At 38.1% G+C, this 60,948-nt stretch overlaps 3 protein-coding genes and 1 long non-coding RNA gene across 6 annotated transcripts; 2 read left to right on the top strand and 2 right to left on the bottom strand.

Moving 5' to 3' along the window:
* Positions 1-680: 680 nt before the first annotated feature.
* On the bottom strand, positions 681-27,908 carry LOC6576445 (serine protease filzig). Its single transcript, XM_002002399.4, has 5 exons — positions 27,417-27,908; positions 3,126-6,041; positions 2,929-3,066; positions 1,682-1,889; positions 681-1,620 (listed from the first exon to the last, which is right to left on the bottom strand). Exons 1-5 carry the CDS (start codon positions 27,513-27,515, stop codon positions 1,310-1,312), a joined length of 3,672 nt encoding a protein of 1,223 aa, XP_002002435.1. The 5' UTR covers positions 27,516-27,908; the 3' UTR covers positions 681-1,309.
* LOC26528566 lies at positions 7,015-33,409 on the top strand. Of its 2 annotated transcripts, XR_004363962.2 has the most exons (5): positions 7,015-7,531; positions 9,607-9,641; positions 31,937-32,219; positions 32,290-32,342; positions 32,415-33,409. It is a non-coding gene; the product is annotated as an uncharacterized LOC26528566 (long non-coding RNA). The 2 variants fall into 2 exon arrangements; XR_001449393.3 differs by having other exon boundaries at positions 32,290-33,409.
* Positions 20,734-22,205, top strand: LOC116803935. 2 transcript variants are annotated; one of them, XM_032729168.2, is made up of 2 exons: positions 20,734-21,463; positions 21,524-22,205. In XM_032729168.2, the coding sequence occupies exons 1-2, from the start codon at positions 20,960-20,962 to the stop codon at positions 21,845-21,847; spliced, it is 828 nt and encodes a 275-aa protein (XP_032585059.1). In that variant the 5' UTR covers positions 20,734-20,959; the 3' UTR covers positions 21,848-22,205. The 2 variants fall into 2 exon arrangements, with proteins under 2 accessions (XP_032585059.1, XP_032585060.1); XM_032729169.2 differs by having other exon boundaries at positions 21,534-22,191.
* Positions 33,410-33,833: 424 nt separating the features above from the next.
* On the bottom strand, positions 33,834-55,835 carry LOC6576443 (dual specificity tyrosine-phosphorylation-regulated kinase 2). Its single transcript, XM_002002397.4, has 7 exons — positions 55,563-55,835; positions 54,146-54,530; positions 53,171-53,340; positions 52,813-53,090; positions 42,098-42,236; positions 41,849-42,020; positions 33,834-36,354 (listed from the first exon to the last, which is right to left on the bottom strand). The coding sequence occupies exons 1-7, from the start codon at positions 55,584-55,586 to the stop codon at positions 35,255-35,257; spliced, it is 2,268 nt and encodes a 755-aa protein (XP_002002433.3). The 5' UTR covers positions 55,587-55,835; the 3' UTR covers positions 33,834-35,254.
* Between the last annotated feature and the right edge of the window lie 5,113 nt (positions 55,836-60,948).

The following is a 60,948-nucleotide window of genomic DNA, read 5'->3' as shown; positions in this document are numbered from 1 at the left end:
TGAAAGAATAACGAAAATTTATTAATTATAATAATTATAATAATAATGGATTGGTATTTGCATAGTCAAGTAAACTAAACTAATTAAAAAAAGTCCGAAAGAAAAACAAAAACCAAACCATTTTAAAAGTCGACTTAATAAAGAATTTATGAGAATTATATGTATATTAAAAAAAACAAAAAACACTTGTTGATATTTATTTAATATTTCTGTAGACAGTTTCAGTAACCATCAAACTGTGCAACTTAGCAGTGACGCTTACCTTTAGTACAATTTTCCTCAAACTATTTGTAGCTACACTTTGCGCAGTGGCTCTCAAACTGTGTTTTTAGCTTACTTCAGTTGCTCGACATGTGTTCTACTTTGCTTACCTTTCAACAGTCGCTCTCTAACTACGCTGAACATGTTTCAGTTGCTCTTAAACTTTACCAGACATTAGTTGTAGCTAAACTTTAAGCAGTCGCTCTATAACTGCATTTAGCATGTTACAATTGCTCTCAACCAACGAGAAACCCCTTCAGTAGCTCTTTGACTGTAACTTTGTTCAGTTAGAACAAAACTGTATAAATGCGTCTGACCCAAACCTACTCAATATGTATTTCGTATGCACATACTCAGCATGCAGTGACACCACAACTGCATAATTGCTTTCATTGCAATCATTCAAACATCTATATATATATATATATATATATATATTTTATATTTATTTTTATTTATTATCATTTAAAACATATAACGCTTTGCATCGTCTTAATTAGATTTCTTAATTGTAAATAATTTTAGCTTGGATTTCACGACCAAACAATAAATTAGATATGTATATAAAAACTGCCTTAAATTTAACCCATTTGCTGTCCTTTTTTTTTTTTCTTGTCGCATTTTCTAACAAAACAATATCTTTTGTACACTCATCTTTCGAAAATCTGTTCGGGTTTTCTCTTTCACTTAGATTAAACTATTTCTATTTTTAATGACTGTTTACGAAAGCGAAAGAAAAAACATTACAGAAAATACATTAATGGAAGCACCGAAACTTTTTGTTCTCTGCTTAATATTTCGTTGTTTTTGTTGTTGTTGTTGTTGCACCAATTCTGTAGAAGAACGCGATATTTGTGGCAAGATTTCACTAACAATTTGCTGCTGATACGTATTTCAACTATAAAGAAATTTACCCCCCGAAAAGTTTGGTCGACGCAACCAAAGAAGCAAAAAAATACGCCAAATAAAACTTAATCGACTAAGAGCTGCAACAGTTTAACCAATGCCCGCTGTCAAAGCGCGGCCGTAGTCGCAGGTCCGGGCTGCTCTACGCCAGCACACCGTCCAGTGCGTGAATGACACCGTTTGTGGCGGGAATGTTGGAGGTGACCATCTGGGCATCGTTCACCTTGATCTTGCCAGCCGAGGTCTTCTGCAGCACGACCGTCTTGCCCGTGTACAGCGAGTCCTTCACCTGATAGAACCGCATGCCGGCCGAGTACAGTGCCCCGGGCACAATGTGCTTCATGGCGAACTGTTCGGCTGCCTCCTTGTCGGTGAAGAGCTTCTCCAGCGTATCCGAGTCCAGATCGTTAAAGCTCTTGTCCACCGGTGCGAAGACTGTGTACGTCTTGACACCTGAAATGAAAGTTGGTTTAGTTTTCATTACGCTCAACATATCATCAACAACATTGCTTACCCTTGCCTTGCAACTTCTCGGACATGCCCGAGGTGTACAGTATCTTTAGGAAGTTGGAGAAGCGACCCTCGCGATCTGATTGTAGGGTCTGCAGCAAATCGCCCACTGGCAGCGGGAACATAACACGATCCACCGCATGCGCCACGCCCTGCGGTATCTTAATGTCCTTCTTGTTCAGCACAACCATTGCTCCATTAATGGTGGTGAGCTGTAATTGCGTGTGGAGATGTATGTGAGTTCAGTTTGATTGAAGTAGATTGATAGTGAGTGAAAAATTCGTATTACATTGAAGTTTATGCTAGGTATAGCCATTTGGCTAAGGGAATTGTAAAGCGAAGTCGGTTGTCTTACTATAAACAATATCGACTGTCCCAGTAAAGCTCTCGGAGCTGCAGATATAACATCAATCAGACAACTAGGCAGTCAATCAATCATTCAGCTTTTATCGACAGCTAGCTGGGAGGCTGTCTCTTTACATATCGGTCAGTCAGTCAGTCAGACAGTTACTCAATCATTCAGTAGACAATTAGTCAAATTTCAATGTCTATTACTCTTCTAGTCCGCTTGTCTTGATATATGTCAATCAGTTAGCTAAGCTATCTGTACCTTTATATACTAGTCGTCAATCAGTTAGTCAATCACTCCGTAAGATTATCAATTAGCTTGTCTGACAGATTTACTATATGATTATATTGACTGACTGACATGGAAAGAGACGTCTGGCTGTCTCAATATGATCAATCAATCAGTCATATAGTAAGTCTGTTAGTCAAGTTGCCATTGTCTCTATTACTTTGCTAGTCTGCCTCTCCCTTTATACATCAGTCAGTCAGTCAGTCAGTGAATTATTTAGTTAGTCCATCAATCAGTTAGCACGTCTGCCTAGCTGCCCAGTCAGTCAATCATTTTGCACAGCTATTGTAATAGAATCGCCTAGCTCTTACAGCTTTATCTAGTAATTAACCATCAGTCAATCTGACCGTCAATCCTACAGTCAGTCAATAAGTTCGTCTGCTGCACTGACTGACTCTTGCAACTCTTTCTCTCCCACTGAGACGTGCTCTCAATCCCAGTGATGGCCGATTCAATCGACTCAATCAGACAAGCCCAACTGTGTGCTCTTCCCACTCAATGCCCCAGTCTGCCGTTCTCTCAATCCTTTAGTCCCAATGATTGTCTATTTTCGATGTTTGTCAGTTCCACTCGGTGCATTCATTCACAAATTCAGTATCCAAATTTGGGCTTACAGTGACATCGTTCCACTCCTGATCGTGCATGTTATACTGATTGACGCGCAGCTGTGTGCCCGCCAAGGACACGCCGGTCATCTCGTCCTGCAACGTGGCAATCTCAAAGGCGCCAGGAATGACATGATGCAACAGCAGCTGGAAAATAGAAATCCATGTGAGTACACAGAGAGTCAACACTATGAGGCGCCACTTACACCACTCAACAGTCGAGGATTCGATTGGAACTTCTCCTCGGCGCGCTCGGGTCCACCGAGCTGGACAAGCAGGTTCTTGAAGGCCTTGTCGGTGGGCACGAAGATCGTGTAGGGACCCGTTTCGTTGAGTATGCTGTCCAGGCCACTCTGACGCAGATACTTGGCCATGGCGAAGAGTCCATTGCTCTTGAGTATCTGAAGCAGATCCTCACTGGGATTCGAGAGCACCGATGCACCGCCCGTGGAGGCCGCCTTCTCTGTGTTCTCCGTCTCCTGCACCAGGGCATCGGCGTATTGTGCCGGCGTCTGTTGCTCCGGCGTCTGCGCGATGTCCGACAGACGCTCAGTTACCACTGGCAGATGAGTGGAGGCGCCGCCCGGGTAGGGCGACTGCGTGACAGGTGAAGAGTGATAAATGGGTCCGGGTGTGGTGCGGATCAAGCTGGCGGCGGCGGCAGCAGCGCTGGCTGTGCTGCTGCTCTCGTAGACGCCCGTGTAGCGGGGCGTATAGGGCGTGCTGGTGGTGCTAGTGGTGCTGATGGGCGGGCTGCTGGTGGTGGTGCTGGTGCTGGTGGTGGATGTGCGCGATGGGTGATACTGGCGGTGGTTGCTGGGCGCGTTCCTCGAGACGAACGGCGCTGGCGTAGTGGAGGTCGTCGTATATATTCTGGCAGTGGTTGTGGTCGGTGGTGGGCGAGTGGTTGTCGTGGTGGTCGTCTGTATTATCTTGCCGCTCTTGATCTCCACAACCTCATCGTTGGGCAGTGTCAAGCGATAGACGGACGGAGGCAGCTTGATCTCTCCGCTGCGGATGCGCTCCAGAATGCTCTCGACCTCGGCGCCCGTTTGCTTCGTCTCCTTCTCGCCGTTGGCCTTGACGCCCTGGATCTTGAAGCTGCCGTCGGCCTGCTCCTCCAGGTACACGTATGTCGCCTTCTTCTTGGGCGGTGCGGTGGGCGGTGCTGGCGTGGCCTTGGCGGAGTCCGAGCTCAAGCCCTCGATCTCGTAGCCATCGGGTATGAGACCACGCTTCGCCAGCTCCTCCAGGGTGGGCGGGCTGTCCGAGTCGGAGGTAATGACCGCCGAGCTGGCAATGCTGTTGGCGCCATTCGTCACGCCCTGGATATCGCCCGCTCCGCCGCCGTACAAGGCAGCCAGGCTGGACAGGTCGACGCCGCCGGGCAGTGCCTGGGCGGGCAGCGTGTCCGACTCCTGCGGATCGGGTGAGCGTAGTATTTGCACCTTGCCACCGCCGGGCAGCACCAGATCCTTGCTCTTGCTAGGCGCCACATCGCTCAGGCTGAGCTTCGCCTCCGAGCCGAGCGCCTGCTGGGCCAGCAGCGCCTGCAGCTGGTCCTGCGAATAGGCCTGTTGTCCCTGCACAAGATTCGGGTCTGTGGTGCGGATGACCTGCACACGCTGTCCATTGGGCAGCACCAGGTCCATCTCATCGTAGGTCTTGTTGCCGGTCAGCGGCTGCTGTGGCGCCTCCGACAAGGCAGCCTTCAGCTGCTTCAGCAGATCCTCCCGGGCAATCGTCTTCACGGGCTTCTTGCTGCCCAGCTTCGTGGTGCCGTATTTGCCCAGCTCCGCCTTCACCTGGGAGTAGATGTTCTTCTTGGGCGTGGTGCTAGCCTCTGTGGTGGTGGTGGTCGTCGTGGTTGTGGTGGTGGTCGTCGGATGCTCCTTGTAGTACTGCTGCAGAGCGCTGTTGAACTGGCTGTACTCCGTGGGATGGGCAACGGGTCGGCCACGCGGCGGCTGTACGTACTGCGGCTGCGGCGGATAGTTGTTGTGCTGGCTGATGATGGTGGGCAGCACATGCTGCTTGATGGCGTGCTGCTTCGCAAGGAACTCCTCGTGCTGCTGGCGCACCTTGTGCTGCGACTTCTCGTACTGCTTGGCCACGAATTGCTCGTGCTTCTGTATCAGCTTCTGCTTGTATTCCAGATCGGCGGGCTGGGCCTGCGGTCCGTTGCTGATGAACTGATGTTGTTGCGGGGGGAATAGCTGCTGCTGCTGCTGCTGTTGTTGTTGTTGTTGTTGTTGCAGATAAGTCTCTCGCGAGGGCTGAGCGGGAAAAGCTGTCGAAGGCAGATTGTTAAAGATTTGCGGCAGGGGTAATCCCAGCTGTGGTGTCAATGGATATTGCTGCTGCTGCTGCTGTTGCTGTGGTTGCTGCAGCAATTGCTGCTGTGGCTGTTGCTGTTGCTGATAGTTCAGTGGCGATTGCTGCAGTGTCTGGAAGGTGGGCACGGGCGCCTGACTGGGCAGCTTCTGTGTGGTCTGTTGGCCAAGTTGTTGGGGTTGCTGGTAAGCGAATTGCTGCTGTGCCAATGCCTGCTGCTGCTGCTGCTGCTGCTGCTGCTGCTGCTGATAAGCCTGCGCTGGAAACGCTGTCGATTGGAGTCGTGCATCGGGGAATTGCTTGTGGCGCTGGGGCTGCTGCTGCTGCTGTTGTTGCTGCTGCTGCTGCGAGCTAGCATAGTTGCGTAAATCCAAAAAGTTCTGATGGTGCAGGTCAAGATTGCTGGCAGTTGAGGGCAACTGTTGCTGCTGTGGTGCTTGTGGATATTGTGGGGCTGTTTGCAGTTGATTTTGTGTGGAGCGCTGGAACTGCTGATTAATGGGAGGACTTTGCTGCTGCTGCTGCTGCTGCTGCTGATGTTGGTGTGGCACTTGTTGCTGCGGCTGCTGCTGTTGCGGGTATTGCTGCGAGAAGCGATGCTGCTGTTGGTGGTGCTGCGGCTGCTGCTGGTGGTGATGATGGTGGTGCTGATGTTGCTGGCGGTGCTGATGCTGCGGCGGTATGGGCAGCTCCACGCCAGCTTGCAAAAAGTTCTGTTGATTAAATTGCGGCAGATTCAGCTGACGGCGATTGCCATTGTGAAAGGGATGCGGATGCAGATGTGGCGGCTACAAGAAAAGACAATGATTCCATTAGCCAAGTAATCAGAAATAGGAGCTTAACAATATAGAGAGCTTAACCATGTATGCGTCACATATTTTCCATAGGAGTAGCTGATGAAATTTAATTTACATCAAATGAACTGCAACAGCAGACATTGACAACTCTTCACATGACTTAATAGGGGAATGACCATATCTGCAGCAGCTGGATTATATTGTGGATCGTTACATAATTTGCTATTGACACTAATTCACAAAACAAAAACCAGATTTAATGCCAGCGAAATTGAAAACTGGTAGCAGAAAATTATTCATTAACTGATCAAAAGTGGGCTGGTTCCCCTTTTCGAACGGCCGCCACATCGCTCATATGAACCAGTTTTGTTGTTTGTTGGCCAATGCCTGCTCCATATTTGATAGCTACAACAACACTAGTGCGTCTACTGTGGGTCCTTACAAAAGTCGAGCAAAAGTGAGTGAAGAGAAAAAACTAGTCAAAGTCATGAACTTGCTCGCATTATGAATGTGATGTTAAACCGGATTACAGCAAAAGCGAAGCGAAAGTATGGCAGTGACGTCACAGCGAGCAAATTCATTGCTTTTACTCTTTCGCATTCCAATGTTAGCAGCAAGAGAGCAAGCGAAAGGCAGAACAAGTAAAGTGACGAATTTCGAAATCGAAATAGCAACAAGACACACTCAATTGAGCTTTTCTATGCGTATGCAGAACAATTAATGTTGTGAGCTACGAATTTCGAAATCGTAAGAAGAGCAACACAAGGAAGAGACGCGCTCAATTTGAGTTGTGCTCATTATTTGAGTTGCTCTACGCTCTTCGCTGCGCCTGCGTATGCAGAACATTCTTCATGTCTTCCTTTTTAACTACTTTTCTATGCATTGTGAGTGTCAACTATTTTCGAAATCGAATGCACATTTAGACTAACTCAATTTGGGTTGCGCTCATTAGTCGTTCGGTGGTTTTCGTTGCGGCTGCGTAGGCTGATCATATTTCTATTATGTGTTTCAATTAAATACTTTTGTATGTCTATTGAGCATGAAATAACTAAGCTTGTATTATTAAAACCTGCGTGATTGCCATTTTTATATAAATTGCATTGAATACAAATTGTCAACTATTGCAGAATCGAAAAGAATACTTCCTGTTTTTAAAAGCAAAACGTAAAAGACGTGATTTCGAAATAATTGTAATAGCATAAAAATATTATAATCAGCTGAAAGTGTATAATGTTACATGGCGTGTTGGAATGATGATTAGAGATAAATTCAAAAGAGATCTTGATGAAGCCATCAAATTGCGTCGCCGTTTACAAAGTGAGACATTTGATTGGCGCCATTTGCTTCCGCACAATTGATGAGCTGTTGCTGAAAAGAAAGAAGAAGAAAAACACTGTGCTGCAATAGCCAACAATTTCTTTTGTTTTCAATTGTTGCAATTGTACAGCCGCCGCCTGGGATCTTTCACAAAACTTACGCAGGTAAGGCTTAAAATGCTTGTCATACGCAACGCACACGCATTCCAGTCGGATTGGAATAAACTGGAATGATGCGACACAATGAGAGAGAGAGAGAGAGAGAGAGAGAGAGAGAGAGAAACGCAGCAAAAACACAACGCAGACAAACAGTTATTCAACGAGAGGAAGATGAGCGGCGTGTGCAGGTGTTTGTGTTTAGTTAACGGATAAAGAGTGGCTGGCACAAAGACTTATAAAATGCTTAGCAGCATGCATAATTTTTATCGCTCAGAGCCCATAAATCTTATGGCTTTTGCATTATCTTGCGACATTTGGGATGCGTCTGCAAGATTTTTAGTTTCATTTATGCCACACCAGCCGTTCCCCCCACCCTGCTGCTGTACCCCCAGTGGCTTTTTCTTTTTTCGCATAGTACTCGTAATTATGTTGTTGACGCTAATGATGCAGCTCATCATCGGCGCAGCCGTCGAAGCTGCCATTCGCGTTAGCTGATTATGCAACAGCCTCACACAAAGCAGCAACAACAACAGCAGCAACAGAAACAGCAGCAGCAGCTACTGCTGCAGCTTCTTCCACTTTTCCACTTTTCTTTTATATGGCTGCAAAGCCGAACAAAATTGTTGAGTGAGTCGGATTTCCAAAGGGCTTTACGGATTGGCGCTCTGTAATTTTTCTCCTGAACTGAGAACAGTCTTGAAAAGCGTATTGTTATTATTATGGGGGCCGTCCTAAGTATTTCGAGGAACTAAACTGCATTTTTTTAATTTTTACTATAAGTTAAAACTTCTGAAATATGAAATTATGAAGAATTTTATGCTTATATTTTCCTTAAAAATATGCAAGGAATTATAATTTCATAGGAATTTAAAATTATATTAAGGATTCTTAAAAATGAGATAGAGGACAGACAGTTAAAAAAAAAAAAAAAAAAAAAAAAAAAAATGACATTGAAATGAGTAACAATATATGTTCATCCCTAAATTCATTTAAAGTTGTTTACAAAATATTAATTTTATTATTCAACATTTGGTGTACAGTCGCAGATTTTTATGGGCAAAGCAGTATATTAAATCCGTAGCTGGATTTAGTTTTTCTCCTATTGTGGCGGGCAGCTCTTATTTAATATTGACGCAAGTCACATATACTACAATTACATTCCATATTATGGCATATTGCTAACCAGACAGCTAATACATTTATACAGGGTTCAGGACCTTGTGGCTTGGCGTTCAATGACTTGCGTAGCATCCGTTTCTGCTAAAGAGAAATATATACTTTTTTCACACAAACCATATCTTTTTGACGATTTTCTTTGGCTTTCGACATAAAAGTTTCCCTCACTTGTTTTTTGACAAATTGCGCAGCTGGTGAAAACATCAATCAATCAGTCATCAATCAAGTACCCATAAGCATTGGCACTGTAATCAGCCAGACAAACATCTCGGACTCTGCCTGAGCTCCCAGACTCAATGAGCTCTCTTAACCGCAAAGGGCTCCATAATAATTTGGCGTCATATTTCATGGGGCATGGGGCACGTTACAAACATGTTAATTTCACGGCTCACACATGCAAAGCGGCTTTCGTTTCTCCACTCCGACTGCCCCGCCCAGCCGAGTCTCATGAATGGGCGCTACGCATGCGCCTAGCACTTTATACCTGGGCCGAACAGGTGTAACCGTGCTGTCAGTTGCGGTGCTTGTCACATGCCAACACGAGACCCACATTAGCGCTGCAATGTGGTTTGTAGTGGTGCGGCTGTTGCTACTGGCCGAAGGTGTCAATTGTGCGACAATCGGAGAAGTGTTGGTGTCTCTTGAAATGAAGCGATTGATCGAAGCATCAATCAAGCCAGTGGCCATGTTCCAACAGCCATAAGACAATTAATCTTCATAATTTTTTTTTTTTTACTGTCTATTCGAGTGAAATTGGTTTTAATGATTGGCAGCTGGGATTTTCATGAGGTCGAATGATTTAGACATTTGCTTGGCTGCGTATAAAGGCTTTTTAATCTTAAGTATCTGCTTCTATATATTTTTTATTTAATTTCTAACTCGTATTATTTATTGTTCATTTGCAGTGTGCTGGAATGTTGATGGATCTTCGTGAGTAAAAGTAAGTTTTTGTTTACTTTTGATTACTTTTTAATTTCGTTTGTTAATATTTTCCAATTGTTAACAAAGCGCTTAATTAATGTATATAATGACCCCTGGAAGATAGCTAAATGCTGCGGGGTTATTAAGGGTATGTCAGGAGTGAATTAAATTATTTTATTGAATCAAATCTCTTTATTTTTGTTTTACGCCTTAATGGCTATACGATGGATAGGTTTGATTATATACTCTTACTCTATGTAGTTAGAAAGGCATCCAATATGTATCTAGTTTATTGTAAAATCTTTCAAAGTCTGTTCAATCGATTTCGATTTTCAAATCGTCACGAAGGTCAACAAATAAAGTTAGGTTAGGTCGCAAAGTGCCGCAATGAAAACACACAACTTTCCTAACCTCACTTTTCTTTTGCTAATGTGTGAAGACTGTGTGTGTGTGTGTGTGTGTGAGTCTATAACATTTACCTAATAACTAAAGTCGATAAATAACATAATATCTATTTGGACAACAAAGAAAGTAATGCCCAGCCCAAAGAGGTGTTTTTTTCTTTCTTTCTATTTCTTGTTTATTACGAAAGCGTTGCATATTAGAGCTGTCATATCAAATGAGCATTATGCTAATGAATGAAGATCGGCTATTTAGATTGGAACGTGCACATACATGTAGAAGAAACCGAGGCAGGAGAAGAAGTGAAAACGAGTTTGAGAGAAACAGTTTTTCTCAGCTCATATTTGGGGCGTGGAGGCATAATGTTATAACTGTCAGTTACACGACTCTTTAGCTTCGACTAATTTGTTAATAAGTCATAATTGATTTCACATCACACGTCGGCAATAAAAAACAATAAAACCAACAACAACAGCATCAAAATTATTTAGTTAGAGCCGAGCTAGATGAGCCTCGCAGTCTGAAATCTTAAGTCGGTCAAACGAAAGCGAAATCTCAAAATCGAAATTTCTTTTCGGATTCGGTTTTGGTTTCTGTTTCGCTTTTGTGGCTTTTGAGTGAAAGTGATTTGCGTACACTTGCTGAGCCATAAGACGCTCCATGTTCATGTCAGAATCGTAATGCGCTCCCAGAAATCTTTTAACTCTAAGATCTTTTAACTCTTGAAGCTCTCAGCTCTCAGCTGGAGTTGCAGAAGTCCAACACTGAGCGTTGTCTCATTTAATTAATTGCCTCGTGGCCATAAATTCTTCAAAGTAATCATTTAACGCTGCGCCGTTGCGCAATGGGCCATGAGTAGACGCTTTGGCTTCAAGCCACAAAAACTTCAGGTACGCCAATTTCAATTTCAATTTCAATTTCGGTTACAGGCCAAAGAGTCGTCAACTCCGTCCGTCGGCCAATGGCATCCAAAAACTGTGCGACTGGCCAAAGTTGGCCTCGTTAGTTGCTGTTGCGGCTGCCTTTCGTGTTTCCTGTACAGGCCCCGCTCCTAGCAATGCACTGCACTGTGCTGTATTTGATTTTTGTTTATTTCTTTGGCGCTTGACTCGTCTCAAGTGGTTTTTATATTTCTTCTCTTATTTTTCTTCTTTTTTCTGTATTTTTTGGGTCTCTTTTCTAGGACGCTTGCATTTTTGGTCACTCGTCGAGTTTTCAAGGTTCTTTCTGCTCAGTTAGCTGCGATGCTGCCTTCTAGACGTGTTTTGTGATCTGCAGATGCACACGTCAGTGCTAGAACAGATTTCTTATTTTGGTCATAATAAATGAGCTAGGCTAAGACCTTTTTCTTGTTTGTTTGTTTATTTGGCCTGCTAATTGGCTGCTCTGAATAAAGCTTGTTAACGGCGGGAATAAACGTCAGCGCAGATTAGAATCCGCTTCATAATAATAATTGAAGGTAACTGATTTATTGCTGCTGTCAATGGGGAACTGCTTAAACTCAATCACGTTTAGCAGCTGGAGCAATACATGAGGTAGTCCAGTTATGCTATGTATTTCCCTGGCTCATTCTCTTTGTATATACAACACATATAGCATATATAAAGCATTGTTCTTGTTTACATTTTATTCCCACGCATATTAATTATTAATTTTAGGGTTAATGTGATTCTGATTACATATTTCATACGCCTCTTCATTGCTTAGCATATTCGATTATGACATTCTTGTTGTGCTTCACTTGTGAATCTTTTCTTAATACATTATTCTCACGCTTGCACATTCTAGCAAAAGAGCTTCATTGGATTGATTTAAATACTGTCTTATACACCTTCTAAAAGCTAAAAGAGTATATTAGTTTTTTTAGCGTTCGTCTTGCTGCACATTTGTCTATCTATATGAACTTTACTTATTTCTAGAGACTTGGAGTATGAAATATATACTACCAAATGTTATATACTCTATATATTCTACTATAATATTTAATATACTATAATATTTCTATGCAGTTTAGCTTCATTCCTAATACATTCTATTGGCTGTGCCAATTTATTGAGTTTCCATTTCAAATGATTCCACTAAAGCTCTTCAGTCTCTGCAGTCATATTCGCATTCGCAGCTGTAATCTGTGCTGAAAAATCATTTTCTCAGTCCACTTCATGTTCGATAGATTGTGCAATAGCTCTAAATCTAAATTACAGTGACTCAACTGGTAAGTCGATGGCTTATCGCAGATCGTAAAGCGCAGACTTAACTGAGAGATCGTGCACACATCATTTTGATTGAATCTGCAATGAATATGCATTTAAATGGAGATCGACAAAGAACAACGACAGCAGACAGCCGACAGAAGACAGAAGACAGGCGACGGCAGACGGCAGTCGGCAGTCGGAGAGGAGATCTTTAGTCAATTGGCAAAGCGAACTGGTCGGACGCCTCTTTGGCCATTGCCACATGGCATCAAAAATGTGCATAATAAGCATTTGATGTTTGGTGTTGGCTGTTGACCAATCTTGAAGATTTGGCAATTGGCCTTTCACTTTTGTATCGACAAATGGCTGCAGTTAGCAAACCAAAGCAAAGCAAAGCAAACCCCAAACCCTGTGCGAAGCTAAAGGCATTTTAATTGCCTACAAAATGGTTTGCGCTCTACGCAAATAAGTAATTAATTCGTGGCCGAACAAAAAGAATGCACAATAACAGCAACAGTAACAACAACAACAACAACAACAATAGCGGCAGCAACTAAAAGAGAAATTTACATAAAATTGTGTAATTGACTGAAATATTTCTGGCTAAAAAAAAAAGAAGGTGGAAGAAGCAGCAGTTGCCTTTCAGCAACACCTACAATTGCGTCCAGTTAAGGCGAGAGGCGCAACGCCAGTCGGTCACATGAAAGCCACCCCAAAAACAACAGCAACAACAACAACAGCGATTTTAGCCGCTAGCCACAGAAACAATTGAAAGTACCACAATAACAATAACAATAACAACTACAGCTACAACAAAAGTTATTTAACCAAACGCTTTGAAAAAGAAACTTGGTCAAAAGTTGTGCTTGATATTATCATCCCGTTCATTCCATCCCAACCCGCCCCGTCTCTTCGCCGACTCCGTCCGGCAGTTCATCCGAGGCGATGCTAGAGTAGGAAAATGCTCGTAAAACTGTTTATAAATTAGCACAATTTGTCTTGTTCTTGCTTTTGTTGTTGTTGTTGTTGTTATTGCTGTGAATTGTGAATAGTAACAAGTGAAAAGTGAGGTAGCAGAAGCATTTTTTAGTTGGGTTTAGTTTTGAGCTATTCGCGTGGAATGAGCCTAAACAATGTCGTTAAGCAAATTGTGAATGAGTGTGAAAAACAAATATTTAACATTGTGAATGAAAAAAGTCAAAGTTGTCATAGAATGTGAATGAATTATGTAGTTAAAAACGGGAGAGATTTTTCGTTCATCTATGAAGGCTAATCAAAGGGCTTTTGTTTAGTTAGTTCAATTAGATAATTATTGTATTTATGGCGTTCTACATTATTGTTAATGTGAAAAAAGTGAATTTACCACCAAAAAGATGACAAAGCTGCTGAGCACTTGAAGACAATTTTGGAGCCCACTTACAAACACAAATGATATAAGTTGTAAATAGGGATCACTGCAGAGTAATGTAAATTAGGTGTGCTTATGTGTTTGAGTGTGCTCTGAGCATGAGACTTCTTTAAATATATATTAGACTTAAGAGAGCTTATTATAAGAGAGATTTTGAGCGGCTGAGCCGAACAAGAATGTAGTTAGTTTTTTTTATAAATTTTTGATAAGTGCCAAATGCAGTTCTTGGGCAATTCTTTAAGCGTATTAAGTGTCTGTGTTTCTACATGTATAATGTATTTATTTTTATTTTGTTTATATAACTTTTATAATTTATTATAATTTTTTATTTAATTTTTTATATAACTTTTAAAATTTACTATAATTTTATATTAAATTTTTTATATAACTTTTAAAATTTATTAGGAATTTCTGCTTTTAAGAATTAAAATAATATAGTATGAAAATTTATTTTTTTTAAATCTTATTTATAAAATAAACCACAAAATAGTAGACAAATTTATATATATTTTTAGTTGTTTTTTTATATCTAATAATTAATTTTGAATGCTTTTCTTAATGTCATCAATAAGAATATGACCTTAAAAATTTATTTTTAATAAATATATCAAAGTAAAGTCTTTAAATGGCAGTGCTCAGCTAGAGCACATAGAAGTTTTCCACTTTCAAGATTAATGCAAGATAACTCCTGCTTCCAAGGTGTAATTCTGGTCGTATAGCATTTTCAGCTGCTTTATCCATAGAAAAGTCTTTGAATGCTTTAAGTTGTTATTTGCTCAAAATATGCTCCTTTTTTTTCAAAAATTCTTTAAATATTTTAGTACTTTTCTCTTATAAAAATGAAAAATAAATCTTGGGTTCTCTCGTTGTAACACTCACATTTAAAAATGGATAAAAACCTAAAAAGTCCGCTTGGCGAGTTGATGCAAAACTTGATGCATCAACCTCAATCCACTGCCATATAAATTCCGTTATGCTTTTGGCAAATGGATGCTCAGCCAGCAGCAGCAGGGGGAGGGTCAGCGCCTGTTGGGGTTGCTTGTCAAATTGGCTTCAATTTGAGCAACTGTTGCTGTTAGTTGGTTAATGGCAACTTTTGCATCTGAAAGATGCGAATGGTGTGGCGCAACTGGCAGCAGATTGCATAAGTATTGCCTGTGGCTGCCACTATAACAACAACAACAACATGTTGCAGCTAGCAATTAACGCAATCAGAAATGTTAACACTTGCCACAAGCAACGGTAGGCGAAATGTGTGTTGCGCATGGGGCAGACTAATTGAATGTGTGGCATGCAAATTAGCTGGAATTGGGCTAAAATGCCAATGGCCAAGAGTGAGCTGTGCCCCAGCAGTTTCCTGACTGACAACACCTACGCGTTGCTGCTGCTGCAGCTGTTGTTGCTGCTACCTGCAGATCTGCCTCGTGTGTGTGGCATGCCCAATTTGACACACACACACCGACACTTTACGAGCCACGAGAGATTTATGGTATCATTAGCGTCAACTTTGTATCTGTCTGAGCGCTTGAGCTTTTCAGCAATTGTAATTTAAATAAACCCAGTTTTTTTCTTTTTTTGGTTTTTGGCTTTTGGCTCTGCTTGAGAAAATCGAGGTTTATGGGCCAGTTAATTTAAATGTTCATATGGCTAATTGCAATTGTTTACTTCAAGTCGACTTGAGTTGATATTCACTAGGAGAAAGACTTATTAACAAAGCTGTGAAGAGAAACATGAGTGAGACGAGAGGTTTTTGATTAGCGGAAATAAAAAGCAAGAGAGAGAGAAAGAAAAAGGGGAAGCAAAGCTGTTTACCAAGTTGGAAAGTTATGAAAGGTGATCTAACGAAACCGAAAAGAACTAAAGACATTGTAGTTAAAAGTTTATGTAAATAGATTAAGAAATATTCTAGGAATTGGTTAATGTGAAATGGAAAATGTTGGGATGAGAGACAAGAGATAAATGTACATCAATGAGGGGTGAATAGATTTCCATAGCTAGTAAGAGATATAGAGCGAGAGGTAGAGAGTTAAACATTAAAGAGATATATAACAAAAAATGTATATAAAAACAGAGTTATGTTGATCAAATAAAGATCGCTCAGAGTAAATGAAAATGCTATGAGTGAAGCATAGGCATATGAGAGAAACAGAAGCTGAGGAAAGCTTTCGAGTTTCTCAGCAATATTCTTACAAGGCTTCCGTTTAAATCTGTGAATGTGCAAAATGGGGGTAATATTTAAAATACCACAAAGAAGTAAATGATTGCATAAGCTCACAATTATCTGGCTAAAATATCTTGAAGCTATTGCTCCCCCATTTATTATTATTTATTAACACATTCGACTCGACACTTTGTGGGCAGAGGCTGCAGTTATTGAAATATCATAAAAGATCTAACACTTCATCAAGCTGACAAGCAAACAACTCAATTTCAGCAACAGCAACAGCAAAGCAGCACAAACAACATATAATATGCAAGTCAACAGCCCAAAAACAACAACTAAAAAAAAAACAATAATGAAAATAATAATAATCATAAATAATAACCTTTAAAAAAATACCCATAATTATGGTTAGACAAATCGCGTGCTGTGTAAGCATTAAAGACGCGAAGACGAAGATTGTCGAAATAAATTCAAATAGATATATGCGAAAAACTAACTGCAATTTTACTTTCCAATTCAATAAATTTAGCGCACGTAGTACGCGACGTTGCGTGTCTCGCATGTGTAGCTCAATCTGTACCTGTGGCTGTAGATGAGTCTGTTTCGGTATCTGTATCTCGGCAACTATATAAAGTATCTGCAGTTCGTCTTTTGTGCAGCTTCAGCTTCAGTTTGCAGCAGACAGTTGGCCAAGATTTATTTGCTTTACTTTTTTTTTTCTTTTTTGCTATTGCTGGCGGACAGTCGAGCCAACTCGTGTTGGCCAAAACGTAAACACAATGGCCAAGCGAGGAGAACCGTCAACAATTGCGCTTTCATTGCGCTGCCTCGCCTCGCACATTTTGCATTTATCTGGCACGGACTGAAAGTCAAATTTCATAACACTAAACTAAAGTTTCATTGACAGCCGCAGACGCAGCCCTCAACTACAGTGGACACGCCCCAACGCCCTAAACTCTCAGCTCTCATCAAAAAAAGTGATTCAGTCTTTTGTCTAGCTTAGCGCAGCCTTTTGCATAACTTTAAATCATTATTTTTACTTATTATGTCTTCAATCTGTGCAAAAACCCAAAGAGATATACATATGTAGGTATATATATATTATTTATATAGTACGTACACTCGTATTTGCTTTTGTATTCAGAGATATTCAATGCTGATTATTTGTCCACTCATCTCTCGGGCTGTCACTTCAATTGAGGCGTTCGATTGCAATCGACGCCACGTCCATTATTGAATATGGGTCACAAATAAGCCGCCAACTCTATGGGCTGAGCTGTACAACAATATTTGTTCAGATGAGTTGCAAACTTGACCTTTGTCTGGTCTTACGAATAACTAGAAAATTTTCTACGGTCCGTGAGAGGTCTTAACTTTGAGGCTGCACTCGTCTGTGTGGGATTTGTCGAGTGAGCTGAATGCCGACAGTCTTCAAGATTTTCTTTGCAATGTGAATATCGACTGAGTTGCATATAGAAATGAGTTGGGCAGACTTTTCAAGTAAATTATATTTATAGAGATGCCTATAATAACAATATATGATTTATGCAGATTGTACACTTTAAATACACAATCGATAAGGTTGCATATAATTATAATATTCGACTGGGGCAAATGGTAAACTAATTGTTATATATAAAGATATATTAAAGACCATTCATTTAGTTTGTATAGATAGTCTCGAGTATGTGTGATATTCCTTTAGCATAAATATTTTATTATTGTTATATTATTATTCAGATACAATAGAACTAGACGGTGAGCTCTCTTTGGATTTCAAATTAGATTTTTATTTTTAATTACATAGACAGTCTATGGTAAAGTTTAGATTTATAAATATATATATATATTTGAGAGGTATATAAAAAATGAAATAAAATAAATAAAAAAAACAAGCATTCCACTCGCTCAGCCAAAACCTCAGCTCGCATAGCTAAATTACAACTTTACGCTTTAGATCTTTCTTGAAATTTCATTTTAATGCATTAATTACACATTAGCATTAGCCGCATATATACATGCATATATATATATATATATATATATTTTTTTTTTTTTTTTTCTGCTCTGCCTGTGTTGAATGCATTTAAACATGCGATTGCATTTTTCGCTCCTCTCCGTTTCAGCTACCGCAAAGTTGAAGCAGGCCGAGTCTGTGTCAATTGCAGCTGCTCCATTGTTTGCCGAAATGAAATGAAAACTTTTGTGTGTTCGTATTTCTTCAGGTGGAATTCATAATTTATAGGTTAGCAGTGCGCAAGGTAAAAGTCGAAATCTGACGACACGAAACAGAATTCTGTTTTATTTGGTATTTCTCTTGCTATTTATTTGCCAGAGCGCAACAATTAAGTCATTTTCAGATCATATCGACGGGCCTCAGCCTCAAACTCCTCCAGCTGCTGCTGCTGCTCGACTCATTCAGCCGTGGGTCAAGTTGTCGTCGGAATTCTCCCGTGCCTGGCCGCTGGTCACGCAAGCTTTGTCGCTTTTCCGCGAAGCGCTGTCCCTCGACATGCAAATTGCTGTTTTTTGTGGATGTCTTGGGTTTATGGCCTGGCCGTGGAAATGCACCGCATAAGTCAAAGCAGTCAGAGTAGTCAAAGTAGTCAAAGCTTATGCTCCGAAGTCAGTAAACTTTCGCATTTTTTCGCATTTCGTGACAGTTTTTAACAATTGCCTGAACGACGCGACTTTGTCATCGCTGGACGAGCGAACTGACCATTGTCAAGCGGGTTAATAACCCGACTGTGTACTGGGCTGGGCCCGAAAGGGAGCTCTTTAGCGGTGTGCTTAACAAATTGACTGTTATGATTGCAGAGAATGCCTAAGATCCGAGGAACTGCAAGAGCTGGAATTTCACATGGAAACTTCATCAATTCATGGGCACGTGAGATTGGAGCTGTGCTTGGAGTGGGGATTGGAGTTGTAATAGGTATACTTAGTTGCGTGTTTGATTCACTGACCTACTAGATAAATATAATCTTTGTGTAGAATTCATTATGTTACTCTATATATTTATATAATTGATGTAAAATCAAATATTATTATTTACTTTGACCAGTTTCTCCCCTTTGCTAACATTCTCTTGCCTTGATTAGCGCCTTCAAGTATTTTCATTAATTATATCAGTTTTTCACCTTTTCTAGCATTCTCGTTCCACGACTATTGCATTTTATCAGTTTCTTGATTTTTCTAGAATTTAAATGCATTTTTTATAGCGCATTCTTAAACGTTATAGCCGCGCACTCACATTTATGCACGTATCTGTATAGATGTCACGATGCCATGCTATGTCTTTCGTTCTCTTCTCACTTCTTCCACTCTCACTTTGCTTATCTCTAAGACAGTAACTATTTCGGTCTTTTGTCTTTGATCCATCAAGTGCTCAAGTTGCCTCCTTAACTAGAGCCTTTGGCAATCAGCTTTGCCTTTCTACTCTTGCATCACTTCTAGCCCAGCTGAGGCTTTGCATAATGCATTTGTCCAGTCTTACTACAAAGCTGACTTCTGCACACTGCATATTTATATGTTTAAGTACATATCATATTTACAGCTAAGGTCTGATGTAATTGTATGCTTTAGCACTGGGCACATATTTGTGCGCCTATTTCACGGCTACGCCGACGCAGCAGTCAGAGCCCCGCTCGCTTCACAAATGACGATGCTAACCCACTTCACACTAGACTGCGGCCAGAGCGCAGGTTATGCCCAACAAGCGACCAACTGACAGCTAGCTACCAATCCAGCAAACAGCCCCAGCCCCAGCCCCAGCCCCAGCGCCAACTCCTACTCCTACTCCTACTCCAGCTGCAGCCTCTGTCTTCGTCTTGGTTTTTCTTCCACTTTCAGTTTTTTAGCTGGCAGAAAAAACACTTTTTGCAAGCTTCGCTGAGTTTGTGCTTTTTTCTTTATTTTTGTTTTGTCTGTTGGGTTTAGTTATTTTCTGTTTCACTGTATAACCATTTCATGCCCATTCCCAATCCCATTTCCATTTCCATTCCCTGTTGGCTTCTTGCAGCGTGTTGCGCCTGCCTGCCTTCCACAGTTGCGAATAACACATTTTAATTTGTTTTTGCTGCGCATTTGAGTGCATCAGCTGAGCATGCAAGCCAGCTAAATATGAATTCGAGGCTTTCGATTTCATTGAAGTGAAAATGGCCCAAAGCCAGCAAAATGTATAATAGATATTTGCAAGTGGTAGAAGAAGATTTGCAAAATGCAGTTTAGTTTAATGCGCAATTTAAATAACTCTCTTTGCCACCCACCCCGCTCTCTCTATAGAGGCAGCATCCGTTCTGCAATCAAACAACTTCCATTAGCCAGCTACATAATTTGAATATCTATTCAAATAACCTTTCACCTTTCTAACTTGGGTTTATCAAACTTTTTTTTTTTCAATTACGTCAATTGCTATCGTGCAATAATTTTGCATTATTTTTGATTTTTTTTTTTTTTTAATGAAAGTTTTGTGTTTTTCGATAGCTTGCAGCTTGGCTATAAAATCAATCAATATTTATTATCAACTTACATTGTTTTTTATCACATTTTTAGAAATAATATAAGAGATTACATATATACATTTTAAATCATATTCTTACATAAATATATAGATTTACATATGTATAGATTTTAAATATATTCATTTATGAATATAAAATACATTCATGCATTCATTCAATCATTCAATGAAATATATACATAAATTAATATTCATATAAAAAATATGAGAAATTTATAAAAAATATATAAAATTTATAGCGTAATTAGAAGATTTTTTTTTAAATTTTTTTATTAAAAGAAAATGTGGAGTTGAGTGAGAGAGAGAGATAAAGCGAGAGAGAGAGAGACTAGAATTGATTTTTAATGCATTTTCAGAGATGTCATATTTTATATATATTTTTAATTATTGCATAAGCTTTTCAATTTACTTTTTTCTACACGCTAAACAACTCTAAATCTTATTCAAAAAACTATATACTTTTTCTCATATGCAGAGCTTTCTTTTTTATTGAAATTTTGATTATGTTTTCAACGTCGAACACCACAAAAATGTCATTAAATTATTATTTTTGGCGCAAACTCAAAGTGCAAATCAATAGACTGGCTTTTGCAACGGCTTGGACACCCACTAGCAGCAACAGCAGCAACAACAGCAACAACAGCAACTTGCCATGTTAGGTAGTTGTAGAAAAACAAAAACAAATTATGCAACGGCTGCGCTGGCTTGCAACATCTTCGAGGCAGGCCAACCAACCCAAGCGACCGACCCAGCCAGATCTTTGAGGCCGCATTGCTTGAATCTTGTTTTGGAACTCTCTCACAGCAGCAGCAGCATCAGCATCAGCCACAGCAGCAACAACAAACGCTTCTTCATTTTCACCCAGCAGCAACAACAAAAACGAAAGTGCAACCAGTTGCTGGATGCCACAGCAACAGCAGTTGCAGCAGCATCGTCTGGGTCTGTGGGCTTGGTCGAACGCTTACGTGACCGGCGACGAGGATCGTTTGACTTTTTGTCCATATTTGTGTTGAGTTATGGCGAGAAGATGCAGCAAAAACTGCAACAGCAACTGCAACTGCAACTGCAACGGCAACGGCAATGGCAACGGCTGCAGAAAACCCGTTTTACGTGGCGTATGAGTAATGCGGAAGTTGACACTTGCTCGTGCTCGCTGGTGGGTAAAAATTTGCACTCTGATATATTTACTGCACAATTGCGGCACTAATTGCGGCAGCTCTCTTCAGCTCCCCTCCCCTTCTCAATTAGACCCGGGCAAAAAGATGCCAAAAGTCATTTGGTTTTTCGAGCCCAAGCCTCCAATATTAATGATGCACTCGCAACGAAATTTGTTAAACACGCCAAAGAAGATGGCAAACAAAAAATAAAAGTGATGAAGAGTCGCAGGCGGAGGCAGAGCAAAAGCGTCGCCTCGCCGTGCAACCTGTCAATAATCAGCGATGAGTTATGTCGCAGACCCATTTACTTTCTTTTGCCAGCGTCCACACTGCCCGCCAAAAGTAGAAGCATTAATGAGCTGCCCCAGCCACAAGCCATGTGAAATTTTTCGCTCAAGATTTATCTATATAGATATTTTAATATAAATATATGGGCGTAACTAATACAGCTTGCAGATCAGAGTAATAATGACTTAATAATTGAGGGAGACAAGCTATAAATGAGGAAATCATTGTTGGACTCGGCCTGAAAATGGCTGTGGGAGATGTTTTGCGAAGCGCTGAGAGTGGGAGAGATGGGGTGAGAGAGAGAGAAAAAAAAGACATAGAGGAATAAACTTAATTTGTATTGCTTTCATTGAATTAGCTTCCACTTTTCTAAATAAGATTTGGTAAATTTCATAGTTAATGATGGATAGGCTATATTAGACAATATTATTAATATTTTAATATTATTTGTTATATTATAAAATTCTACGAATGTCCAATCCCCTTCTATCTTCTTATTGGCAATATATACATATATTTCCATCATATATATTTTCTTTAAAAAAATTCAAGGGAAATAAAGCACAATAAAATAAAATAAAATATTTATTAGGCATGTTGAACTTTTACTTTTGTGTGATATTTGATTCCGAAGCACAAAGAGAGACTCAAAATGAATTATTAAAGCCAAATTTATTTGGTGCGCATGAATTGCTATATCTAAACTAAAATATTTAAACTATTGCATTTAAATATGAACCTCTATCCTATTCTGAAATATGAATATTCTCTCATTTCCCTCCGCATTTTATGCTTTGCTCTCCAAAATGATGTGAAAAACTTTCAAGAAATTTAGATAGAAGCTCTCATAACTTGATTTTCTATTGGTTTAATTTTTGGCATTTTCTTTAGATGTTTTGTTTTTCTGCTGCAGCTGAACTCTTTCACTGGACATTGTCCTTAACCTTTTGTGCAGCTGTTCCGTTGCCTTATTTGGCTTGCACAATTTTCCAATAGGAGATTTTGCTGCAGTTGCCAAGTTGCAAAGAAAAACGTGTCAGACCAGATTGCTGCCGTCTGTCTATACCGCTGCCGCTGCATCTGCCGCTGCCTCTGCCTCTGCCTCTGCGTCTGCCGCTGCCGCTGCCTCGGACTATTGACATAAGTTGGCTGTGGCAACGGCAACACCAACAGAAAACGGCAACGGCCTGCGATTACAACAGGCAACAACCCATTGCAAAGTTTTTGGTAAACAAGAAAAATAAAATACGTATTTTTATTTGGTTGTTTTGTTTTGTTTTGTTTCTTCTTTTAGCCACATCATCATCTTCCTTTTGTCCGCGAGCAGGAACTGGTCACAGTTTAAAGACCAAGTCAAGTCGGCTGGCGGCTGACGCTAAAGTTTCTTTTATACGATGCCTTTGCCTCTTTGTTTTTGGTATTTCTTAATTTTGCGCCTGATATCAAAGTGTATGTTGTATATGTATATATGTATATGTGTATATATGTGTGTGTGTACAATGCTTTGCGTTTGCAGTTGCCTTTTTGTGTCGTGTAAACAGAAATTGCCAGCGACAAACAGACAGGCAACAACCAGCAACTGTTCAGGCCTTACAGCAGCAGCAGCAGCAGCAACAACAATTCAGGCAACATCTGTCGCCCATCATCTAAACCATGTCCAAAGCTGTCCCAGCGTCCAATTGGCTAGCCATGTTATGCTGGATTTACTGTTGCCTCCCTGTCAAATAGTTGGCATAGCTTTGGATTTTTGTTTTTTGTTTTCAATTTCTCATTTTAATTTAAATTTTTTTTATACATATCTGTTGACTCTTCAATATTCAATATTTTGCTTTCACTTTCGATTGTGTGCGAGATGCGTGAATTAATTATGAAATAGCTGGGCAAAAATGTGTGTCATAAGACGAGTTAAGGGAGTGCTTTGAGATGGGTTTATGATTCTTAAGAGGTTTAGCTTAACGTATAACGTTGGCATTATATGGAAAATATATAGCAAATATATGCAAATAGCTGCTTCATTATAAAACATTAGTTCAAGTAAAATTCATAAATTATACATTTATTTTCTGCAATTTTTCTTTCTCATAAATTGTGCTATAAATTACAGACAAACTTTTGTTTTCATTTGAACTAGTATAAAAATGACTATAGATAAAAGTTTAAGATTTTTATGAGACTTGGAATTACTTAGAAAATATTAGAAATTAAATATTAAAAAGCTTTTATATATTTTTTAATTTCTACATTTTTCCTTTTTCATATTTCGTGCTATAAATTAATTAAATTATGGCTTACTTTTATTTTATTAAAGAAATCTTTTTATTATTTTTTGCAAATTGCAAAAAAAAAGAGTAGACTATAAATATATAGGTCTATGTCAACTATCTGCCATTAGCATTGTAATAGACTTACGGAGCTAGCGAGCCGAGCTATGGCATTTTTAATTGGCTGCTGGCAACAATAACCGCAAGAGAAGAAGAAGAAATGATAATAATAATAATAAAAAATAAGCAGCATCACTTATTTTGGTACATTGAGATCTGCTGCAGGCAGCGGCAACTGTCTTAAGATACTTTTGTGTATCTTTGTATCTGCGAGATACGCGCTTGACAGGCCCTTCAACCTGTTTGCGATTTATTGTATGAATTTCAAGTTGTAACTTCTTTTGATTTTGTTGTTTCGCTTTTTTTTTTTCATATATATAAATTTTTTGCGCTTGTATTGTTGTTGTTGGGGAGTGTAGGTCCGTCATTCTAGCAGGTTTTGTTGCTGTTGTTGTTGTTATGTGGAAAGTGGGTCAATCGAGAGATCTTTTATACAAATATATTTTGGTTGCATATTTATCGAAAACATAAATTTTTTGTTGCCGCGACAAAGAGTTAATGGATTTGTGCGTTAAAAAATGAAAGTTGCTTGGCAACTAGAATTTTAGAGCAGTTCAAACTTGACATTTGCTGAGGTGTGTTGCCCACGCGTCCCATTGAACCAATTATACATATATACGTATAGATGTAGACAAAGACAGCCATATAGCCTACTCAGATTTGTTAGTTAAAGCTCGTTAAGTGGCGCCACACTGCATCAAATGGCGTCAAATCGACTTCAATTGGCTTGCATTGTATCACAAATAAATCGAAGTAATTGAACGCTAATCACACGCAGAGCCAATTAGGCAGCCCTCGAGTTGGATTTTACTTTGAACTCGCTTCACATTTAGTTTAGAGTGGCCCAACATGATTGAGTTGTTGCTGTGCCTGTCGCTGCTGCTGTCGCTGTTGTTGTTGTTGTTGTTGTTGTTGTTGTCGCTGTTCTTACTAGTTGAGAATTAAATCGAATTTCAATTTCAATTTCATTGAAAATGCTCGGGCGGCGCACGTGGAAAAGTGAACAAAATTGTGACTCTGATGAAGTGCTTGATTGGACAGCGGCAGTGCCAACAGTTAATGGAAATAAAGCCAAAGTGTTGAGTATTGAGTGCCGAGTGTTGTTTGGGGCAGGAAGTGCTGCTTAGTCAAACAAATTGAAAATGTAATTGAGCATGAGATTCGCTATGATATAATCCATATTATGAAATCAGCTAGCAAAGGATGGGAAATATAAGGGAAATCTACTTGAAATTCAATAAAAATTGTGCAGTAGAATATTGAATAGATATTGATTGGGTTTTCGTTTGATGATTTGGGTAATTTATGCTGGAAGAGAGCCGAAACTACCAAGCGCCTCTATATGCGCTTCTCAAAAAGGCTCTGCATTCAAATTCCCTTGACAACTTTTCTCAAATTGAGAAACTGATTCAACTTTAACTGCGCCTTTTATTGAGTCGAGCTGACCTAAGCTGAAATTTCATTTGTGTGTGTGTGTGTGTGTGTTGTGGTATCATAAATATTGGTATTTAGCCGAAATATTATGAAAATACGTTTATGCAACGAAAGTGTTACGTTTTTCAAAGCAGACAACAGATGAAACAAATCCCAATTATGGACATTAGTTCATCCGCAAATCAAAGCCAGCAGCAGCAGCAACAACAAAGAGCGAAAATGACAATCAAATTGGAAATATCATAAATTGTTGCGGCTGCCAGTTGGCAACTCTGAGGCTGAGGCCATGAAAGTGAAAACTAACTATAACAGCGGATGCCACAAATGCCGCATTGACCAACAAACAAAAATACAACAAGAGCTGCAATAACAACAATAGCCAAGGGATAAGCTAGATAGATATAGGTGTTCGTATCTATATATAAATACATATATATGTTGTTGTAAATAGCTCTAATAGCTCTATCAATTATGTTGGCCGCAAGACTTTGTTAATGATAATTAATATGTATATATTACAACCCATATATACATATATATCTATATACATCAGTCTGTAACTGACCTAACTATTGAGTTTCGCCTAAGAACTGAGATTCCCTTAGCCCACTTGACTCGGTTTCTTGCATATCTCTTTTTGTTTTCAAAGCGAACAGGTTTATTATCATCTGCGACTCTAAAGGTTGCCATGACTTTGTGGCTTTTACTCTTTGCTTCCTTTGCATCTTCAAAGAAACAAAGAAGAAGCTGTATATAAATATCTATATATATATATATGTATATATATAATAAAAAGGGAAAGTTCACTGAGGCAAGTCAGTTGAATATTTGTACAATTAATATGAAAATGCCTATGAAAATGTTTTGAATAATTGAATAATTTAGTTTTGGGCTTTATAAAAATCTCCCTCAAGTGTTTTGGGGAATTTTTGGAATTTTCCAAACGAAAATTGCATAATATACAAATACGTTTATCCGCATTTATCTCCTCTGTTGGCCATTCATCTTTTTTTTGGCCTATTTTCGCAGAAACTTTCCTAAAATCTATGTCACTTCCACTTCAAATAATATTCACAACTAGAATACACAATAAATATTTGCATAGCGTTCAATGGAAATGCAAATGGATTTATAAATCTTTTCAGTTTCTTTCACATTGTTGAGGCTCTGTATTAGGCAAATATTTGAATTCTGTCGCAGACTTTTTATAAACATTGTCTAGGGTTAACTGGAACGAGTCCATTTCGATCTCAATTTGTTGACAGCCACAAAGGCAATTGTCCGAGTGTATAAAAATACCACTTAATATTTATTCACAATAAATAGCAAAATAATAATAATAACACTATATTTGAATAGAAATTCCGCAAAAAATGAATGGGGTGTAAAATATATTATTTATAAACTATTTTAAGCAAAGCAAAGGCTTGACCTAAAATTTGATATAAAGCAAAAATATATTCATTTCAATAGTTGAAATTTACATTTAGCTTTTATGGAGAGGCGGTTAACCTTAAACTATATTTATTTGAATTAAATCAAATATGCAATATTTTCTTTGTATATATTTTGGCATTATTGAAAGTCACTGAATCTGAACAATATATTAATTTGAATAAACAAAATATTGAATATAGTGTCAAACTATTATTGAAAGTCGGTTTATCTTAAATATGTGAATTTCAATCAATGAAAATATTCAAACTATTTTTTATTGATTCCCTTACAGAGACTTCAATCTAGGGCATTTATTTTTATGCTCATACTTGAATACATATTCATTAATTGTATTTAAAATAATTTCAGAATTTTTCCAGCTATATTTGAATATATTTTTCATTCAACTTACTCCATTATGTTGCACCACATTGGGCGGAATAAATCCTTGTGCATTCGCCGTGATCGTCCACAGGCACAAAGTGCCCCAAAGAGTCAACAAAACTCGCATGATTCACACCGACTTCCGCTAGATAACTTGACTATTTATTTGTTGAGGTTTTTCCAATTTACAGTTACAGCCTTGATTTTTCTTGAATTTCGATTAATCAAATATCGTAGCACTATGTTTGAGTACGAGAGAAAACATGAAGTCAAATTTTCCAAATTGTCAAAAACACAAAACTGAAATCAACTTTTGCGCTGGAACGTTTTCTATTTTTGCCTTATGCCTTATGCAAACGCAGTTAGTTTTTGTTTGGCGCTTGGATTTTCAACTAGTATTGTTTTATTTAGTATTCCGTAAGCGTTGGCTGCCGCGGAGTCGTCAGTCGAGTGCTAGCCGCAGACACGACTTGTCTGGTAAAAGTTCGATGCTTAACTGAAGATCATTAAGCGTTTGGTAACAATTTAAGCCAAGCCAAAGCGACGAAGATGCCAAAAAAAAAAAAAAAAAACAACAACAACAACAAAACAAATATGCGAACGACGTGATGCGACGATGAGCGTCGCAACATGTTGCTGGCAACACGAACAACAACGTCGGCAGCAACAGCAACAGTTGCTGAGAGCGCGTTCGGTGCAAAGAGAAAGCATCGAAGAGCGGCTCGGCGGTTGAAAGAGAAAGTGTTGCTGGTGTGCAACATGAGGAAATGCCAAGCTCTATACCGAGCTGTATTTAATTTTGGTTTTGATTTTTTGTTCACCTCTTCGCCGTCTTCTTCTTCTTCGTCTGCTTTGCACAGCAAATGATATTCGCTCTTCGCGTTGCAGTCTTTATCGAACCAGAAACACTTGGCTAGACAAATATGAAGCTATCTGCACAGTCTTCGATTGCAGACGCCCCAAAATCACGTAACTTCCGCACTCGGAAGCGTAGATAAGAACGCCAATTGAAGGCGTACGATTCGTAATGACCATAAATACCTTTTAATAGCCGGCCAAATGAAATTGCCGACATCATCATTAGCATTTACGAGACCCAAGTGTCACATAGACCCGCACAATGGCAACGAATATGTGTTTAACATTTCGTACAGATCATTAAAACTGCATTTCAAGCACACACCACGATCCGCCGTTGTCTTTCCGCTATATTTTATGGAGAGTTAGACGGTAGCTCGGACCGGACCTGATCCAGCTGAGATCGGCGCTCCAATTGATCAACCCCATTACGCACTTACATCATCGAAAATCGATGAATAATCGTTGCAGGTTGAGTTGATCTAGTTTTACATAGACCGAGAGAGGGCACAGCATGACATTGTTGAACCGATCAAATGGATCGCTAATAATTGATGTTTCGCATTGATGAAGCTTGGCGAGTGCCTGAACTGGACAGTCATTTGTGATGTTAGCTGGTGGTATTCATATCTAGTATCAAGGTTACGCTAGCATCGAGTCTGTGAAAGTCAGATCAGTCAAGTTTTTAGTGTTTTGAAGGAATTTGAGGGAAGTACAGAGAGCTGAAGTATTTAATTGATCTGCATTGGGTGGAATTCATTAAGCTTCATTTAATCAAAACAACCTAAACGAAGATCTTCTGTTGGATAAATTCATTATGTGCTTCGGAATTTAATTGTTTTTTCTTTTTTAAGTAGTCACACATTCCTCAGTTATTAATGAAGATAACTTGAGCCCAAAGGCATTTACAAGTTTCTTGGATTATATCTATGGCTCTATCTCAAGTACATCTTTCTTAGAGTAAGCTCAAAGCAATTACACTATATTATATCGGTTATAGCGGTATATTGTCTTTAACTATTTTACTGTTATTAAATTGACAGCAAAATTCGTTTCTTTTCAACAGCTTGCTTCTTATCTATAAGCATCCACTAGCTTTCTAAGACATTGCTTAGTTCATATTCTGCTATGATTTATAAAGAATTCGTCCACAGATCATCCTCAGCTACTCTCACTCTACACTCACTCATTTTACCCCTCCCATAGATCTAATCAAAAGTTTTCATCCATCTCTGACTATCCACTTGACTTCCTCTTGTGCAACAGCTGGCTGGCTATTGGCCGTCAATCTGGTGGCCCTTCTCAAAGCGTAGCCTGGGCCACTCGCACAAATTATGGCATTTGCTGCTTTCCAGCAATTATCGCAGCAATTTGCTGTGGCTCGAAAAATTCGGCAATGCGACGACTAATCTACTAATCGACTAATCGGCGAGTCCGTCAGGCAAACACTTCAACGCCAGCTTTCATTAATAAAGATTTTCACTTTCAAACGCAACGCAACAGATATGAAATATGCAAGCGAATGGCCCATTAACTCGATGCCCAATGCAATTCTAGAGTAGGGCTCAACTGCGGACCGGACAGACGAATGGGCGGACGAATGGCGGATCGATACGAATCTATTCGATCTCCAGTTGCATTACATAAGCAGCTTATCGGGTTTCGCTCTGGTCACTCTACACCCCACAGATAGACAGCGATAGTGGCCTATGCTCGATTTGACTGATTCGATGATGGCGCAGGTTGGGGCTGCTGCCCAACCAAGTCCAATGACTCGAGACGTTGCTTCTTTTGTATCCGTTTTATTTGATAGCTTTCTTTGTTCAGTAATCGTACGGCTAGAAAAGCCATGATGACTATAAAATCTATATGGAAAATACATAAAACAACAACAATAATAACAACAATCACCTGTTTTTGTGCACGTTAATTCAATTGGCTTTGTCAGGCGAAATAAATTATCGAATGGGAAAAATACCAAAATTTCATTGAAGAAGTTTTCTCCGTTTTGTCTCAAGTGCTTCTAAAGATGCTCAAATTTCTGTTGTTTTTTAAGAGTTTTCAGTTTAAGAGATAGTCAAGATCATGTCATCAAAATAAAATAAATATTTTCGTCGTTGCGTACATATTAATTAGCTACAATCTGGATTCTTTGTGGGGATATTTGATTATATGAGAACCGTTTATATATAATTTTTTTTATATTATTTATTTGACATTTTATTTGTACAAAATTTTATTTAAATATATTTTTGTATAATTATATTTTTATTATTTATATTTATTTTTATATATGTAAATATGATGTAAAAGCCTCTTCTTTAGACTTTTTATTTAATTAGGAAGCATATTCTGCTAGAGTATTTAATAATACAATCTCATAGTCTTGTTTATTATTTAATTAAACAAACTAAACGACGGTCATTTGAAATCAATAACTATAATCGGACCATCTGCAATTCTACTTATCTATCAAGTTGTTAGTCATCCATAAGTCTGCTTTCCATCAAGTCAGAAATCGCCATATTGACCTCAGATCCGAGACGTGACGGCGGAAACCTGCTGATCGTAATAAAAAATTCATCTGTTTAATTTTTCGGCGTGGCCCACCTATAAATGCGTCAAAAGAGGCTGCAGATAAAAACGAGATGATATAATACGACGAAATGAATATGTTTTTGTACTTGAGATTAACCTAACTAAATTATGTTTTACTCAAGTGTGGGAAAACGTTGAAGGCGGCCAATTTAGAATTTGTTAATTTTTTGGCATAAATCTTCAGATAATTGTAGTGGGGCGGGACGGGGACAAAAGCCTAATGGCTGGGCAAAGAGATTGATGAAAACGCCAAGTCACAGAGCAGGCAAACCCAAGCCAAAGTCAAAGTTAAATAAAAACAACAGAAATCAAAACATCGGCAAAAGCCCACAAACAAAAAAACAAGACTAAAAATGCTGTGTACAGCGTATGGCAACAACAAAGCGCTGCAGGGAGAAAGACTTTCACCTTTGCGATGAATGATCAACGCAAGAAAGAAAGAAAGAAAAAAAAAGAAGAGTCGCAGCAGCAGCAACAGCAACAGAGGCAGATAGAAGCGACGGCCTTCGAGCTGCCATGGACCCGAACTGGAGGCTTAAACGACAACAAAAACAAGTGCCAGACGATGACGACGCCGACGACGGCGATCATCATGAAGCTCATCATCGATGATGATGAAGAAGAAGAAGACGCGGCAACAGCAGCAGCAGACTAAAAGTTTGCGTCAATAAACCTTTAACTCAATGAGAGTTACGCGTCGCGCTTATCACTCGAAGAGCTCAATGGGAATTACTATTATTATTTTGTTTGCTTAGTTTGGATCAACGATCGTTGGATCGTGGATCGTGAAGGCAACTTTTACTTTTCATTCCAGAATGAAGATTTTCTACACACACATAAAGAAGTCAGAGTGGGCTTATACTTAGAATTTTCGCTTTCTCGTCTTTTTCTCAGCGGATCAAACCCCCACGCAAAATACTTGTCAAGTGCTTCACATGGTGGAAAAAGTGAAAATCATTCATGATCTTCACAGTCTGTCAGCGATGTGATGTTAAGCTGCAATTGGTACAGCTGTGCCCCAGCATCCATTAGTCTTTAACAAACTGTATGCCATTAATAAAATCCACATTTGATTCACATTATCTCCTGCAGATAGCAACAAAAGCAAGGCACACGTGCGGCGGCTATTACACAAATGCTCATTTAATAGATGCCCAAACATCAGGCACATCCATAATTCGGATATTACACAACTCGTGCAACTAGAAAAAAAAGAAGGAGAAGGAGAAGGAGAAGAAAGGCAACCACCAAATAAACAAGGTTTGCAAACAAAATTAAATTAACAAATTGTTGCCCCAAAGGTATTTGCAAATGGTGTCAAAACGTTGTAAGCATCACAAGAGACACATCAATCCGACGGAGGGCAGAAGCTGAGGTAGCTATAACTTAATCAAAATAAATTAAAATAATAAAGTTACATTTAATCAGCTGTAAATTTTATACAGGTGGAACAGCTTATGGATTGGCAGCTATAAAGATCACATAAGCAGCTCAACTGGTAAGATTTCTGCTAATTGATTGGTGAATGGAATAAATACTTCGATGATCGCTTGATGAATATAATTTTTAGTTAAATTAGATAATCGCTCGTAAATTAGGATCGATGGCTACAAAGATCTGTGAAATTTTTATGATATAAGTGCGACGAGCAGCTCATCTGGGTTAGAATATCGAATGAGTGGAATAAATACTATCGATAGCTTTGATGATTTTAAATCGGGACTGTATATTAAACTCATTTAATAGATGTATATAATGTTAAATATATAGAATATTAGAGAAGTAACTCTTACGAAGTCAAGCCTAGATTACACATACAAAGTGTTACCTGCTCTGCAGAACATAATTATGAAATGGATATTATAAAGCTTCAAGTGTAGGCTCTGAGTACATCTTGGTCTTTTTTTAGTTTATATGAAACTAATATACTATATAGTAAGAAAATATGCAAAAATCATAGCCAGTAATCTTATCACAGTATTATAAAGCAAATCAAAATTATATTCAAGTGAAACAAATTGAAACCCTGCACAATATCTATTTAGCAGTCAGAGCATGAATATATTTTACTGCGTGCCTAAAAGTATGCTATCTTTTTAATTTTCGTAAAGCGACAAAAAGCTTAACCCTTATTAGGTGCCGCATGGCTCATTTTATCCCATAGCATAATCCATTTAAAAAGATTGTAGCCAGCAACATCTTTGTCTGTAAAATTAACATATATATAAATAAAGTATAATAATAAATGCGTAAGTTTTTGAGTACATAATTTTTTTAAATTTATTTTTCAATTATTGTAATTGTATTGATTACATGTTGTTGGTTTTCATTCTGGTTTCTACACCATTAAATATGATTCATTAATTAAAAATTGATATATTGGTTTATAATTAAAAGTAATTTTTGTTTTTGTTTTTTTTTTTTTTTTTTTTTTTTCTTTTTCATATATGTAATTTAATACTAAACTTTAAATTCGAAACTCACTTTGTAAATAAAGTTTTGCATTTTTAATTTTTTTTTTTTTTAATTTTTTAAAATTGAATAAACGTCACATAATACATAAAAGAAAAAATGATATAGTAGTAATAGTAGTAGTTAGGCAGAGAAATATATATATTTTGAAATATATATATATATATATATATATATATATATATATATATATAAGAACATAAATAATACATAAAATAGGCAGAAATTATTGTGTATATAAGCTATATCGTGATATATATATTTATATGTATATATATTCTACGATACTATCAAAGTCATGAGCAAAATTTGCATTCTGTTTACAGTGATATCTAAAAGTACGTACACAAAACATTGTTCATACAGACAGTCTAAGCTCCGACTTATAGAGAGCGAGGGAGGGGAACGTGTTATTTGAGGAAGGGGAAAGGGCACATTGAGGGGCATCTCTGCTCTTAGCTAACATTCAACTGTCTCAAGAGTGTGTATGTGTGTGTGTGTGTGTTTCAAACTTTGATTATAGTAAAATTGTATTTATTTTTGTTTGTTTGTTTTTCTATTAATACGATTTACATAGAATTAGTTAAAGTTTCATTTCTTATATATGTTATCTTTTATTTTTGTTTACTTCTTTTGTGTGGTATTGGCAATAAATTGTTGTTTCATTTTATCTTGTTTCTAATCAATAATTACGTAATATTAGTTTATAGTTTATTATAATATGTGTGGTGTGTATACTCATTAGATTATGACATGTTACTTGCACTAAGTGTGAGTGTTTTGGACATACTCAAAACTTACAAAACGATTCTGCATCGAGATCTATATCGATTTCGATCTTTCTCAAGTTCTCTCATGCAAAATACAAACTTACGTTAAACATGGTGTCAAACTTGACGCTCAATTGATATCGAACCTAATCCAGTCCTAGGTCAGAATGTTTCAGATAGGCCGTCTATATCTAGCTAGAGATATACATTTATCTATAGTTTATATAATTAACTGGGGTATTTTCGATTTGTTAATTTGGTGGATCTATGAGGTTCCCTAGCAATTGGGAGTTATTTTAGTCATAAAGAGTTCTACATTTGAGCTTTGAATTGATGATGAAACATTCCAACTTATAAATATAGTCACAATCTCTATTTGTAACTAATAACAGCCTTGATACTGTTGCAAAACACATGGAAGCTGTATGGAAATTGTTTACAGATTTTGGAGTTGAATTGCTTACATAATATACATACATGTGTATATCATATATGTGTATATATATAACTAGGTTATGTTATTCCATTTTATTCATTATCATGATTATTATGTTAGTTATGACGATATCAATTTGTTCGTGTTGAATACAGTTTTGCATGAATGCACGTGAAAAGGCGTTGAAGTCGTACGAATACTTTTGGGAGAGAAATACGTTTTTAGGAAATACAAATCATATATCAAGATGTATATGCATATTTTAGCTATGGCAGTAGCAAAAAAAATAAAAAATTAAAATCAAAGAAATTAACTGAGAATACTGCAAGACTGTTGCAAGTGTGTGTGTGTGTGTGTGTGAGTGTGTATATATCAACTATATATCATATAACTATATATATTTATATATATATATATTTCGCATATTTCATAAATGTCTGTTTGCAACCGGATAAAGAGAGACACACTTAATACACAATACACATACATATATAGACCTAAATACGTACATACATATATATACACATATATATATATACGCATATATATATGGATATATATATGTATAGCTAAACATTTACAGCTAGATTTTTGTGGGCCGGAAGCAGCAGCTGCGTACTATTCCTCCCGCAGATCAGCGCACTGCTGTGGACGCCACTTCTAGCTCCAGAAGTCCATCATATTGACCAGCTTGCACTTCTTCAGCTCGAGCTTGGTGGGCCGCGCCCTAAGTCAAGCCCGCCCAAAGATTGCCCGGTCGGAGACATCGCCCGTGGACTGAGAGTGTGACATGGCCACATTGGAGCCGGCACCTGTTATCTGGCCACCCACCTGGCCAACGCCCACGCCCACGCCCACGCCATGATGATGATGATGATGCGTGGCCGTGGCAATCGTCGCCGTGGATGCATTGTGATGCGTCACATTGTGATGATTGTGCGCCAGCGTTGAGCTGCCGTATTTGCTGCTGCTGCTGCTCCCATTGATGTTGCCGTTGCTGTTGCTGTTGCTGTTGCTGTTGCCGTTGGTCGTGTTGCTGCTGCCATTGAGATGCTTCCTGGTGGCGGCCGAGGAAACGTGATGGGTGCTGCCGCTGCCCACGCCGCCGTAGATGCGATGCAGCGAATATTGCTGCTGCACCGACTCCAGATCGGAGACGCTCGAGGTGATCTTGGAGCGCACGGCCACCTTCTGCATGCTGTTGTATTTGTCGCTGGCGCTGAGCTTGATGTCGGGCAGGTGGCCGTTCGACTGGGCGTGGCCGTGGGCATGGCCATGGCCATGGGGCTGACGGGAACTGCTGCTGCTGGTGATGGACTTGGTCGTGATGGCCGCATTGCTAACGGCTGTGGTGCTCGTTATGGAGGCAACCACTGGCCCGTTGCCCGGCGAGATCTCTGCAAAGTTGTAGCAGGAAGACTTCTGGGAGACACTGTTCAGGCCCGAGCTGGACGAGCTGGTGGACATGCGGCAGCTGCGATGTCGACTCGACGCCGATGGCTGCAGGAACTCGTGATGGGCGGCCTCATCAGGCGTCATCCGCTCCGCGGGATCCCACTCGAGGCACCGCTGCAGAAAGTCTATGAAATAGCGATCCTGACAGTGCAATATCTGTGACAGCGACTTGCTGCCCGGCGAGCGCTTGCGGCCCTTCGTATTGGTTATGCAGCGCGGCGCATCGCGCGAGTCGAAGAAGAGCCGGCGGCGGCGAGCCACCGAGATGAGCACCTTGGGCGGCAGGCCCAGCACCTCCATAATGCAGGCCAGCTGCTCCACCTCGTTCTCGCCGGGGAAGAGGGGAAAGCCCGTGTACAACTCGGCCAAAATGCAGCCTGCAAAATACGAAAGTTGTCAAAGTAATTAGAATTGATTTTGATGCGCGGTAAATGAGAGAGAAGCGGGTATATTGGGCGGGTGAGTAAAGCTAACGAAGTTAATTTATAGAGTAAGAGTCCAACTTAGAGGCATATTTTTCTAGTCAAAGTAAAGTAGTTGGAGGATGGAAGAGATGGAGATAATGAGTCCATCTCAGAGGCAGCTGTTTGACTTAAAAGCTAAACGGGGTATTTTCTACTCGTACAGGGTATTAGGTAAGTAAGACATTTACATAAAGTGTCTATGTATAAGGGGCATCTGTTTGGCTTGGAAGTTAAGCAAAGAGTGAGCACAAATATTGTGAATTAATATAATATAATATTGAGACAGGGTATTTTCTAGTCGTCCAGTCTGGCTTCTCCCATCGCTCTCACTTGTCACACATCAGTCCCAATGTCATTTAGCTGCAGTCATTTCGGCTGCCAGAGAGAAATTGAGTGACCTTGACTCTGAACCTTCTCCGGGACAAACACGTGCCCGAGTTTGACCGCAGGACACACAGTTTACAGTTTACAGTTTAGATTTGGCAGTTCATAGTTCATAGTGCGGCACAGTTGAGGGACTCTGGGGCATTATTTATTTGCTGCTGCAAAGGGCTTAAGTGGCTTTTCAGGGCTGTGCAAGTGCAGCGCGCGCATTATTGATTCAATTGTCGAGGGACAAGCCAATGCATTGGGCAAACTTGATTTAGGAATGCGGCTACTGAGTCATCAGATGACTCGAAAAGTCTGGGTAAATAGATGAGATGATGACAGTGATAAATTATTTATAATATACGAGAATATAACAAGTAATATCCGAGTTATTTAAGCTTAGTTTTATGGTTCTATCTTTAAAATAATCGAAACCTTCGTTTACTTGCAGACAATTTCTATCAGGCTGCAGTATTTTCTGGAAGCACGCAAATTATTGATTTTATATTAAGGATAGCTCTACCCATAGCTTTTATCTACATTAATATTATGTTGTTTATTTTCAGTAAACCCTTTTATGTTTTCTCTTTATTAATTCAACTCCATGGAAACTGAACAAGGAAGTATTTCAATTCAATTCTTGATCTTAAAGTTTACCAAATTATTAATAAGGATATTCTCCATTCTAGGCACGTCCAGAGACCCTCTACTGTCAACTCTACACCCTCCACTAAACAAGGAACTTGCACTATGTTAAATTTATTTATATTTAATTTAAGATTTTTTAAATATGATTACTACTAATTTAAGATTTAGTTACTTATTTTACATTTAATTAGAAATTAATTTGAGCTTTAACTGACTGGAAAAACTTTGGATTAACTATGATAATTATGACTACAATTGCTCTACATTCATCTTAGCCTGATTTCCGTTGGAAACATTGAATTTAGTTACATCTTAATTCTGCTTTAGTCCAAAATGGTATTAATTTAACTGAAATTCTTTCGACTCAGTTGTATCTGCCATAATTAATATTACTTTGAGATACAACTGTGACCATGAATGCTCTACTCTCAGCCAGGTGTAATTTTCATTAAGATACACAGTTCTTCTATCTATGTGTGTGTGTGTGTGTGTGTGTCTTCCTATTAATTATCTTCTATTCTTCCAAGCACAGCCATTACTTCCGTATCAGTTGAGCCTGCAGTGCACTGCGCCTGCCTTGTCTCATTATGCTTCACCTATTTAGCTGCCAAATGGCAGTGTTCAATTGCTGCATACGAATATCGCGTTGCCCCTCCCACCTCCCACCCCTGGCAAGACGGCAGCGCAGAGCAGCCAAGTGTAAAAACACGCACTATGCCAATTAGCAGCAACAGGCAAAAAGGAGAGCCGAGAGCCAAGATAGAGATAGCATGAGCTACGTTGTAATAGCAGGTAGAGCAAGCGGTAGTCGAACGGGGGCGGGGCCGGAGGGGCACTCAACAAGTGAGCCAGGCGCGGCCAGAAGTTTATGTCTACAACAATATTGCCCGCCCCTTGGCTGCCCCTAGCGCTGTGAACGTTGCTTCCTGTGGCGCCCGCCCTCGCCCTGCTGCCACATATCCTTTTAGCGGCCATTTCCGACTACGACCACGTCCGGTCAGCAGCAAAAAAATATATATGTATATGTATAGATATATCGTGAGCTATGCGCCTCGCACGCTCACAACTGCCTCATTAAATGTGCACAAAACGTGAGATATAATGGATATTTCTGTGTGCGTGTGTGTGTGTGTGTATGTGTGGGAAGGACTCTAATAAAAGCTAGACTGAGTTTATTTTTAGCCACTGTCCTCCTGACTTCTTTACGAATGAAAGCTCATGCGGGCGCTCACTTATTTGAGTTACTGTGCTCACAGCAAATGGGTTACGTGTTGAATAATGTGACTCTTAGAGCAGACAGCTAGGGGCATGCCTCCTCTGCTATCTATGCCACCTGGTATTATGTGTCAAGTACTGAAAGGGCTCAGACCAGGTGAAAGTGAAGCAACAACTATTTTCCTTTTGAATATTTAAGCAAAATATTTGTTTATCCTCCTTTAAATAGATGTTTCGCTGAGAAACATTATGCCACTCAAAGTTACCAGAGTGATCACATAACATTATGTGACGTAAATAAAATAAAATTGCATTTCATATATATTTTTTTCTTTTATTTATTTTTATGGAATTCGCAAAGTAAATGTAAAGACAACTGAAATATTAGGCGAACAGAAATGATTAGAAAGTAGCTGGAAGGCTCTTGAAAAATCTTATTGCATACCCGGAAGGGCTGTTTGAGCCTAATCTTAAATTGAGTATATTATGTATTGAGCGCTATTTTTGAGTCTGGGATATAACGGTTATCTACATCCGGCATTTACGTTCTTCCTTGTAGTTGTGCTTACATTATAAATAAATGAATATATTATAAATTAGTGACATGCAAATAGCGCGATTATATGAGTCGATATAAGTTTTTTATTTCGGCTTTTTTTTAGTTGTCTTCTACTTTTTAGTTAAAATTTTTATTTGGGTTTGATACATTTTTCGCAAACATATGAACAAAATACCAGGTGAACAGAAATGGTTAGCTAGAAAAGCTGTGAATTGAGTCTATTATGCATTGAGCGCTAATTTGAGTATTCAGGATATAACTGTTATCTATATCCGCCATTCCTTCCTTCCTTCTATCCATGTTTATATTTTGTTGGGCTTTTTTTTAAATTCTACTTTTTAATTTAAAATTTTATTTGGGCTTGACACATTTTTGCGTAAAAATATGAACAAATTACCAGGTGAACAGAAATGGTTAGTTAGAAGAGCTGTGAAAATTTTTATTTTTTAGCCTAATCTCAAATTGAGTCTATAATGCATTGAGCGCTAATTTGAGTATTCAGGATATAACTGTTATCTATATCCGCCATTCCTTCCTTCCTTCTTTCTAGTCATGTTTAATATTTTTTTGGGCTTTTTAATTTAAATTTGGGCATTTTTGCGTAAAAATATGAACAAAATACCAGGTGAACAGAAATGGTTAGAAAGTAGCTAGAAGAGCCGTGAATTATATTTTTGAGCTTAATCTCAAATTGAGTCGATTATGCCTTGAGTGCTATTTTTAGTCATTTTGATATGACTGTTATCTACATCCGCCATTCACGCTCTTTCGCGCGATTTGTTTGTTCTTTATAAAGTTTTTTAAAACAGAATAATAAAAATAAATAAAATTTGATAATTTTGCACAAAAATCTGAACAAAATACCAGGTGAACAGAAATGATTAGGAAGAAGCTAAAAACTCTTGCAATTGAGTCAGTGTTTTTTTTGGGAATAGAACCGTTATTGACAGCGGCCATTATCGCTTTTGTCTTGGATCTCCCATTGCTGTGCGACAAGTGCAAATATTACATGAGCAAGGGAGTCAACTATATATACGTTCTTTTGCTCTCGTTCTCTTGGCTGGAGCGAGTAAACAGACTACCTGCTAGGCAGGGATAACAGCACAGACAGAAAGACATTTTCATATCGAGTAGGAGTTCCAGACATTACCGCTTTTACTTTTGATCTCCTTTCTAAGTTAGCGCAGCAGAATGAGCAGTGTGGATAATATGTATGTTCATACATATGTATGTATGTATGAAGTTTGAGTAGGTCAACTGTTAAACACTGAGTACACTGTGTTGGAAGTTTAACAGAAAACATGTATGCATATCTGTATATGTATTTGCATGAATATTATTGTTGCATTTTTAATTTAATAAACTTATAGCAAAATATTTATGCCAACATTACATACATACAAAATATTAAGTGAATTGTGGGAGTTTCAGAATGAGTATGTGGCTAACAAGTAGCGAGCTTTTATCCACCAATAGGTGTGAACAGCTGAGGTGACAGCATAGTTATCCGCGCCATTGCCACCACTGAGCATTTTAACAGTGCGCCATTACGCTCTTGTTTTTGATCTCCTCTTATGTTCTCATACAGAACAGCATGTGTAACGTAAGTGTGAATAGCTCGGCTGCTATGCTAGGATTACAGCGCTGCCAGAAAGGCGCTCACCAACTGAAATCGCTGCTGAGCTAGTTTAGGATAAACTGTAAAGCTCAACCGCCCTTAACGCTCTTGCTTTTGATCTCATTTATGCATATGTTAGAGCTGCAGAGTAGGTAGCACAGATGAGGAGTGAGTGTGAGGAGGTCGGCTGCTAAGAATTGAGTGGATTTCTGTGGAGAGTATAGTATAGGAAATAACTGTTATTCACAGTCGCTTCTGTGTTCTATTGTGTTTACATATGCGTGTGTGTATTGCAGAGCGAGTGCTAACGTGAGAGAGAGAGGGAGTCGACAATATTTATTGGTTTGATCTCGCTTTATATATTTGTGCTGTTACGCGAGGAGTGTAAACACTGAGTGTTAGGCAGAGCGCTTTGAGTTGCTGTTTAACGAAAACACTTGTTTATCGTACCCGTCTTATTAATGATGCGATTTATTTACGCAGCTCTGCTGATTAGATTGGTTGCTAGACACACGTGCGTATTTTAAACGCAGTGCTTTAATAAATAATTATTGTCGTTTAAATTTTACAGAGTCCTCGCTTTGCCAACTCCCATGTCAATGGTTAAAAATGGCAAAGCCACGTAAAGCCCGTTGAAAAGTCGCACACGGCAAATGTCATTCGCATGACCCACTATTAAAAGGGCTAACCCCCTTTTTGCAAATACACTCGCACAAATGCCGGCCACATGCAGCGTGGCCATAAAACTGTGTATAAAATATTTAAACGCTGTATATAACCACGCCTACACACCACCCACCCACGCAGTTATTTATAGGTGCAACGTGTGTGCGACTGTGTGTCTCTAGCTATAAATTTGCCTGGCAAATGCAGAGGGAAAACCATTTAAAAATTCATTTTCATTGCAATGGGGCGAATGTGGGCGGCGCTTGCCGCACAGATATTGCGAAATGTGCTTTAATTAAAATCGAAAGCCCACTTCCAATCAATTCACTTACCCAAGCTCCACATGTCGATGGCGGTGCCATATTGCAGGCCCAGTATCACCTCCGGGGACCGATAGAATCTCGACTGTATATAGGTATAGATTTTGCGATCCACATAGCAGGAGCTGCCAAAGTCGATGACTTTGATTGAGCTGCTGCCGCGCTGCTTCAACAAAATGTTTTCCTGATGGCGAAAATTTCAATTCATTTTTAATTAAAATTCAAGCACTAAATATATAAAAAAATCATCTGTTTACTGACCGGCTTGAGATCACAGTGTATGATATTCTCTTTGTAGAGCAAACGCAGACATTTGACTATCGAATTGCAGAAGCGTCTGATCAAACTCATGCTGAAACCGTTGTAGTTGTTCTTCTTGATCAGCTCGTACAGATTGAGACTGCAAAGAGATAGAGAGAAAGAGAGAGAGAGAGAAAGTTAGATAGATCGATTAAGAGACATGACTCAGCTGCGCAACCCCAATCGATTGTTTACTTTAGTCAACTATTGGGACTTTGGCATCAACAAAAACAGAAAAAAAAAACAAGACGCGAGGCAAGCGCCGGCCGCTTAAAGCCCAAAACAACGATAAAAATAACATGCATTGAATTAATTTGCATTGCATGTCGCACACAAATTTGGATATATGACGATAACAGGCAACAACTACAACAGCGAAAGGCGAACAACAAACTAGGGACTGTGGGCGGGATCGAAATGACTATTTGGCAGCTTTACAAAAGAGACGTCGACAATATTTAAAATTTAGACTCTAAGCTGAAGGCAGGCGACGTTAAAAAAGTTTATATATTATAAGAAATATATTTAATTTTAGCAGTATTATTATTATTAGTATTATTATTATTAGTATTATTATTATTAGTATTATATTATTTTTACCAAAATATAAAATAAATAAATAAATAAATATGTAAAATTAAAATCATGTCAATAAGCAGCCAAAGGAACAGATAATATAAATATATTAATAGATTATATTATATTAACCAAGTTAATATTGTAAAAATAATAAATTACAATAAAATCCTGAACGTTCTATTTCTTCCAAATATTTCTATAACATTTCTAAAAATCCAATAAATTTCAATGAATTCATGAACGCATTCAAATCTTCAAAATAATTTTATATTAATTCTGCAAAAGTATATTATAATAAAAATATATACATTATTATAAAAATTGTATAATAATGATACTAATGACTATGATAAAATAATGAATTTCTTTACTCTTGAACGTTTTAAATCTTCCCAATATTATTATAACTTATAATTTTGTAGAATTTTTTTTCTAAGTTATAAGAAACATTTATATAGCTAATTCGTTTGCCCTTTCTGACTCGAATTCTTTCATATCAATGTAGCCTAACTCTCAACTAGTTAAATAGACTAGAGACTTGACTAACCTATATATACCATACGAACTGAGAGTCTATTGTCAGCAGATAGTCTGGCACTCAGTATATCTCTTAGTTGTTCACCTACTCTAGGCATACTGTCTCTCGCTATACCTTGTGCCCTATTGAGCGCTTACTTATTTATAAATGCCCTTGTTTTAATCACCAATTTTAGTATTCTATCCCACTGTGCACTGCCATTTCCAACTCCGTTTTGTTGCTCACAATTTGTATTTACTTTTCTGCGCTTTTTTCGATTTTCAGTTTTTGCGATTAATTAACTGATAACAAGGCTGTTGTTGTTGTTGTTGTTGTTGTTATTTTTCTGCTGTCCTTCGCTATATTTTTTGTTTGGCCAATGTCATTGCAAACGCTTTTTATTTGCGGTTGGGCTCGCACAACTATTTCCAGCTGAGCGAATTGCTCAAGTTTTGTCAATTTTTGATGGCTGTCAGCTGTTTGGGCTTTTGCGTAGCAGTTGATGAGTTTTTGGCTTTGCCACACACAAGATCATCATCATCATCGTCACCGTCATCATTATTATTGTGGCATGTTCTACCCCTGAGCTTCTATCATCTCTTTTTGATTGGCACACATTGCTAGTTCTGCTGCTTCTTCTACTTCTGCTGCTGCTCTTCACATATCACATTTCACATGCAGCGCTTAGTTATTGAACTCTGCTGACCACACACATTCAGCTGCTGCTGCTGTCATTTCCGGTTCCGTTTGGCCCATGTCATCGTCTATAAATGCCATCAATAACTTCATCAACAGCCGAGCTGAGCTGAGCTGCACTTATTACTGCGATGCTCTGACCTAGAAAGTTGCCAGCCCCAAAGAGATGCCAAAAGTAATAACTGCAGATGGCAGGACATGCTGGGATATTTGTAGACGATTTACTGGTATACATAGGTATTGGTATATATGGTATATGTGTGTGTGTGTGTGTGTTTAAGTAGTTCACTTGGCCAAACTGATGAAATTTGAGCTAAGCTTAAATTGAGCAAAGTTGCTCTAATGGAAATATGAATATGAAGTAGTTTAATCTATGAACTTTGAGGAAATGTTTTTGATTGACTGACGAAAATGAACTATGGAACTTTGCGAGAGATTAAAATAGTCAGACTTTGATCAAGTTAGGAGCCAGAACTTCATGAACTGTAAAGTTGCCAAATAACTAAATGTGGCATGATAGTTTTAGTTAACTTTAGACATTTCAATTTCTTAATTATATCATAAGTATCAGATATACTTTACAAATTGCAATCCTGCTTCAATAAGAAACCTACAAGTCGCTTCAATCTTGTTTAGCATAAGTAAATTAACTCTTTAAATAGGCTTAGCTCTTCCATCCACCTGTTTACATCAATTATGATGACTGCTGTTCGCATTTCGACAAGCTCAAGCTCATGTTCAACATGTACTAAAGTCCAAGCCAATTAAGAGAGGTTTCTTATCTTGTCAGACAAGTCATAAGCAAAAGAAAGAGGAAGAGAAGGCGAGGGTAGCCAGAGATTTTCTGGTGTTAAGCTGAAACTTTAAGATCTAAAGAGAAAAGACAGGAACATTTATGCCTAACATAGATAAAATAACATAGATAACGTGCATAACGTACATTACATATACAACATATATCAAATACATAATATTGGTAAAATAACATAACATAGACAACATAACGTTTATAACATATATAAGATATATAAGATACATAACATTGATAACATGTCATAACATATGTAAAGTTACATAACATATATAGCATACATAACTTAAATAACATAACATAACATAACATATCATATTCAAAGTTAAAAAACTTTAAAGTCACATTTCAAGTGTAAATGGCTTTAAAGAGCGTTGTTGTTGTTGTTTTTGCTGCTGTTGTTGGCCAACATCTATTGATTGACGTCGCATAACAAACCAATAAGAAAATCATCAAAATGTCATAATTTCAATCGAGCCGGCCAAAAAGAGCAGAGCCACAGCCATCGAATGGCATATTATAACTGCATTATGACATGCCACATGCCTATCGACGACACGGCCAATGTCAAGAGCGAGACAGCAACAGAGGGCGAGAGCGAGAGAGCGAGTTTGGTGTACTTTGGCTGCTCATGAACTTGAAAATGGTGCTGGCTCTGCAACTATTTGCATCTCCCTCTCTCTCTCTCTCTCACTCTCTTTCTCTCTCTGTCTCTCTTTGTAATTCGATTGATTTGCCAGCTGCTCGCAACATGCAACTGTAACGAGCCACTAATGCGAGCATTTAGCGCCCCAAAATGCCATTGTCTAAGCCAGAGTCCCACGCCCCCGCCATAAACTAAACTAAACTAAACCAAACAACATAAACTTTCGAAGGTTGCCCTCAGCTGCAGCATAGACTCGCTTGGCTTTGTCTACTTTTTGGCGACCTGTCAATTGGCCGCAAAATGAACTCGTTTCGCAATGCAAAATGGTGTCACCACAAAGTTTCCACTGCACCAAAATGGAAATTCGAAATTCGAATATGTTTTTTTCTCTTTTTTTTTTTTTTTTTTTTTTTTTTTTTTCTGTTGTGTTGGTTTTTGCAAATTGATTGACGACCAAGCCGGAAGCACTGGGCGACTGTTGAGAGTGGCGAAATCCAGAGATTTGCATTGCGAACAGTTGAATGTGGGCAGCTGTATATATGAATCTGAAATTTATTTGGCTGGAATTTATTTAGCTAGAAAGGGAAATTTAAAATCGTATATTTAGAGCTTTGAGTTTTTCCAGGAAGAAACAAACATATAAGAGCCAGTTCACTTAAGTAGCTTATAAATATTTCGTATTACTCAGCTGCTCATTCATTCATGTTCAATAGAACAATTAGCTCAAGTCGTTCTATGGAAGAAGTAGTTCATGAGCTCTACTTATTCCTCAGCCATTCACAGCTCATCGAACAGCAGAGTTCATTCTTTAGTACTCATTCATTCATTCACTCATTACTCATTACTCATTCTTCATTGATCAATGAACAGTTCATGCGAATTCCCACTCAGACAACTCTTAGCCGTTCAGCCCAATTGAGTGCTTTAAAAACGAGCTCTTTAATATACCAATTATAGGCTATGGTTCAGCGCCTTCAGGCAACAAGCTATAGACTCGTAATCCCGCCTCCACTCGTTCACTCTCTATCCTCCTCTCCCTCTCTCTCCTCCGGTCTGCCTTTTGTTTGGTTTACTAATTAATGATGCTGTCCCTGGTTCAGCGACAACGACCTTGATTTGGTTAGACTAAGCGCCCGACTGTCACATTGACTCAAGGCTGAATATCCCATGCATATTTATGTGTGGGCGACTCGCATTTTAATTAGTGCAAAGCATTCGCAGCCTTAGCACGGCCTGACACTGAATAGAAGGGAATGCCAAATAAATACTAGACATAAAATATTTAAAGAGATTGCAGTGGCGTCAAATGAACACGATAAATGCTTGCTAGCCTTGCTGAAAGCTTCCAGGATCTACACTGCTAGAAAACTTCTTCACTTAAATCAAATTGCCAAATTATAAAATGTATGGAATTAACTATTTTAAAAATTTATAGTTTAAGATTTATATACTTATATACTATACATTAATTTTCAAATTATTATCATTTAAACTTTTAAATAAATTTTATAATTTTTTTTTTTAACATTTTTTTTTCTTTTTTATACATTTTAAGTATATTTTTTTTGTAAGTATATAATTATATTTTAATAATTTGTTGTGTATATATATTGTGTATATATTTATATATATATATATATATATATATATATATATTTGTATATTTATTTCTTAGTAAAATACTTTTTTATGTTTTGTTATTAAAAACATGTTTTTTAAGTATATCATTTTTTAACTTTTGTCATGCAATCAAGGGTATTTATATTTTCAGTTTTTTATTTTTTTTTTTTTATTTAGTGATATATTTATATTTATATTTATATTTATATTTATATTTTTTGTAAGTAATGGAAACTTTCTGTCAATTTTAATATTAAAAAAAAAAAAAAAATGTATTTTTAACATAATTTTCGCACATTTTAGTCTGTATCAATATTAATTTATATCCATTATTTTAACTGTGTAAGCACTCTGTATCTACGTTTTCTCAAGGATCTCTTCATGTATAAATATATCGCTATTTTAGCTGGCGAATAGCAAGCTTTATGCCTGGCAAATGTCAATTAGCGGTAATTACTGTGCCACGGCACGGCATAATAATAATGGTAATAATAATAATAACCTACATCAACAACATCAACAACAACAATATCAACAGCAAACAACAGCTGTCAGCCAGCCACGCCCACGCACTCTTGTCCCCGTCCTTTACTTTGTTGATAGTAACTTAATTCCCAGTTGCTCAACTCGCTCGCTCTCTCCCACGCACTCTCTCTCCCTCGCTCGCTCTCTGGTAATTGCAATCTACACGCTAAGTGCAAAAATTAATTTACAAGAAAAAACAACCAGTCGCAGGACGCTGCTCATTTGCATATAGACCATGGGGTGGCTGCCATGCCATCTTCCTCTTCTTCTTCTGCCTTTTCAGCTTCTGCCCCTGCCTGACCCACACAAAATGCAGTGCATGCTGTGCATTTTAATTAAAAGTCTCTGAATATCCAACGACTCGGACGCTGCTCAACGCCTTGTCACAAATGGACGGTTACATGGCTGAATATAAATATACATAAATGTATATATAAATACATATATACATGATTCATATCGATGGCATGACATGAGCTTCGCCATAAGCTAAAAGTTAGCATGGGTTAGATTTAAGCAGCTTTCACAAGCCAGGGATCATTCGTGGTATACAATTTATTTGCCAACAGAGCCTTACAGAAACTTATTTAATGAAGCTTTTAGCTTAAAGGGAGCTTAATGAAAAGTGAACGAAAGTGTAAACAGCTTTTGAGCTTGGTAATGTGCTTACAACATTTGGTTTTAAAATGAGCTTTTAGGGATCAGTAAATATGCTTAGAGCCTTAAAAGAGCTCAATGAAAGGTAAAAAGTTTCGATTGATACTTTTCCGGATTAATTTGGTAGTATAGCAGTTCTGCTAAATACATAATAGCTTAAAAGCTGACACCCCACTTTAAATACGCATTATTATTATTATTTTTTAGACTCATTCACGAAAAGTGAAAGAGTATATTCTTTTTTTTTTTTTTTTTTAATAAATATGAGTTTTCTGAAGCTTTTCAAGGTTGATCTAGCGGAGAGTTGTTTATATAAAGCAGAGAAGCAGGTTTCAGATCAGGCTTCATATTTAAGGTCTAGCAGCTTTCAGCTTTAAAGGAGCTCTCAAAAAAATTCCAGCATGTGCTTGAAACATTTCTTCTAATAGCAAATATCACTCATCCCTAAATACTTTTGTATTTTATATTAACTTCAATTAATCATTGTCCCAGTTTGATTTAGCTAACGCTCTAGCTTGAAAAAAGCCAACAGCTCATCTAGATAACATCATTTGATTATCTCATCATGTGCAAATTGAAAGGCAAAAAGAAAAAAAACTACATTCAAAGACCCGAGACATCAAAATCTTGACACATGGCCCAAATGAGCAGTAACAATGGCTGAAAGAGAAGTGTGAAGTGAGAGGGAGAGAGCGTGGAACCACTCTGCAGCAGCAGCCAGAATTTATGACCCTGACACCCACAGAGACCGCACTGAAATTTGGCCATGACAACATCGTTTGGCAGCGTCATCCACGTACACACACACACACACACACACACAATATGCTGCATAGTTATGGCCGTCGCACAGTGTGACCATATTGTAAATGTGACCATCTTTGGCAGTTTTGGCAGCTCATTTTATCGCCGTCGCTGTAAATTACGTGTCCGCCCCACAAAACATGCCCCGATGCCATGCCAAATGGACTCAACGTGTTGCAGGTGACAGCGTCTGAATGTGTGTGTGTGTGGGTGTGTTTGGGTGAGTCGAGTCAGACCTTGTCCTCTCACGTCCCACATGTGTGTGTGTGTGTGTGTGTGTTAGGCTGCAACGCCCTGGCTTATATTACACATAAATTTGCTTACCTTACCTATTTATTTACCTATTTAGCTGCCTCTCAGCCTCGCGCTGTGTCTATTTCGCTGAGTTTTTGCTGTCAGTATTTCCGCAGCGAAGAACATGCTAATTAGGCTAATAAGCTTGTGGTTTTTTTTCTCTCTCTCTCTCTCTCTCCCTTTTTTGTCGCCCTTTAGAACTAACCCCTGCCAATTAGCAAAGTTTATGCAGCAAATGCATTCCATAATTGCAATTACCGCGAAAATTAGAGAAATTCTGGGAGAGGAGTTGAATCAAGTTGAGCTCATTTGAGTAAGGGTAATATGAATTTCTTGTGGCCATCACATTTAATCAAATATTTCGCTCAATCAATCGGGGAACAACAAGTTTGCTGCTATTTCCGGCAGTTCATGAATCAGCCGCTAATCCACTTAATCAACTCAACTAACTCAATTTCCCAGTTTTGTGCCCGACAAACAACAACAACAACAAATGAACATGGGCCAAATTCAATTGCGTGCCCGTAAATTTAATTACGTCAAACTTAAGCCGCGCAATTTTGTTTATTCGCTCAAAACAAACTTTAAACTTTGCCAGCAACGAAGGCCTTGCAGCCCTGCCCCAATCCCTGGCCTGGCCATGGTCAAAAAACAGCCAAAAAGTAAAATGCGCACTCGAGCTGCTATTTTGCGGCTAATTAGTGCCAACAAACACAACAACAGTAACTACAAAAATTAATTAACTTTGTGCATGGAAATGCTATTGAAATTCTTGTTCGATATGTGGGGACAGCTATGGCCGCCAGATGGCGTGCTTTAAAGTAATTGCCAAGAAATCGCGAATCTATGGCGAATTGCGAAATGTCGCAATGAGCCGAGTTAACTGCAATTAAGACAAATTAAACGGAAATGTCAAGCGGCCGACGGGAGGGGCGTGGCACGAGGCAGGAAACGGAAACAAGTCAATGGCTAAGAAACCATGACCTTCAACAAATTGTAAAACTTTGCTTTTCTTGTTGCTTATTTTTTTCTACCTTTCACTGCTGTCATATTTCTTTCCTCTTTTAGTTTTTTTTTCTCGTTTTTCGCATTCTGTTTTTGGTATCGCGTGCTGCCATATTTGCGTTGCCAGCTGTCTGAGCTTTGACATATGCAGGCAGGCCGCGTGAAAGAGAGAGTGTGTGTGTGAGAGGGAGAGAGACACAGCTAGCAAGTCCATGCAATCAACACCTGATATGGGGCTGGCTGGCTGTCTATCAATTAGATTGCGATTTTATCGCAAAACAACAACAGGTAAATATCTATAGACACACACGCACACACTCGCACACACACACACGCAGCCAACTGCATTTTAGCCACGAGCCAGGCTCACTTCAGGCCAGCGGAAAAGTAGGCAACACAATATTTAAATTGAAATTGATAGCTGCGCGGCGCCGCCTGCGGTTTGTTGTGCATACACATCCGCTGCCTGTCAGTTCGAGTGTGTGTACATGTGTGTATACACTGTGTGTGGGTGTGTGGTCTGACATGCAGGCAAACTAAAATAGAAATTTATTTGCTCACTCGCATCTGCTGGCAGCTGCATTTAAATTACCTATAAATTGTTAAAGCATTTTTATGGCAAACTTTAATTAAGCTAGAGAGATTGCAAAATAAGGTATTTTTTTTAATATATATATGGGCATTAAGGACTCGCACACAGTGGCAAATGCGCACAGACAAAAAGCGTTTTGTAGGGCTTCCAAAGTAGATAAGAAGAGCGTGTGTTGGCTTTGTGCGAAGCCAAATGAGTTGCCCGATTGACAGCATTAAGCTTAATGGCTTCTGATATATATCATATAGATATACATATATATTCGTATATATGTTTCATATAATACAGCTTATGCTAGAAATATATTCTTATTTTTATATACATAGGTGTATATAAACTCGTATATATAAATATATATATATTTCCTTTTCCTAATATGATTTAATCTCGTATTTAATACATATTAGATTAATATAAATTAGTACAGCTGTAAATGATAAATTGGCTCTGCTTTTGAGAGTCTAGACAGAGTCTAGACTCATTGAGCTATGATACTAAATCATAATATTAAATCATGAGAATGTGTATTATATAGTAATAAGTAATTATGAATCAGCAGTAGCATATGAAGTTGGATTAGTAAGAGCGGGAATGCAGCTCAATCTACCAGTGCTCTCTCTCTCTCTCTCTTTCTCTCTCTCTCTCTCACTCTATGATCGCTTATTATTTTTGGAGCTCAGCTCAATACACTGTGGAAGTGTATCAAATAGAGAGCCCAAATTATCTTTCATCTTGAGGAATCAACTTGTGGAATTCCTGACAGATAGTGAGTATGTATGTAAAGAGTGAAAGAGTGAGACCATCAGCTTATGCAGTCTATTCTGCTGAGCTCGGTTCTCTGCTTTCTGCTCTGCAGAGTTAACTACACTGATATATATTCAAGAGTGCCTGAAAGAGACAGCAAGAGTGGGTGTTTACAGAAATTATATCATATTCTACGTCAAAAATATATCTCAAGTCTTTAGCATATGCACTGTACGAGATAGAGGAGCCTACACTAGTTAGATCTCTGCCCTCTCAAACTCAAATTCAAACTTAAACTAAGCGACTCCTCGTTTGAGTTGACATCCTGGGATCATTAACTGCTAGCTTTCCTCATATATCAATATATATATGTCAAAAATAATCAAATTCAAATAAGCGCATACAACACTATAATAATAATTTTCCCATTATTTTCAAGTGGTTTTGTATGCTTTTATAAACTCATATATATTAACTCAAATATATACTACCTAAGCTACCTAAACGCAGCAATAAAAGCAATTAAAAAGCCTTGTCAAATAATTATGGCAAATCACTTGAGTTTTATGGGCGCCATTAATAAAGAAAACGCACAGCGATTTATTACGAGCCCATAAAAAAAGGAAAGTCAAAATCGAAAGCACAACAACAAATAGTTGAACACACATATGTGACACACACACACACACATATCACACACGCTGCTAATATGTATATTAATAATAGAATCTACTCGAATGTGAGCAGGTTTTCCATAACTATTTATAGATGGGGTCGTCTCACACACACACACACACATGTTAACTGTGAAGAAGTGGGGGCCTGCGGTTGCCAAGGCTAAAAGCGCAACAGAGGATCGGCATAATGCGTGCTAGGCACTTGTCAGAGCCAAAAAGAAGGACTTGGCATGTCCCGTAATAGCCGCAACGCACGCAAAGGGCAAATAAAACAAAATGCGGCAGAGGGGGAGATGAGGAGAAGTTGCGAATAAATTCATTTAATTCGTGTGGAATGCTAATAGGCAAATGCGTGGAAGACGCGTTTTTAATTGGCAAGTTAAGCAAGAAATACGGCGTATTATTTGCACAGTGACAGCCAATCAAGGCGCCATTGACGTCACAGCATAAACAATGTGGGTAAAATCAACAATGGATTAAATTATATATACTCTATATGAGTGGCTCACCTCATCAGCTCGAAAGTAATGCACAAATGCCGGCGAAAGTACGTATAGTCCAGCATGTGTATTACGTTATGAGATCCATCGCCGTCCTTTTCGCGCAGCTCGTCCAGAATGTTGAGCTCCACGACGGCCTGGTTGAGGAAGCGCTTCTTGTTTCTGATTATCTTGATGGCCACGTGTGTGTTGGTCTTGTGATCGAGTGCCCTGATCACCTGGCCAAAGCTGCCCTTGCCAATCACCTCCAGAATCTCATAGCGAAAGGCTATATGATCGTGCTCAATCTGGCATAGGGATAGACAGTACAACAAAAGGGTTAGAAAAGCTGATCACATTTATATAGACCATATTGATTTTCACTTACGATCTTGTAGTTGCCATTGTCATCGTCATAGCCCAGATTTGTGGTGTTGGCTGTCGGGGCGGGCTTGTAGTTCTTGCTGGCATGCTGGCCAAAGTACCAGACCTCTTTGTATACCTTCAGCTCTTCGAACTCCAGATCAGTCAAGTAGTTGCGATATTTTTTGACAAGCTCTGAATAGGTGAGGAGAAAATATGAGAGAGTTATGTAAAATGCACATAGATCAATAATGTTTTTATAATCATTATGGCAAATTTCAGACAAGTTATATTGGGTGAGGAGCAGGTTTGAGTTAGTTATATGAAATGTTTAAGGTTTTATAATCTCGTATTATATTTATTATGGTAACTTTTAGCTATATAACTAGCTAGAAATAGTTGACGAATAATAATTAGAATTATTATAACAACTTTTAAGAAGCTCTAAAAAAGCCAGGAAAATATATGACAGATTTACATGAAATGCTAAAGGTTCGAAATCTCTTACTATAATTATTATAGTAAATTTTTGACAAGCTATAAATCGGCGAAGAGAAGGAGGAGGAGGAGGAGGAGTAAGTTATCTAAAATGTCTAAGGTTCGATAATCTCTTATTTTAACTTTCATAGTAACTTTTCAAGCTGCTATACAAATTTTATGCTCTAAAATATGTATTGCAATTTCTTTAATATTCCCTTTTACAGCCCCAGCCCGTTTTTCTTTTGCTTTTTGATGCGCTCCTGCATAAGTAATTGAAAACTAGCCCACGTGGCAGATTTATTGCGACCCTGACCTCGTTTGCATATAAAATTAATTAATGCCACGCCTTCTCTGCCAGCCCACCTGCAGCCTGAGCTCAGAGAGCGTGAGCTTTGCTAATTCGCATTCGATGCAAGCGATGCGTATGAGCGCCACGCACTAAAAATGCAAACATTGCAAATGTTGACAAGACTCAAATTCCCCCAACCCCTTAGCTGCCTCACCCCCTGCCTCTACCCACCTGATGGTGTCATAGGCGAATTGCATTTGAGCTCGGCACTGCCCGTGCTGCTGGCTGAGTTGCCGGAGCTGCCGCTGCCGCTGCTGCTGTTTGACTTGGTCGAGGAGCCGCGCTCGTTGCCGCTGCCGCTGTTTGTGGTCGAGCAGGAAACGGGGGAGCCCAAATTGTTGTTGTTGTTGCTGCTGTTGCCATTGCCATTCTGTGTATTTGCTGCAGGCTCGTTTACATGGTTGCTGCTGCCATTATTGTTGTTGTTGCTGTTGCTGTTGCCGTTGCCGTTGGTGTGCCCGTCGAGGCGTCGCCCCACATTGCATAGCAGTGGCAGGTCCAGCCGCGAGCTGGACAGACGCACATCGCGTCGCAGCTTCTCGTTGTCCAGTTGTATCTATGGGAGCAAAAGTAAACAAAATTAATTAATTTATAAATACTTATATTTTAAAAAATATAAGCTAATTTTATTTATCACTATTAACATAACTATTAACAATATATACATATTTTTAACAAGACAGCTTAAGCTGACATATATTTAATATATTTATTTTGCATACTTTGCGGCTGCTCCTTTAATTTTATTTTCGCTGAAAATCATTGCATGCTTTTATGTGCTTCTGAAAATGTGCAAACTTATACTTTAATTTCAAGAGTTGCACTTCAAATTTTCAGAAATAAATTATTATTATTAAAAATTATTGATAAATTATTATTATTAAATAATTATTATTTTTATATCTTCATTATATTTTTATATTGCCTACACATATGCAAATCCGTTACAACTTATTTTACTTTAATATTTTTAATTTACCCTGTTGTAAGTCCTCCTGAATACATCAGAAGGTTAGGTTCTATATAAATAATCTAATTGTGTTGTTAAGGTACTAAACTTGCATTGTACAGATTCAGCGCTTAAAATAAATATAAAAAAAAAAAAAAAAAAAAAAAAAAAAAATTTACCCTGTAATTTGTAATTATACCTTATAGATGTCATATAATTATTTTTTGCTCTCATATAATGATGTATATAAATAATACCATCTGACTACTCTTGCTATAATTTAATATATTTCACTTCAATTTTCTGTAATCACACACTTATAGTCTATATTATAAAACTTAATTTTTTTATTAATTTTTTTTTTTTTTTTTTTAAATAATGTTTATTAAAGCCATACGGGGTACTCTTGTAACGCCTTTGTAATTAATTCTGTCCATAATAATAATGTATCATATACTACAATAATTTCGAATATTCTTTTCCGGTAGTAATGTAATGGTAATGTTTTTTTTTTTTAATTTTATTTTATATTTTCAACTCCTTGTTTTATCCCCGAAAATTTTTACAATTCTTAATTGTATATGTATCGAATAATTAGACTTTAATTTGCCTTTCTTTGTCAATTTTTGAGCTACTTACCGGCATTTCACATCGATCCAACATTGTGCTGAGCTATGTCTCTGTGAATGTGTGTGTGTGTATTGTGTATTGTGTGTATGTATGGATGTGGACTTTCCAATATTAACCAAAATGGCACAGTGAGTGCTGTGGCCTCAGGGTGTTGCTTAGTGGTTGGTTATTCTTAGGGAACCGGCCACAAAGAATTATTATTGATAACCGGCTGTTGGGCAATAGATCTGCGGGTCGCACAACATTTGTGTTGTTGTTGTTGTTATTGCTGTTGTTGTTGGTTAACTGCAAAGGAAACAAGTTGAGTTCGATAAGTAAAAATATCAAATAAACACATTAATTATGAAACGGTAGCTCGCAGTTAAACCCTTGACTTTAACCCTTGACGGGCAACCAATCAAAGGAATAACAACAACAAAATATATATAACTCGAATACGCGATGCGCATACAAAGTGCAAGCCATAAATAAAATGCTCAAATGTTTCCCTCTTAAAAACCATAAAAATATCAAAAATAAAGTACAAATGCTGGAATTGCAAGTTGCAGTAATACCCTTTATTTATTTATTTTATTTTTTTAAAGTAATTTGAAAGTGATGAAAGCAATGTTAAGCTGAAGCTCAAATTTAATCCTAAAGATCTTTAGATGCATGAAGAAATTGAGTTGAAATAAAACTGAAAAATATACAAAAAAAAAAAAAAAAAAATTCTAAAAAAAATTTTAATGTAAAAAAAGATAGGAAAAATTTATATTTGTAATAAATATATATTTACCATAAGTAATATATTTACCATAAGTAATCGAAAACCCAAAAGCCTATAAATCAATGCTGATAAACAACATTTAAATGGAATTCCTCAATAAGTCTGCCATAAGTCTTTTCCTCCTTATATACCCCATTTATCCATTTCATAATGAGTATTACGTACAAAAAATATTCAACGACTTGTCAAAACATAACCATAACTAACTCAAAGCCTTCGCCCCTCTGCAGCAACTCGAATGTCAGTCAACGGCATTTAGCAGTTTTCATTGTCAAGGCGGTGTTTGTCGGCAAATCATCAAAAGGCCCCAAACTTTATTAATATTTTTTTTTTCTATTTTTTGGGTATATTCTGAGGGAGGCATTCGAAACAGGAACTCGCCTATGCACTTGTGGGCCACAACATAAGCCGGTGGCGCACAGTTGGCCTGCAACTTGGTAACCAAAAAGTCATGGCCAATTATTGGCTTTTTGTGTGTTGGCCCTTTATGTTTTTGTGTGTGCATTTCGTAGTGTTGGGGGCGTTTCAGCCACAAACAGTCAGTCATCGAGTCAGTCAGGCAGTTGACTCTGTGTGTGTGTGTGTTTGGGCTGTGCATTCAGCGATATGCATAATAATCCTAACCCTTTACTAGGGGTCGCAGCAACCCCTTGAATTGTGGGCGCACAAGTTGGCTGCGCTTCACAAGTTTCTCTATGAATAGCAACATAATGAGTTAACAGTTAGGCGAGTACACTGAGCGCATAAGTGGGATTGCTCTTGAAATAGAAAATATTTGTGAAAATGCAAAAAGCCTAAAAATTTTTAAAGTTGCAGCTCAGAAAAATATTATAAAAATTATAAGCAAACAAAATTTTAATAAATATAAGAATTCGTTAAATATTTTTATATATATAAAATTATCAAATAGGAAAATTATTATTATTTATACAAAATATTATGTTAAATATTTAAATATAATAAACAAAAACCTTTTTCTTTGTTTTAATATAAAACAAAAATATTTTTTTTTTTAAATAAATATATATATACATAAATACATATATATTTTTTTTCAAATATATGAAAATCAGTAAAATTGCTAATTTATAAATTCCCCTTTTTTAATTTGTTTAATTTATTTTTATTTTTCTATTATTGATTTTATTATTATTGTTTTATTGTATTGTATTGTATCATTTCGCTTCGACATCATATACATTCATCCTTCAATTAGCCTTTGTTTTTCACAGTGTACTTAACTGTGTTTGTCACATTTCAAGGTGCCATTGCGAGAGCTCCCAGCAAGACTTGTCTACTTCCTATGCTTAACCTTTTCCTTCAGCTCTTGATATTTTTTTGTGTGTTTCCTTTTGGGTTTGTTTCTGACATGGACTGGAAAATTTATTGGCTTTTGAAAAGTTTTCTGTCATAAAATCATAATTTACAGCATTCGTTTGCCACGCTGAGTTTTGGATCTACTTGACAGTTGTTATGGCATCGGTGGGAGTTGGGCTGGCTTGGCTTGACTTGACGTTTTTCTGCAATATATTTAAAAGCTGGCTGTCTCTTCTGGCCTGTCGGTCGATGAAGCTTACCATTAAATTTGGGTTTTTTGTTTTCTTTCTTTGGACTTTTTATTTTTCGGATAGCTCGTCATCTCGTCGTCTGGGAGCCTGTCATTAAATGCAGTTTTGTGAGCTGGTTTACTTCAGTGGCTTTTCGCAATTTCTTATATAGAAAGCGGAGTTGGGCAACATTAAAGAGCAAATGCCATAAGCCAGACAGCCAGAGAGCCAGCTAGCCTGAGTCTCGGCTGAAGTTTCACATTGTCTGGCGTAATTTGATAAGCGAAAGTTTCTTGAACTCCGCACCGCACAGAGACACAGGCCAATTGCAAGGCTGTCAAATTATGACTCAAAATAGCTGTCAAAGCTATTTAGAAGGTGGGCCTCATTCAAGCAGGCTAAAGAGCAACCAAATACCAGTTACCAGTTACCAGTTACCAATTGCTTTAATTACAATTGAATAGCAAATTCTATATTTGGGCTAAAATACATTTGGCATTGCTTTGACGCCCACTGTCATTTGATTAATTTGTTTAAGTATGCTCATTGATATCTGCAATTTCTATGGCTTGGCATTGAGATTCAAATGTCAATTTCAATGCTAGTTTCACAGCTCTCAAGTCAACGAAGATGTGTCAGTTGCTTTGGGTTTTTTCTTTCTGGTTTCTGATTTGACCTTGTATAAATTGTGATTCAATTTCAATGAACAAAAATCAATATCAATTACGCACTTCCATTGCCAAAATTAGCTAATGCCGAAATTTGGGTCATTCTTGACTTTTTATAATCCCCATTTAATTTTAGCTCTTGCATAATTCCAAAAACATTTTTTCTTAGCCAATTTTACGTTGGTCTTTTTGCCCAACTAACCCAAAACATTAAAGCTAAATATAAAACAATTAATTTATGATATCAACGTCAAGTGTCGCAGACCCTAAGTCAAAAAATAATAAAAATGAAATATATATATATATATATATATATGCATTCAAGATATAGTATATACAGACTGACACTAAATTGGTCACTCAGAGTAATTGAGTCTTTGGGCACCGACAAAAACACAAAAGAAGAAGAAGAAGAAACAAGTAAACAAAAAAAAGCGGGCAAAGCCAACTTTAATGGCAATAAAACTGTCAAGAAATTTATGTGCACAATTTGTCAATTTCCAGGCGAGTTGTATTTTGACAAGCGCGAGAAAATCATTTCAATCAACTCCCCGAAGAAGCCAAGAAATAATAATAAAATAATAATAATATTGTGCATCGGTTTTCAAGTGCACTTCGTTTGCTTAATAAATGTCAATTTCGTTGCTTTCTGCTTCTTCTTCTCTGTTCGGTGAACGAAAAAAATAAAGAAAAACGAGAAAACGTGACATTTTGTTGTTGACTTTTGACACTTGCAATCAGCCGAATGGAAGATTTATATACAATTTTACCGTTGACTCCGCAAATCGCATTTATGTAAATCAACTTTTTTCTCTCTATTTGAGTTGGTCTCATTGAGCCAAAGAGCAACGCAAACCTTGCAGCAAATGTCAAATTGGTTGTAATCGGGGGAGTGTTGCCATTTAAATTGTTTAGCTACTTGACAATTTTTTACCAGGCAGATGTTTCTTTGCGGTTCTTAGCATCATGGCATATTCTCATCGGGCATGCCCCGCAGCATGCCAAAATGTGATGCCCTATCAAAAGTCTCGGCCTATTGTTTCGATTTTTGATTTATTAAAATGTTTTCTTTTGATTCTCTGACGCCTCAAGTGCCACAAAATGCCAAAAGTTGTATCACAAGCAAAGAGCAAGATACAAATTGAAATTCAAATTATTCACTCGTTTCCCTTATTTGTGTTGTCTTTCTTCTTTCTCGAACATGTACACACTTGTAGATCGTAATGGGAAGCTTCGAAGCATCACGTGTAAGGTTTATGGAAAAGGTCTTTGTAGCTATTGTTCCACTGCGATTCATTGATTTGTTTGGGATCAGCTCAAATATTCCAAGCATTTCTGACACATTGATGTTTCGGGGGTAAAAAAACACATCAGGGGCCTTTGATCTTGCCGTGGATGGAAGTGCTATAAATTTATAGCAGCCCAGTGTGTGTCATTCTCACTTTAGATGTATGCTTGGCATGGCATTTCAAATATATTATGGAATATTTGCGAGCTGCTACAAGCTGCCATAAATTTATAGCAAGCCTAAATGTTGTATTATACAGACAGTTACATTCACTTCTGCCAGATTTGTGTACTGCTATAAATTTATATCAAGTTAATATAATTTCAGCTGTAAGCCATTTCTAATCATTCAATTCATTATGTCAATTTTATAGTTCAGTTCATCGTGCTCGTAATGCTTACGTAGCATGTTCAATTTTGTTGGAGCTGCACATAAACAAGCCCATTTACGGCTCGCTTTTCGTAGCCCATTACATGCTTTCTATGCCCACAATAATATGCCATAATTTGAACGCAACTGCATTTGTGCATGCAAGGCTCGAATTTCGGGCGAATCCACACAGAAATTCGGGCCACATAACTCAAATTGGGCGCTAGTAGGCTCAATATATGCCATAACTGACCCACGACAAGGGGAAATGGCACTTAATCATACAGCACACCAGGTTAAAGCGCAGTCGAAGCCAACAACATCGTTTGTCACAAACATTTGGCGTGGCCCAGAAACGAATAAGAAGGTGCCCTCAAAAGAGAGCCGATCACTAAAATAGCCGAGAGTCGGCCGCGAGCAACATGCTATAAACATTTATATTTCTGTTACATTTAATTTGCCTCTGGCACGACACATAAGTAAAATTCATTTAGTTTTCATTATTGCTATTCATATATATACAACCTTTTTTTATTCTTTTTTTGCAAAAGCAGGCCAGAGATCGCATGCCACACTATTTGCTTAGGCCCAACAAAGCGTGGCAACAATAATTTTCGTATTGCGGGCATTAAGCAGCTAACTAGCAAGTGCTAAGCTAACTAAGCGCACAGCTAACATAATTATCCACGCCTCCCAGCCATTGAACGCCCTGCGCATACCCCAACAAATGTGACCTCATAAGCTATTGACCCAGTAA

Source organism: Drosophila mojavensis, unplaced genomic scaffold (genome assembly GCF_018153725.1).
Source record: "Drosophila mojavensis isolate 15081-1352.22 unplaced genomic scaffold, ASM1815372v1 contig_36, whole genome shotgun sequence".
Taxonomy (NCBI): Eukaryota; Metazoa; Arthropoda; class Insecta; order Diptera; family Drosophilidae; genus Drosophila; species Drosophila mojavensis.
This window is presented reverse-complemented; position numbering and strand designations above follow the sequence as displayed.

Bases quoted from the DNA above. Each gene is read 5' to 3' on its own strand.
- LOC116803935 (XM_032729168.2), top strand. From the start codon at position 20,960: ATGTTAGGTAGTTGTAGAAAAACAAAAACAAATTATGCAACGGCTGCG. The intron at 21,464-21,523 runs GTGGGTAAAAAT...TAATTGCGGCAG, and splicing joins ACACTTGCTCGTGCTCGCTG to CTCTCTTCAGCTCCCCTCCC.
- LOC6576445 (XM_002002399.4), bottom strand. From the start codon at position 27,515: ATGCGAGTTTTGTTGACTCTTTGGGGCACTTTGTGCCTGTGGACGATC. The intron at 3,067-3,125 runs GTAAGTGGCGCC...TCTATTTTCCAG, and splicing joins ATCCTCGACTGTTGAGTGGT to CTGCTGTTGCATCATGTCAT. The intron at 1,621-1,681 runs GTAAGCAATGTT...CTTTCATTTCAG, and splicing joins CGAGAAGTTGCAAGGCAAGG to GTGTCAAGACGTACACAGTC.
- LOC6576443 (XM_002002397.4), bottom strand. From the start codon at position 55,586: ATGTTGGATCGATGTGAAATGCCG. The intron at 53,091-53,170 runs GTAAGTGAAAAT...TCCCTATGCCAG, and splicing joins ACAATGGCAACTACAAGATC to ATTGAGCACGATCATATAGC. The intron at 42,237-52,812 runs GTGAGCCACTCA...ATCTCTTTGCAG, and splicing joins ATTACTTTCGAGCTGATGAG to TCTCAATCTGTACGAGCTGA.